Source organism: Carica papaya, chromosome 5, assembly GCF_054855325.1.
Source record: "Carica papaya isolate Zhongbai chromosome 5, ASM5485532v1, whole genome shotgun sequence".
NCBI lineage: Eukaryota > Viridiplantae > Streptophyta > Magnoliopsida > Brassicales > Caricaceae > Carica > Carica papaya.
This window is the reverse complement of record NC_142313.1, coordinates 42034515-42096230: the sequence shown is the minus strand read 5'-3', so window position 1 is coordinate 42096230 and position 61716 is coordinate 42034515. Positions and strand designations below refer to the sequence as shown.

The 61716-nt window shown below is 33.1% G+C and overlaps 6 protein-coding genes across 17 annotated transcripts in view; 4 read left to right on the top strand and 2 right to left on the bottom strand.

Moving 5' to 3' along the window:
* LOC148266119 (uncharacterized) overlaps positions 1-780 on the top strand; it is a 974-nt gene extending 194 nt beyond the window's left edge. Inside the window, exons 1-3 of the mRNA XM_088221114.1 lie at positions 1-20; positions 104-159; positions 256-780. The exon at positions 1-20 is cut by the window's left edge and continues 194 nt beyond it. Of these exons, the coding sequence (XP_088077240.1) occupies positions 1-20; positions 104-159; positions 256-399 (220 nt within the window). The 3' untranslated portion in view covers positions 400-780. The remainder of the gene's footprint in view (positions 21-103; positions 160-255) is intronic.
* A 258-nt stretch (positions 781-1038) lies between these two features.
* Positions 1039-6570, bottom strand: LOC110810937 (putative potassium transporter 13). 8 transcript variants are annotated; one of them, XM_022037259.2, is made up of 11 exons: positions 6329-6569; positions 6026-6101; positions 4814-5045; positions 4467-4715; positions 4290-4340; positions 3652-3915; positions 3512-3564; positions 3093-3207; positions 2464-2718; positions 1819-2341; positions 1039-1734 (listed from the first exon to the last, which is right to left on the bottom strand). In XM_022037259.2, the coding sequence occupies exons 2-11, from the start codon at positions 6071-6073 to the stop codon at positions 1302-1304; spliced, it is 2223 nt and encodes a 740-aa protein (XP_021892951.1). In that variant the 5' UTR covers positions 6074-6101; positions 6329-6569; the 3' UTR covers positions 1039-1301. The 8 variants fall into 8 exon arrangements, with proteins under 8 accessions (XP_021892951.1, XP_088077234.1, XP_088077233.1 ...); XM_088221108.1 differs by having other exon boundaries at positions 4814-5034; XM_088221107.1 differs by having other exon boundaries at positions 4902-5045; positions 6026-6570.
* Positions 6571-17523: 10953 nt separating this feature from the next.
* On the top strand, positions 17524-22742 carry WIN1 (HOPW1-1-interacting 1). Its single transcript, XM_088221105.1, has 3 exons — positions 17524-18088; positions 21140-21574; positions 22013-22742. Exons 1-3 carry the CDS (start codon positions 17666-17668, stop codon positions 22544-22546), a joined length of 1392 nt encoding a protein of 463 aa, XP_088077231.1. The 5' UTR covers positions 17524-17665; the 3' UTR covers positions 22547-22742.
* A 2425-nt stretch (positions 22743-25167) lies between these two features.
* On the bottom strand, positions 25168-39735 carry LOC110825894 (peptidyl-prolyl cis-trans isomerase CYP59-like). Of its 2 annotated transcripts, XM_088221103.1 has the most exons (14): positions 39247-39735; positions 38104-38215; positions 36366-36470; positions 36010-36127; positions 35650-35700; positions 34438-34529; positions 34223-34322; positions 32940-33062; positions 32770-32847; positions 30959-31005; positions 30815-30870; positions 29278-29318; positions 27980-28085; positions 25168-26364 (listed from the first exon to the last, which is right to left on the bottom strand). In XM_088221103.1, exons 2-14 carry the CDS (start codon positions 38199-38201, stop codon positions 25490-25492), a joined length of 1890 nt encoding a protein of 629 aa, XP_088077229.1. In that variant the 5' UTR covers positions 38202-38215; positions 39247-39735; the 3' UTR covers positions 25168-25489. The 2 variants fall into 2 exon arrangements, with proteins under 2 accessions (XP_088077229.1, XP_088077230.1); XM_088221104.1 differs by lacking the exon at positions 38104-38215 and having other exon boundaries at positions 39247-39734.
* Positions 39736-40483: 748 nt separating this feature from the next.
* On the top strand, positions 40484-47979 carry LOC110825896 (uncharacterized protein At4g15545). Of its 3 annotated transcripts, XR_015819481.1 has the most exons (11): positions 40485-41268; positions 42317-42385; positions 42940-42993; positions 43096-43159; positions 43330-43401; positions 43858-44109; positions 44281-44326; positions 44645-44723; positions 44804-44927; positions 47545-47678; positions 47758-47979. XR_015819481.1 is itself a non-coding variant. In XM_022056438.2 (10 exons), the coding sequence occupies exons 1-9, from the start codon at positions 40966-40968 to the stop codon at positions 44894-44896; spliced, it is 1032 nt and encodes a 343-aa protein (XP_021912130.1). In that variant the 5' UTR covers positions 40484-40965; the 3' UTR covers positions 44897-44927; positions 47679-47979. The 3 variants fall into 3 exon arrangements, 2 of the variants coding, with proteins under 2 accessions (XP_021912130.1, XP_088077228.1); XM_022056438.2 differs by lacking the exon at positions 47545-47678 and having other exon boundaries at positions 40484-41268; positions 47679-47979; XM_088221102.1 differs by having other exon boundaries at positions 47545-47979.
* A 6262-nt stretch (positions 47980-54241) lies between these two features.
* On the top strand, positions 54242-56173 carry LOC110825895 (uncharacterized). Of its 2 annotated transcripts, none has more exons than XM_088220029.1 (4): positions 54242-55206; positions 55335-55472; positions 55586-55771; positions 55887-56173. In XM_088220029.1, the coding sequence occupies exons 1-4, from the start codon at positions 54802-54804 to the stop codon at positions 55956-55958; spliced, it is 801 nt and encodes a 266-aa protein (XP_088076155.1). In that variant the 5' UTR covers positions 54242-54801; the 3' UTR covers positions 55959-56173. The 2 variants fall into 2 exon arrangements, with proteins under 2 accessions (XP_088076155.1, XP_021912128.1); XM_022056436.2 differs by having other exon boundaries at positions 54251-55206; positions 55604-55771; positions 55887-56166.
* Positions 56174-61716: the final 5543 nt, after the last annotated feature.

Sequence of the window (61716 nt, the reverse complement as noted above, 5' to 3'; positions counted from 1 at the left end):
CCTTGCAATTCCTTCAACAAGTGAGTATTTTTTCATTGCATATACATACATGTGTGTGTGTGTATTGGTTTTCATATTTATAAAGCTCTTGTTTGTTTTACAGGAATCCACAAGTCATTTAAACAAAACCCACCTTCAACCCAAGATTTGCTTCCTCAGGTCTGATTATTAATTGAGCTTTGCTTTACATGCTTATAGATTTGTTGGGTTTATATATGTATATATGTATATAATGATATGGGTGAACTGCAACAGGATGGAATAACTGAGGAGATGGTTGAAATAACTGATGAAGATGAGATGGGTGATAGTGATGGAAGAATGTTGCTGATGAGCACAGATTATCCAGGAGCAGGAGCAAACAAAAACCATGATCCAAAACCTCCAGGAAGAGTTTGAATTTTTTTCACATTATTATTTTATGATCTATACAACCAAGATTTAAAGAACATGAATTAAGTCTCTTTAGATCTGGGTTTGGGGTGTTCTGCTAATTATAATCACTTGATTATATAATATATATATATATGTATTTATATAAAGAGATAGATTAATTATTAAGGGTTTAATTAAGTACTGTTTTGTCTTGAGTGTGTGTATGGAGAAGCTCGAGCTAGTTGATGCACTTTACTTAATGCCACTTAATGGATCAACATATAATATATATATATATATATATATCTATGTATGTTTGTATGTAATATACTATTGATGGTTTTAATATATATATTGTGTCTAGAATAATCTTGAAATTAATTAATTCGACTATTTTGTTTTCAAGATGCATTAATTTAATTAAAAGTCTTCAGTTAAATATAGCTCCTGCTAAAATCTACTATTTATTAAAGAAATTTAATTAATTTCAAGAGAATATATTTCGTTATTATTGATAATTCATACTAAACTAGAAATAAAATCATAAACAAACAATTTCTATTTCTAATAGCTTCTAAATAAGCAAAATATCCTTAATAATTATATATAAACAGAATATATATATACACACACACATACAATATTCCTCTTATGCATCACAGGTAGTAAGCAGCCATGATATAGATTAAAGAAGGCTAGTACAAGTAAACCTATCAACAGATTCTAAGTTCTCATCTATTCTTTTTCCTGTGTTATATTTATATATCTATACATATGTTTTATACCTTCAGGGTTCCTGCATATCTAATGCTGTACAACCTAAGATGGGATAGAACCTACTAAAACAGATGGACAGCAACTGAAGTAATGAATTATGTCTCATTTCATCTTTCGAACATGATTTCCATTCCGGTTCACGCTGTAGACTAAACACGATAAACCATACCCACTTCAATCAATGACGTGTGGGGAACTCGAAGAGCAATTGCAGGACGCCTGCTATTTCTTCTAAGAAATGCATAAACAATGTTGATTGCAAATTTCTTCAGTAAAGATGACGTCTCTGTTGCTATGACATAAGTATTAGCCATCATGTAAGCCGCACCAGCTTCCTTCGCCTCCATGAGTTCCCTTACCTCGTCATTTGATCCAGAGTTCCACAATCCCAATTTTCTTCTCCGGCCTGTTCTGCCACCATCAGCCTCATTTCCTGTTGTCATTAAATCTCTGGTACGAAATGCTGATTGTCCTGTAACCGAGAATTCTTCACGACTAGATTCATGTTTCAAGAATTCCATGACTTCTTCGATCAGCTGGGTTTCGAAGTTGTGGCTATCATCCACGTCCTTGTATCCATACCTGAGGAATGAATTAGAAACAAAAACTTGCTTGAATAGTTTAACATTTTAGTAAAAATGAAATGGAAAACTCGGAAAAGTATACCTTACTATACACCCAAACATCCGAAACTCTGGTAAGCCAATTCGGGCAACCAGAAAGCGCTCACCAGCAGAGATTTTTGGGACCATCACAAAGTGAAGGTTGACAAAGATGAGAATCTTATGGAACGCAGGAAAGTTCGCGACAAAATGCGAAAACATTGGTGGAATGCCAGAGGAGATGTTGGAATAAATTAGGCTGATTCCTGGAACCCTCTTTATTTCTAGTCCCAGGCCAAGATTCAGAAGGCTGTCCAAAGATACCTTGTTCTGAAGTTCAAATCCATTTTTCTTGGCCGTTCCGTAATGCCAACTAGACATGATGGACAGAATTATTAGAGACAAAAGAATCGGATGCCAGCCTCCTCTATGTACCTTGGCAAGGCATGCAGAGAGATAAAGAAGTTCCAAGCTTCCAAAGATTAGCACGAACAAGAACGAAAGAAAAACATTTTGCTTCCAGACGGTGCTAATGATCAAAAACATCAAGCAGGTTGTGATAAACATCACCGTGATCACAGCAAGGCCTGTGGAGAACAACATTGGAATTAATACACACACACATATATACATACATACAACGCAGAAACAATCAAGATATAAATAGAGGAAGCGGAATAGATAGAGATGAGAACTAAGATGCACAAACCATAAGCATTGCCAATCATACTGGTGTCCTTGAATCCAATAACAACAGCAAGGCATGATATCATCAACATCCAGTTCACCTCTGGTATGTATATCTGTCCGTATATTTCACTTGATGTGTGTATTATCTTGACACGGGGGAAACAGCTCAGGGCTCTGCACTGACTGATGATGGAGAAAGTTGCTGAAATTACTGCTTGGCTTCCCACCACAGTTGCAAGAGTTGCAATGATGAATACTGGCCAGAATATATTGTCTGGGTGGAAAGAGAGAAATAAAGAATTGAAAGGAAGAATGAGATATATCCCAATATTTAAGAACACACAGACAAAATGAGGCAAACTGATACCATAAGGCGCACGAAAGTTTCTGAGTTGGTGATTAAATTGGTCTTTCTTCAATTTTGGTTAAAACAAAAACGCCTACATTATTATTTTTTCTTAAAGAATTGTTTGCTAGGTCAATTAAAAGTTGCTCATGCCAGAAAATCATTATGACACAAATTAGAAAACTTGAACTGCAAAGTGACTGAATTATTTCGCTTCACACCAGTATGTAGGAAGAGTTCTTCCATATGAAACAGTAGCTAATAGACACTGTAGTATGCCAGAAGGTTTTATAAGTAGTTACGTGGGATAGCCTTGTAGAAACTACTCTGAAGATCCATTTTGTGCTGTGAGAGATAAGCAGCTTCCCCCATGTATGCCAAAATTAAACATGGATATACAACCACTGTAAACGCGATCTAGCAGGCACAACAGCCAAAGAAAAACGGAACATAATGCAAAAAAGAAAAGTGAAACACGTAATTGTTAGATTTTAATGTCAGAGAATATATGAATAAGAAATAACTCATTTTGTCCCTGTAATCCTTCTATTTAAATTACAAGAAACTCACATCAATAACTTCAAAATAAAATTCTTATAAAGGAGTCAATCTAAAAATCTTTGATTCAATGATATACCAGAGGAAAAGGCTCATTCATCCATCTTCTGCAATCCACATTTAACCACATCATAATTATAACAGAAGGAAAGAGACAAAGTACCCTGATTGAAAGTTTGGAGAAATGGCCAAGATCAGCAAACATAGCTTCTACACCTGGCAAAGCATTTTGCACCTTTTCAGCCAAATAGAAAGAAAATTGATGTGCCTTCACAAAAATTCACAGGTTTAGACTTAACCAACCTGTAACACACAGAACAATGCCTCCAAGACAACTCCATCCAGCTTTTCCCGATTTTTGGAAGAATTTATATATATAATAGGGTGATAGAGCATAGACAACATGATGGTTCCAACAGACTATATTGTAAATGCCAACCCCAGCAAGGCAAAGCAACCATGCGATCAAAATTGGAGCAAAAAGGAACCCAATTCTGTGTGTTCCATAATGCTGAAGAGCAAAAAGTCCCACCAAGATGATGCAAGCAGGAATGAACACTGTATAATCTGGTATATGAGCAAGTTAAAGAGAGTTACTATGGATGAAGACTATAACAAAATAGTCAGAAAAAGTGTGAAATTAATGAATGCAAAGAAGAAATATAGCTGTATACAAGACGGGAGCAGTATTAACTAATTAACATATACGGTCCTAAATGAAGTCTCTAATGACAGACCATCGCTGAAAGCTTTGCTGCAGTTTTCAGCCTATCTGAACTTGCCCAGAAATCATAAGCAGGGGGGGGGGAGAAAAAAAACAAAAGAACCAACTGTATGACACATGTCAACCTCAAGTAATTACTTTCATGTAGTGATTTCCATGATGACCATCCTCTGGGTAAATTATGTATTCATGAGAAATAAAATCTAATAAGACTTACTTTCATGCAAATCTGGGACCTTAATTTGGATGCCATAGACAGCAGAAAGGACTGCAAAACAGAATCATGGAAACCTCATCAATGGAGAAAGATGCAGAAAATATATATATATATATAATGCTCTATCTAAAACCAATAATATGCGAAACCTAAAACATATCTGATAAGGACACAAACCAGACATTGATGGAGTAAGGATTCCATCACAAATAACCATGCTAGTCCCTAGAAGAACAACAAGCAGCAAGACAACACGAGAGCTGCGGTACTTCTTGAAGAATTCTTTTATAAGTAAGCTAGTTCTTGTCTCCTTGGTCGATGTCTCAGAGGTGTAGGAGGAAATACTTTCATGTGCAGAATTATAATTGATCAACAGACCCATTTTAGAGTGTCTACAGAGCAATGAGTAAAGAGCAAAAGTTCCACCTGCAAAAGGTCAAATAACTAATGAATATCAAAAAAAGAAGCAACAAGTCCTCACAGGAACAAGAGCATGAAAAACTTGTACAAGCCACTATTAGCACCTTCACCATTGTCATCTGCTCCTAAGACAAAGATAATGTACTTGCAAAGTGGGATTAAGGTCAAAGTCCAGATAATCAACGAAAGTACCCCAAATATCTCATGGTCCTCTTGGTAAGGCCGTAAACTGCCAGAGAATGTGCTTTTGTACACATAGATAGGAGATGTGCTAAGATCACCATAAACTACCCCAAAACTCTGATAAGCAAGACAGAGAGTCGTCCTATAAAATTTCTGCCACAATCAAAACAAGTTTCACAATCTTGACAACCTCAAATGATCACTAAATTCTTAAAAGTAGTTAAGGTAACAAAGAGGAGAACATGTGGATAAAACGATCAAGGAAGAATAATATAATAAAACAAAATTGAAAGAAGAGAGTTAGCAGCATTCTAAAAGAAAAAGAATCAAAAGCAAAAGTCCAAAAAGAGTATTATTCTATTGGGACTACTATGCAAAAAAATAATAGTAATAAAACAAAAACAGATAAAGGAAAAAAACAAAAACAAAAACAAACCAGTTCATTTCAAACATAATTTAGATTTGGAACTTTCTTGTCCAATCCTCCATGCATCATAAAACAACACGAACATGTACATAGTATTAAACAGTCTATTTTAGACTTTTATTTAGAAGAGTAGAAATCTTATACCAACAGGTAATATGAAAAATTAAGGAAGAAGAGAAACATAGCATAAAATTATGAAACAGGGTAATTTAAATAGAAGGGGGTTAATATGAACCAAAAAGTGTATATGCAAAAACATACGTATATACAAGCAGAGACCCACCTGCACCTTTTGCTTAATGGCTGACAGCGAAAAACTCTGTTTCTATTTTGCACAGGACATTTAATAAAACAGTGTAAAAACTAAAAATAGATATTAAAAAAAAAATCGTTTTAAAAGAAGTAATATACTACACTTCCCTACAACAAAACAAAATAAAACAGAGAGAGAGAGAGAGAGAGAGAGAAAAGGAGACGAAAAAGAAACAGGAACTGGAAAAAAAAAAGAGGAAAAAGTAGCCCTAGATAGATGAAGGAGTGAATTGAAAGTTACCAAACTGAAGTAGATTAGTGAAAGTGAAAAAAAAAAGAAAAAGAATCAGAAGTAGACATTTTCTTGCTATTCTTTTTCACTTTCTCAAGAACCAAACAGAGAGTAGAGAAAACCTCGACTATGATCTGTTGAAAAAAGGAGACTGATAGTTACCCTTTTAGATTCTCTGGTTGAAGAATCAGGCTGTAAGTCCATTTTCATCGAAATTCAAATATCCTCGAAAGGGTACCTTGAAATCAGCAGGAGTTGTTATGGTGGGTGATCAAATATGTTGTTTATTATAATAGAAAAAAGAAATGCAGTGAAAAGGAGAAAAATAAAAGGAAACCCAGAAAGGAAATCAGTGGATGAGTAGATTAAACAGTGATTCTCCCTCAAGAAGAAGAAGAAGAAGAAGAAGAAGAAAAAGAAGGGCAGTTAATTAAAAAGGAATCCTGTATAGAATCTGTTAAATACAGTTTGGCTGCTTTTCCTTCTTTTCTTCGCGTCTGAAATGGAGATGGGGACCCTTCCGGTTGGGGTTGAAAAGGATGGGGTAAACTCTTACTTTTCGGAACAAGGTGTAATTTTGGAGTTTTCTGATTAAGAAAAAAATCCTTGGCAAGAAGATTCAATCTCAAAAAGGATTACCATTTTTTGGGTTTTATGAGTTTATTCTAAGATAATTTTAAGGATTTTTCAGTTTAAATTTGTTATAAAAATAACAGAGAAGCAAGATCCAAAAAAGTTAGAATAAAGAAAATCAGTGTAAATATGAAAAGAAGAAGTCATAGAAACATTAATTTCAGGGTTGACTTTTAAGACTTTTATTACCCTATGGAAGGTAAATATATATATATATATATATAATATGTATTATTGATAAGTTTAAAATTTTAACTCTTTTATATTAATAAAATTTCTCAATCTATTAATATTTTGAATAAAAATTTATATATTTTAATAATTAAATTATGTTTTACACAATATTAGCAATACAATCACTATTTTAATAAGAACATATCCAGATTATATAGTTTGATTCAAACATATACTATCACTGAAAAATATGAAAGTATTAATAATTCACTCAAAAGATAATTAGTAATATCTCGATTTTGAGAATGGAATAAACCAGATATTTGGGGGCTTATAAATAGCTTCTAATGTAAGGATCCGTAACTAAAAGAGAAATAAATTTATAAATTTAATACGTAAACGATTAATAAAGTTATGGTTTACATTTTTGATACAATAATTTAAAATGACCAATAGAATTATGAGAATGTCATTTCTAAAAGATAAATAGAAATTAAATAAATAAAATGAAAAACGAAAAACTAAACATTATAGAACAATTTTCATTAACAGTTGAAGGGATTCTGGATAGTGAACTATTCACAACCCTCTTTTTGATCGGGATTTGGATCTTGATCCTCTTGATATAAAATAGTTAATGAAAGGATAAGGTACACTAGTCCAGTAAGAATATCACGCTAATCATATTTACGAAAAACTGAATATTAATAAAAATCATAAAACAATTAATTAAATATTTAATTTGAGTAAATTCATTTAATATAAAAAAAACCGTTTATTTCGAACTTATCGTAACGAGTTTTCCAAAACAATCTATGAAAATCCATATCCAAATCACTCTTCACTTTCACACATAAAAAAATAAAAAATAATAACTTTTCTTCTTTACCTGCTTACTAGTACCTTTAGGGATCTATAAAGGTGCTCCTTTACTCGTGAATCCAATAACTAATTTTAATAATTACTCGGTCATCCACATATCCCGTCCGATAATGGGCGCTAAACATTCCATCACCTCGATACTTCATCCGGTATGAGAGTGAATCATATCTCCCAAACTTTCTTGGTAAGAGAATTTTCAGTCTCGTTCGACTGAAGTAACGTTCACGGTAGAATTTCCTACGCACTGGGCCTGTCCACCTTTTCCCTAGGTACCTAGTAAGTCTTTCACATATAAATTTTTATCAATAAATAACTAACAACGCATATCAATATCTCATATCACATTCACATATCAATTGAACTACATTCATGTTGACGGTATATAACCAAAATAACTAGATAAAACTATTGAAGCTATAAATTAAGAACATGTACTATACGAAAATCAAGCAAGTAGGACAGTACAGAAAAATAAATAGGAAATCAAGATAATTGTGAACTAACATGTTCTGTCTAGACTAGTGACTTGTAATTATTTTTAAGATTTTTAAATTTTTCATAAAATATGAAATTATACATTGTTAAGTCTCAATTTACAGTAAAAGAGAATAGAATAAGGGATCCTTACCCAGATCGGCGATTCGAGATGTTGAGCTGTCTACTATGCCTCCCAATGGGTACTGGGTGTAACACCCAATATTTAATTATTTTTATGTTTATTTAATTATTATTATTTTTATATAAATATAATTATTATTTATATGATTTTAATTTAATTTAATTTAATTTAATTTGATTTAATGAAAATAATAATAATAGTAATAATAAAAGGGTCAAAAAATTAGTTAGAGATTTAATTGAAAATAATTTTGGAGAAAATTGGTGAAAATTTGGGTTCTGGGGGTATTTTTGAAAGAAAAATCAGAAACTGAGGGTCAAAATGTAATTTAAAAAAGTTACGCCACGTTAGTTGCCCTGACCAACCAGGACGCGCTAGGTGGCAGAGGCGCTGACGCGGGAGGCCACACGGGGGGAGCCACGTGGGCGATCCGCGTGCAAGTGATCGAACGGCTGAGATCCGTTCCCGCGCGCACGGAGGTCTCAGATCGAAAACGTACACGGACGGCCCAGATTACATCGCGCGCGGCCAACCCAGATTGAATCGCGTATGGACGGTTCAGATTGAATCGCGATGAACGATCCAAATTCACTCCCTATTTAATCGTGATCAGACGGTTCATATTAAAAATATGGATGGCCCAGATCAAAAGCGGATGGGTATAAATAACCTCATCTGCACCCAAACCCTAACCCTAGCCGCTAGAGCCCATTGCCGGAGAAGACAATCCAACCGCTGGGGAGCCGACCGCCGTCACCCGCCGCCGTACTGGAGCAATTTTCGACTGCCAAACGAGGTAAAAATTTCCTCTTTTGCATGTAATTCAATTTTAAACTCATTCATGGCCAAATTGGAGTAAAAGAACCGGCCGATTGACCAGAAAATGCCGCTGAAGCTCGGCGGCACTGCCGCGGGGTGTTTCAAAAAATGCCTCCAATGAGGCCCTTCCTGATTCTTGTTCGATGTGATTTTTTCATCGTTGTGACCACTGTTTCCTTCTCTACAGGTTGACCAGAGTAAAACACTCAACCGCAAGGTGAGCCGGAAGAGCCGCCGCATCGGAGAGCTCCACTGCCGGTGAGTTTCGATTTTCTACGTTTTTTCGGTCCACTGAGGGTTCTAAGTGTGTTTTCTCGCAGGAACCGGTGTAAGTTCGGCTGAATTCGGTCGAAAACGTCCAAAAACAGCAAACCCGAGGTGGATCGCCGCCATGGGCAGCGGCGCATCGCCAGAGCACGGAGGAACTATCGTACCGGAATTCCAAAATTGGCCGAGTAGGCATTGGGACTGATTTTTGGGTTTATTTGGGACACTTGTAGGTACCGTAAGCGCGTTTCAGTTCCCGAAGAAAAATTCAGGGAACCCAAGAATTGTCCGTAGGCACAGTAACCATCTAGTTTTCGGCGTCGAATCAAGTAAGGACCCCTCACCCTATTTTCTATTATGGAATTGAAGTTCAAATAAATAATAATACGGTATTTTGTACAAATTAAATGGATATGATTGATCAATTACGGATTGCTAATGGAACCCAAATCGAATATTATTTTCTGTCGATTACTGTTGATTTATTGTACAGTCTAAAAGCATGATGATATCTGATTTATATATTGTATAGTTTAAATGCATATGTTACTGTCTTACTTGACTACTGTTTGATTTTGGGGATCTAAGATATGATTGCATTGTTGGATGCATGTTACTTGTTTATGTATTTATGTTTGATTTGGCGACGGAGACAAAGGACAAACAGGAATGAGATGTGATCTGATAAATGGATAAAGTGACAGCCTCACTAGATATCTTGGGAGATGGTGGATGGACCGGGTTCATAAGGAACCCTACCGTGAACGTTGTCTCATACCGGACGGGGTATGAAGACTTGGTTATTTGGCGTTCATACCGGACGGGGTATAGGGACGACCTGCTTCACCCTCATACCGGACGGGATATTAAGGTTTAATGTCTTGGCACTCATACCGGACAGGGTATGGGAACGGCCTTGGAATTAAGATTGTTAAAGAAAATGGTTCACGTGTAGCGGAGACACCCCTATGGATTCTAATGGATACTAATAGGCTGGTGAAATGTGAAACGGTGATTAATTATTGTCACGAATTTATAATATGTTCTATGTTACTGATTATGCATGAAATTGTGATCCGTATGATATTATTGCTTTCATAATTTGTTTCCATAAATTCCCCAATGGTAAGAAAAAAGGTAAATGGTTTTATTTTAAATAAATATATTAGTTTAAATCTACTGCTCTATTAGTTGTTTGATTTTTTACCAACCTTTACTTCTGTGACGGTGATATAGTGTGATGTCCTTACTGGATTAGTGTAGCTCACCCCTTATTTAACTATTTCAGATCAGGAGGACCCAGTTCCCAAACTCGATCTGCAAGAAAGTTACGAGTAAATGTTAGATACTTTATAGTTTCCTTTATTTTTTTCATTTTTCGTATTTCTTTCAGAGAATTTGTTCCGTGGTGTTAGTACTTTTGAGTTATCATGTAAGAGATGTTAACCTTAACCTTTATTTTACTTCCGCATTCAAATTATTATATGCATTTCCTTTTGAATTTTCGCGGCTGTTACACTGGGTTTCCTGAATTTTTCTTGTAGAATTCAAAACACTCGTCATACACTTAAAAATACTCCAAAAATCCGTGTCCAAAACTCATTCTGGCAAATTTTTGGGGTTCGGCACGGCGGCGGGGGTTCGCCTCGACCTAGTCAGTTTTGGCTGGTTTTGATCGTATTCCTGCAGAAGAACACGTTAAGGGCCTTAGTTCGCTAGAAAATCTCAAAGAAAATTGAACTTACCGGCGGGGGAACCTTCAAATGCGACAGCTCCGCCAGTCCTCCTTCGCGGTTGAGGTTTTTTCTTTAGCTACCCTGCACAGAAAAGGAAGGTGAGTACAATTATCAAAAAATCACGTGAAACAAGAATAGGGAAGGGGCTCACCAGAGGGGTTTTGAGGTTTTAGCCACGGCAGCTCCACTAGGCTTTGCCCGCAGTTTTCAGCTCAGCCGTCGTTCCTCTTACTCTGATTTGGCCACATGGGTACTAAGAATCGAATTCTGAGTGGCTAGGAAAAATTTTTACTTTTTTGGGCAGTCGGCGGTGGCTCCAGCGAGGCGGTAGTTGACGGTCGGCCTCTTTCTCCAGTGTTTGATTCTTCTTTTCCAGTGGAGACTGGCGGCTAGGGTTTAGGTTTCCGTGTGATGCGAAGTATTTATAACCATTCGGCATTGATCTGGACTGTTAATCGCAATCAATCTCATCCGTCTGATCGAGCCAAGGAGAAAACGAATCTGAACCATTCATCGCAATTAATCTCGACCGTTCGATCGCGCATAAGATGAAAACGGATCTAGACCGTCCACACGCGCATGATCGATCCTCCGATTGCAGGACATGTAGATCGCCAGCGTGACCTCCCGCGTGGCACCAACGTCAGCGCGCCTGGCAACACGACACCCTTCGGTTTGTCGAGGCTGCTGACTAGGCGGTCCTATGTGGTTGAACTTTTTTTATTTGCACTTTGATCTCTTATTTTTAATTTTTCTTTCAAAAACACCTACCGAACTCAAATTTTCATCACTTCTTTCCAAAATTATTTTCAATTTCGTTCTTAATTCATTTTTTTTTCAAAAATTTAATCAAATTAAAATAAAATAAAAATTTTAATTATATATATATATATTTCATAATCTATAAAATTATCTCGGACCAATTTTCAGGTCTGGGTGTTTCATCCAAGAAGTATTTTTTTACTCAATTTTAACATAATTTATCCTTTTAGAAATTTCTGAAGTAACATTTTATAAATTGTTTAATTTATGTTACCCTCCATACCTCTTAAACTAAAATTTTCAAACATACTATAAAATATGTCTTATAATTTAATATCCGAGCTCGAAATATAGCCCGGGATTAATTTTAAAAATTGAAAAAATATATATAATTTATAAATTTATAAATTTTTATTTAATGTGAAATTAAGAAAAAAATAAGTTGAGAATAAAATTGAAAACAATTTTGGAAAATTGAAAATAAAAACTTGGGTTTAGATAGTGTTGTTGAAATAAAAATCGAAAATTAGAGGTCAAACGCAATTAAAAAAAATTACACCGCGTAGGATTGCCCAATCAGCAGCCCCCACGAATCAAAGCGCGCCGATGGCAAGGCACGCTGATTCAGTGCCACGTGGAGGCCACGTTGGCAATCCACGTGCCTGCGATTGGACAGCCCAGAAGCATTCCCGCACGTGTAGATGGTCTGGATCCATTCCCTCCTCATGCGCGATCGGACCATCATGATTAAACACTATGAATGGTCCATATCCGTTTCATCTTTAAACGCGATCGTACGGTCGATATCAAATTACGATGAACGGTCCATATTTATTTTTTCTTTAAACGTAATCGGACGGTCGAGCTTAAACATGACGAACAGCCCAAATTTAAGAGAGATGGGTATAAATATCTCGCATCATACTGAACTCAAACCCTACCCACCAGCCTCCCGCCGGAGAAGGGAGCTGCCCGCCGCCTGCCGCCGCGCTAGAGCTACCTCCGACCGCCTTCGATGATCCCCTTTTTCTTTTCCATTTCGTACAATTTTTCTACAATTGTGTTCACCATTCTATTTTCTATAGGTTGACCGAAGAAAAACGCTCAGCTGCGAATGTGAGTCAGTGGAGCCACCGCACCAAAAATTCCACCATTGGTAAGTTTTTTTTCGTCTTTTTTTGGCCAACCGAGGTCCCCTACGTGTTCTTTTGCAGGGATTAGTATAAAATAAGCCAAAACTGATCAAAACTGACAGAAAATGGCCAGTTCGAGGCAAACTGCCTTCGTGAATGGTGGTGTCATCGCCGAAGTACGGTAGTGTCGCTGTACCAGAATTCTGAAATTGGTCGGAAAAGATTTTTAACACCGATTTTGAGTTTTTTTTGGATATTTTTAGAATGTAAAGCGTGTTATAATCTCTGCATAAAAATTCAGAAAATTTTGGGACCGCCAGTAGGCGTAGTAGAAAGTTCATTGTTTCGGATATTAATTTGGGTAAGAATCCATCGCCTTATTCCCTATTATGGAATTGAAGTTTAATTATCAATAATACGATATTTTGCGTAATTTAGAAAATTTTAAAAATTAATTACAGGTTATTGATAGAGGCAGAACTGATTATTTATTATTATTTGTCATATTTAATCGATATTTTAATTTTACAGCTTTAAATGCATGATAATATACTAGAATTGATAAAATGATTCAGTTGTGTTTTCTTTATGTATGTATTGTTTGTCTTGCATTGATTTACGGTGAAATTATGAAATTAAAAATTAAATATAAACGGAAAATTAATTGGTTAAGTGAGTGAATGAATAAATGGTAGGCTTACGAGATATCCAAAGAGATAGTGGACGGATCGGGTACATAGAAAATCCTACCGTGAATGTTGCCTCATACCGAACGAGGTATCAAGGATTAGTATTTTTGGCGCTCATACCATATGGGGTATGGGGACGATCCGTTTCACCCTCATACCGAACGGGGTATTGAGGGATGACATTCTTGGTGCTCATACCAGATGGAGTATGGGGATGGTCGGTTAGTTGATAATGTTGAATAATGGTTTACACGTAGTGGAACATCCCTATGGGCCCTTAAGGATAGCAGTAGGCAAATAAAAAGGGAAATTTATTGTTTTTACTCATTTGAATATAAGATTGGAATGTTATTTGAGTTATTGTCTCTATAGGTCGATTTTGAAATCTTGCAAACAATAAAATATGCAATAAATGATTTTTTTTTATGATAAATGAGTTTACTTAAATCAAGAACTACATTAGTTGTTTTTATGATTTTACCAACCTTCAGTTTCTGTATCAGTGAATAGTGTGATATTTTTACTGGGTTAATGTAGCTCACTATTTCATTAACTATTTCAGATAAAGAGGAATAAGACTTAGATTCCGATCAACAAGAGAGTTCTAAATAGTTCACTACCTGAATTCCCTTCAAAAGCTAGTAAAGTTCGTCCTAAAATACTCAACATATTACTTTTTATTTATTTCCTTGATTTTATTTGTTATTTTAGAAGGGTCGTTCCCGTAACCTTATTAGATATTCTAAATTATTGTGTAAGAAATATAAACCATAAACTCTATTGTTTCGCTTCTATATTTAATTCATAATTTTATTTTCTTTTAAGTTCTAGATCTTTACATATAAGTTATGATTATCATTAAAAAAACAAAAATAAAAACCTTTAACTAAAGAAGTTTACTTTAATAGAATTTTTCTTAAAAAAAAATGTACAAAAGAAAATCGTTGCTTGTGTGAAAAGAGGAAGATTGGATAAATGGAAAGAAAAGGAAATTGAAAAGAATGAACAAAAAAGGGAAAGAAGAACAACGATCGCAATTGACAACAAAGGGAAGATGATCAAAGATGAGAACTAAAAAGCATAAGAAGTGTGTCTAAAAGCTTGAAATCAACTAAAAGATAGCGAGCTATGGTAATTGATTATATAAAAAAGCAAAAATGCATTAACTATGAGGAGAGCGTAGGGATTTGGTAGTTGGTAGAGAAATAGAGGGAGATTTGATAGTAAAATTGAATAACACGAGATAGAGACTTTCAATAAGAGACAAAATGTTTAAAAAATTAAGAGAAAAAAGGTTGATCACCATAAGTCAAAAGTAAAAATTTTAGGTTTTTTAAGATAAATCATCAGCAACACTCGTATATTGTGTTCGTATTATTTAAGTTAATATTTGAAAATATAAGTCAAGACTTGTTTAATTAAGGTTTTAGAGTAACCACACTATTCTTTTTCTATTTCAACTATAGTTTATATATATATATATATTGCTGAAAGTCCCAACATCTAATGTTGGTTCTACATGGCTGCAATTAATAAAACTTTAAGCAATGTTATTTTGCTAATTTTTCACCAAACATGTCAATTACATGATATGTTTCAATAACATTATCATAATAATTTTATATCAAAGATATTATAATAATTATTCACTAATAAAAAAACATGTTATTCAATTCCATCACTCATTGCAAACTATATTGATAAATATCTCTTATATTGTGTAAAGAAAATATTATAATGAGAATTTATCTAATTATAAACATAATTTATAAAGTTTCTTAACTAAAAGATTAATGTAACTTAGATACTACTATATTCTAATGAATTAATAAACAATATAACATTTACAATGAAATATTTATTATAAGTGGACATTGATATAGTAAATATTATGATATCTTATACCTATCAATACATGCATATATACATATATATGTATATAAATAAAAGAGATCTTTTTTGTTATAAAAGTAAGTTAATAATTAACAATTATAACCACACATATATAGATGATAATCTCTATCTCATGTTTAAAAAAATTAACTATATATACTTAATTAAAAAAAAGTAATCCAAAACTTGGTAAAATTATCAAATGGGTATCTTGAATTCATGAGTGTATATATATATATATATATGTATATGTATATGTATATATATTAGAAATGCTTATGAATGAACGAGAGGTAATTAGCCGGTTATATTCATTGGGTGTTAGATCACGATCAACATGTTTTCATAAAATATATAATACACAAAACGGCAAAACATTTCAGCGTTTAGAGATACCTTAAAAAGCTGATTATTAAAGTTTGGCATTATTAAGAGAAACAAATCCATCAGTTTCCTTTCTTGTTTGTAGCTTTCAATTACTTTCCTGTTTGGCTGAAGAAAAGAGAAAGAAGATGAAACTGAAATAGGAAACTAGAAATGTCTTTGATAAAGACAAAAACCTTATTCTATATGTTGGATGTTTTATAATATGGTAGTATAAACCAACAATTTAGTGGAACTTACTATGGTTTCCTGTTTTATTTGTAGATTTCTTTTTTTTTTTTTTAGTTGGGTGATTAGCTATCATAAGAAAGTGATTAGATGATTAATAATATAATTAAATATAATTAAAAATGTAATTATTGAGATAATAGAAAGTATGGTGGAGTTGCGAAATAATTATGCCAAACAAAATTGCAAATATTAGTATTTGGTTTTCCCACACATGAAAATGCATCAATCCCGTATGCCAAACTTCGGCCAGAATTTTGGTCAAGTTTGAGGGCCCACATTCACATCTAATTTATTATTATTAAACAACATTACTACATTAATCTTCATTATTACATTCCTTAATTTGTCTTAAAGTTAATTTAATAATAATAATAATAATTTAATAATTTTTTAATTAATATATTAAATTTTAGTTATTTTTATTTTTTGGTTAACGAATGAATAAAAATTACATGTTTAAAATAAATAAAGAATATTAGAAACTAAATTCTAATTTAAAAAAGAATTAGACACCAAATTATAATAAATGCTAACCTTTAAAAACTATTTTAGCAATTAATTATTATTATTATTATCATTAATATTTATTATGAAAAATTAATAAATTAACATCTAAAGTTGATTATTTATTGCAATTTAATTTATAAATTTTTATTATAATTTAGTTATTGATGATTTATATTCATTTTAAATAATAAATTTTCTTCTATTTTCTAATCGAAAAAACTAAATTACTAAAACTAACATCGTAAAAATATTAATTTGATGATTTTAACTATTTAATTAAAATAATAAACCAATAATAATTTTAAGTCATTTTTTGAATTATGTTTTAAAGTATCCAAAAATAATATAATTATTTTATCTTTTTTTAAGGAAATGAAACAAAATTATACATTTAAAATAAATAAAAAATGTCAAAAATTTAATCATAACCAAAAATAATTGAAGATGAAATTATAACAAATACTAAATTAATTTACTCTTAATATTATTTTGATAATTACAAAAATGACAGAATCTTACCCAAACCACGAAACGCAGCCGTTTTAGGTAGTCTCTTGAGGGAATAGAAATGGGCTTGGGCTAAATGTGGCCGAAGAAAATAGAGCATAATAAAATATTACATAATAATATATAACTTAACCAATTTCCAAAATATATATTATTTTTAATTTTCTAAATTTAGATTAATACAAATTTCCAAAAAAATATATATATATGTAAATATTTTTTATATATTATATATTGTACTTAGTGTATTATATTTATTGCATAAAATATACGATTCAACACAATAAATTAATTATTTGATTTTATTTAAATTTACTTCCTCAAAATCATTTGTAATTAAAATTAAATTAAAAATATTGATTCAGAATTATTTGATTGTTTATTATTATTATTATTTATATATATTTTTTACATTTTGTAATTTACTTTTGTCGACCTCTTCCCGATTGACCGTTGACTCTCGACTCTCCCGCTAGGGTCCGTGTGAATTTCCTTAGCAGCCGAACTGTCTCGTTCGGATTCTTTCTTCTGAAACCAGAGGGCGAACCTCGCAAGATACGCCAAGCATGACCATGCATGGTGTCCGAATCTCTGTCCAAACTCCAATCTACCAGTCAAGCAATCTCCGTCGCCGGCTCAATCCAGAGAGAGAACGGAGACTAGTCAAAATCAAAGGATGGGGCTCCGTGGCTGCGTGTCTTAATGTGGAGGTGAAGGCGCCGGAAAATGCAGGGAAGGTAGGGAGAAGTAAGGATGTGATCGAGACGGATAATAAGGTTGTGGTGGGGACTTACGCACGAACACCGGTGGTTCTGGCCAGTGGCAAGGGCTGTAAATTGTATGACGTGGAAGGGAAAGAGTACCTGGATATGAGCGCTGGGATCGCGGTGAATGCTCTTGGTCATGGTGATCCTGACTGGGTAAAGGCTGTTGTTGACCAGGCCAAGACTCTTACTCATGTCAGCAATATATACTACTCCATCCCTCAGGTTTAAAAATTTCTTCCATCCACTTAAATGTATGTCTATGTACCTTACATGTACCATATATATGTGTGTGTGTGTAGCTTAAATGTCTACATTTGCGTAGATATAATGCATTATGCATGGTCTGTGGTTAGGTGAAGTTGGTTTGGGTTAACTTGGTCGTTATTGTTATCTTGGAAGAAGCATAAAGAGGGACAAGTTTTTAATCAAAATGAAACTGGAATCATTTCATTGATAGCTAATTTGAGGAGAAACGTGAGGTGGCCAATTATTGTGGCTTCTGAGTTACAGCTCTTGTTCGGTTTGATTATAAATAAAACTGGAGTTGAAATCACGGATCCTATCCTCAAACAAGACTTAGAAGAAATAAATTGTAGCAGTAGAACATAGTGAACATGATAGACATCTACAATCTTCCAACATGATGACATTACTTATGCACAAGGAAAACAACTTGGTTTCATTGTTTTTTTTTTATTTTTATTCTTTGTTTCTTTCTATTTTATTTAGAGCTGTTGCTTGGTGCTGCTTTGTAAATGATTCTTGAGAAGGAAGTTTTAACTTGATGGCTACTTGTTGATGACTTTGTCTTCTGGTTGCAAACTTTGTTTAACTTTAGAAGTTGAGGAGCTATGAAGTTCCTCTTAGACTCAAAGCTTATCTACGAAAAGGAGAAAATAAAAGGGGAACCAAATAGTCTGTCAAGACAACATGAGAAGGGGATGTGGAAAAAAATATACATGGGTAGGGATAAATTTCATGAATGCATCAGATGGAGGGTAGTCAGTGGGGATAGAATCAATTTTTGGAAGGACCTTGGATTAGAGAGGGAACGCTCAGAAATCAGTTTTCCTATATTTTCGCTATTGCACGGCACAAGGATATTTCAGGTCATGAATCATTAAGAGATATTAAGGGGGAAGGAAGTTGCATGTGGATGTGATGAGGAATCTCAGTGATCGGGAAATTAATGTATATAAGTCCCTCCTAAGTACACTTGCTTTTATCTCAATGGAAAAGGAGTTGCATGTGGATGTGGTGAGAAACCTCCATGATCGGTAAATTAATAAATATAAGTCTCTCTTAAGTACACTCTCCTTCGCTTCAATGGAGAAGATGACTAACCAGTCTAAAGTCTCAATACCACATGAACAATTTCTGTTAGCTTTTTCTATTTTTATTTAGTTAAAATTGGTACCATAGAGGCCACTTTTCCTTTCCAACAAATTTAAAAGGTGAATGTTTCATTTAGAGTTGCTTTCTTTACGTGGGAGGCAGGACATGAGTGTATTCTTATCATTGACAAGTTAACAAGGAGGGGAAAGATTATGGTGAACAATTATTCTTTATGCAAGAGGGAGGCGAAATCTTATAATCACATCTTGCTTTGGTGCCCATTTACGTATAAATTATTGATCATGGCGTACAGGTTACTAAGGATTAGTTGGGCAATGGCTGGTATTGTAAGGGATGAGATTTGGGTCTAAAAGGGTGTTAGTGGTGCAAAGAAACATGTGGGTCTCACTCCCCTTACTATTTTGGATGGTGTGGGAAGAAAGAGTGGAAAATGATTTTGATAGAGATAGAGATAGATGGTTCCAAATCCTGAGTTTTTTGGTTATGAGTTATCATCTTTATTCTATGAAGGATTTTAGAGATTTTATTGATATCTTGATTGATATATAAATTTTTTTGTATGTGGGTTAGCACCTCATTGGTACTTGTATATTAGTAATACATATTATACTTTTTATTTAAAAAAAAAGAGGGAACCAAATAGTTGTAAGATGTTCCATGTCTCAAAGAAGTAGAAATAAATAGCAAATGCTGAATTCTTTTCTATCAAGGAGATTAATAAATAAATATAAAATGTTATATCCTCCTACAATCTTCATCTTCCAAGTCCTCTCACAATCTTTCTCTCTCCTTTACCTCTCCTTCGCCATAAACCCTTGTAAACACCCAATACCATCCATCCCTGTCTTCAAAGAAACACGAAATAGAGCACTCCTCCACTAAACATCAAGGCATCGAAGATTGTTTTTGTTCCATAAGATAATGACTTTGCCAGCAGTCCCAATAACAAGCAATTCCTTCCATCCCACCTCTACTATTTTCCAAATGCTATAAACCATATTATTCGAGAAGGAGTTCATTTTCATTTCTTGAATGCAGATCACTTCAAGTTTTCATCTTGACATGCAACTTCTAATTATTGACCTTTTCTTGTGATCATTAAGTTCCCTTATATTCCACGAGGTAATATGATCTAGGGTGAGGTCAAAATTGAAACCTTGTCCTTCCCGCTCTTCTCAACCTTCTTAGATTTATTATAGTTGATTTATGATGATAGTCCCTTCAATTCCCTTTCTTTATTTACTCCTTATCTTTTCTTAGCTGATTTAGGATTTCTTCCATTCACCTTCTCCTTTCTCCTCCTCCCGATCTCTCTGAAAAGGTCCATGGCCTGCTCTTCAAATCCCTCAAAACTAATGTCAAACGTTTTGCTTATCCGCTGAATATTGTTGAGGACCATCTTCATTCTGCCCTCCCTATTTTCACCATTATAGATTGCTGCCCGTAGATTCCTCCCTTCTGAAACGACAACCAGAGGCAAGACAGCCTCCCCCTTAGCTCCTCTGGATTTTTGGCTTCGCCGCCAACACTTCCCTCCATTGACGGCTAACACTCCTCCTTTCCTTCATCCTCTCCCAATCAATTGCATTCTCCCAGTCGTCTTACGTCACCCTTGCCCCTCTACTTCTAATTCTCAGCCCCAAGCCTTTCTATTTTCCTTGGGCCAAGGGCTTCGAATTTTCTTAAACCCAGGTCTGTTTCCCATAATCCATTTCCCGTTCTCAGCGCACCAATTTCTTCTCTTTGAATTCTCGTTAAACCAGGCCGCCCTTTAGTGATGGACTTAGACATAAGAGTTACTTCCTTGCTTATCATTTTATCTTGTTCTTAGGGTTTTTATATCCTGTACTTCCATGTAGGTTTTTTTTATGCTCTTTATAATTTTTTTGTTTATGAATTGGTTATATATTCTTGTAGGTAGAGCTTGCAAAACATCTAGTGGCATGTTCTTTTGCCGATCGTGTGTTTTTTTCAAATTCTGGAACAGAAGCAAATGAAGCAGCTATAAAATTTGCTAGGAAGTTCCAAAGACACTCAACTCCTGATGCAGAGGTGCCAGCCACAGACTTCATTTCTTTCTCCAATTGCTTCCATGGCAGGACTATGGGTGCTCTTGCTTTGACAAGCAAAGAACAATACAGATCACCTTTTGAGCCTGTCATGCCTGGTGTGACTTTTATAGAGTATGGAAATATCCAAGCTGCAAAAGAATCAATTAGGCGTGGGAAAACTGCTGCAGTCTTTGTGGAACCCATCCAGGGAGAAGGGGGCATATACAGTGCAACAAAAGAATTTTTACAGTGTCTGCGAAGTGCTTGTGATGACACTGGGGCTCTTCTGGTCTTCGATGAGGTAATCATCCAATTCAATGCCAATTATAGTTGCACTCAAGTAACATAATCTAGTTTTGAACATAGTTGCATTCAATTAATACGATATTTGTTAATTGTTCAGAAATTATTGTGCATGCACTGTGTTCTATCATCGGTGCATGCCAAGTGGTTCCATAGTAACAGAATGTGGTTCCATAGTGAACCCCTAGGCCACTTGAAAAGACAGCAAGGCATTAAACTATAAAATTTCATTTTGAAGATCCTGTATCTCCCCAAAATCTGAAAATTAAAATTTACGCAGGCCTATGATTGAGCATTTGGCAGATAGAAAAACAATGGGATGCCAGGCAGAAGCATTATTTGCCAGCTTTATCAATTCAAATCTTGAATTCATTTCCTACTGGGATCTTTAAGTCATAAAATTACTATATGGTACATGCTTTTCTTGGTTCTGTAGGTTCAATGTGGTTTAGGTCGCACTGGATATCTCTGGGCCCATGAAGCCTATGGTGTCTTCCCTGACATTATGACCCTTGCCAAGCCTCTTGCTGGAGGCCTGCCAATTGGAGCTGTACTGGTGACTGAAAAAGTTGCTTCTGCTATAAATTTTGGTGACCATGGAAGCACATTTGCAGGCAGTCCTCTTGTGTGTAATGCGGCTCTCACCGTCCTGGAGAAAATCTCAAAACCTAGTTTCTTGGCTAGTGTTTCTAAGAAAGGCCAGTACTTCAAGGAAATTTTACAGGAAAAGCTAGGTGGGAACTCACATGTGAAAGAAATACGTGGCATAGGGCTTATCATCGGAATTGAGCTGGATGTTCCAGCAGCACCACTCGTAGATGCTTGTCGGAATTCTGGACTTCTAATACTAACTGCTGGGAAAGGAAATGTTGTCAGACTTGTGCCTCCATTGATCATAACAGAACAAGAGCTTGAACAGGGGGCTGAGATTTTGTACAACGCTTTGCCAGTGTTAGATGAAGGCAAGTAGGTAAGCAAATTTCCTGCATTACTGTTCTCATTTTATACTGTGGCTCACAGATTCTATGGAATGTAGAAACTGTAAGTTATTTGTAGAAAACTAAGCTTTAGCCCATTTCGTTGCACACTATGAGAAGATACTTGGCTGGAGCTTTCTGTGTATGCTTCTTTGTAGAATAAATTGCAATTATTCTCATAAGCATAAATTTACCTCTCCATTTTAAAAAAGTTAGACTTGTAATCATTATATTCTCTCAGATGCAGAAATTGCTCCTGTAAATATTGCATATCTCAATGTAGGAATATTTGAATAGATAATTCATTACAATACTAATACACAACAAGAATTTGTTATTAGAAAATGGAAATCACTTTTCAATCCAAAAAGCCATATTACTTCCTCTTCAGTATCAAAACCCAGTTAACTAAGGTTCAAACTATCTACATTACCAGCAAAAAGCTTGCAAACATGCAAATTCTGCAGCTCTCTGTAACTAGAATTAAAATCCATTGTTCCCCGTCTCTAGGTAGGGGTGAGCGTATGATCGGATCAAATACTCTATCAAGGTAACCTTAGTTCAGATTGGACCAGACCGAAAATCTTCAGTTTGATCTGGTCTTGGACTGAAGTAACCTGAAATTTGTTAAAAAAAATTTAATTTTAATATATTATTTATATATTTAATATTTATTATTTTATTTACATAATGTATAAATAAACATATATATTACTTATTTATTATTTTAAGTTTTAATATTAAAAAATCCTAACTGGATCAAATTCAGAATGTTTGGACTGAAGATCGGATTGAATAATATTTTGTCTGATTTTCTGTCTGGACAGGATAGTACTCATTCCTATTTCTTGATGTACATCCTTCTCCGTTTCCGTCTCAGTTTCTTTCTCCCTCTGCTTCTTGGTTTTTCTCGTCTACTCCCGCATGTCCTTATATTCTGTTATCATCAACAGCTTCTTATTTTCCAAGTTATGACCCAAAAATACTTTTCGATACAATTAAAATAAGCCTTTACTTCTCTTGCTCTCTATGTTCTGAGTATATATGCTTACTGGTTAGAATCAGATTAGTTTAACTGGTTTTGATATGATTACTTTTAAGTGGTGGAGGTGGTGGAGTGTATGGGTTGCAGGTGTTTGAAGCTGACTGGTTAGAATCAGAATACTGTATATCCCTTAGCTGGTTTATAATTGGGTGTAGAATATGTGGAATGTTATTCCTTCTAGTATTATTTTTGGATTGGTTGAATATGGGTGTAGGTTGGTCTGGTCTTAAGTGTTAAATGATATCTTCTTGCTATCTTTCTAATTCTGATTTTAACCAATAAGGAAATTACTAAGTTGATATTTGCCTTAGAACTCGAGGACAAATGGTAGAAACCTATAGAACAGATTATGTTCAAGTAAAATCGTAAATCGTAAGAATAGATGGCTTAGTACCCTAAATTTTTTGCTTACGGGTCATCCTCCGGTTTATTTTGAGACTTATAGAAAAATTACTGGAACGGACGACTAAGCTGTAAATAATTGTACATGCTCATTGGCACCCCTTGTGCTCATACTATACTACTCTTCTACTTTTCATTTCAAAAAAAAAAAGAAAAAGAGATAATCACCTGGAAAGCAAACTCTGTTAAAAACTACATCAAACATTTCGAACGACTCCTGTAAAGATCTTGTTTGTTTAAGGTTTGTTAATTCCACCATTGGTTCATAATAGGTTCGAAAAAGCCTATATATTTTTCCCACATTGGCTACTCAAATCAATCTTTCTGCAATTACATTAGATGTCACTGTAATGTTTCACCTATAGATACACAGATGCGATATTCTCTTTTTAATTCTCATATTGCTTCTTCTACATGAAAGAATCTTTTTGATTTATACAACCAACCTTCATTTTTTCTCCTTCAACCTCACAAATTTGGTCCTGACTTTGTACACTGCAGAACTCCTATCTTCAGTATATCAATTACCGTACCCTAAAAGTTGTTGGCTGTTTATCTTTTTCATATATTAAAGACTTGTTCTTCTTGCTTACACTCCTGAACTGAAGACTGATGAAAGAAGAAAGCTAGCGAATGCGAATGAACTTGAAAAGTCTGGCTACCAAACATGAAGAAAATGGAGCAATGAGGAAGACACCAGGTAGAAGCATCAGATCGTGTGAGGAAGATGAATGTTGGTATAATGGTGGGAAAGAAGCTGGGAGCTGAGAGATATATATATATATATATATCTATATATATATATGTTTATAGCTTCACCGTTTATTCGTCGTACTGTGATCTATAATGTTTGTCTCCTCCGACGAGGCTTCATGTTTGTCGCCTTTATATCTTTCAATCATACAAATTTACAAAGACAAAAAATACAAAAGTATTCAGTCCATAATTATAAAAACCCAAGACAGTGCATCACAAAATAATCCACAAATTTTATTTTGAAATTTAACGAAACCGTAAGAGTATAATTTGCCATGAAACAAAAATTGAAAGACAATGTTTTTAGGCTTTTCAAAACTTTAGTATGAAAAGATAAAAACTGTAATTATCTGAAGTTCAAAATACAGTAAACATAATAATATTAATGATGATATGATGACGATAATAATATAATAAATGATAAACCCACTTATAATAAATAACTAAACTACAATAACTCACATCTAGTTTCCATCTCTTTCAATCTTCTTCTCAACATAAGTCTACACCCTTTTTAATCTTTCTCAAAATAAGGACACTACCAAAATCATCTGAAGCCAGATGACATTATGCATGTAATAAAAGAATTCCATCATACGAACCCATCCACATTTTGAAAAAATAACCGCATGACATCCCAATTCAGCTGTGTAATAATCTTAGGCATGATCATCTTTTAGGCAGGAGAGAAAATGGCCCCCGAAAAGGATAACATGCATCTTAAAAGGACCAATCACCTTCTGTCACTTCGATGTCTCGGTTCTCTCTCTTCCCTCCTTCCTTTGTTATCATAATCTTTGGTTCTACTATGATGTCTAGGTTCTCGCTCCTCCTTCCTTCCTTTATAACGTTCATCTACTGCACTACTTTTCCTATAGCTATCTCCATTTCTCAACTCTTCCCTGTTGCCATCAGCGTTTCTCTTCCCATAATCTCTGTCATCTCTCCTGTCCCCTTGGCTACCAGTGTCAGCACCTCTCCTACTACGGTCACCATCATCCCTTCCCACATGATGATCATTATCCACATCTCTTTTTCTGTAATCTCCTCCATCTCCGCGTTCTTTACGGTTATCTACACTGCGCTTTCTATACTCTCCGTTGTCCCTCCCATCTCTATGACCATCCATATAACCAGTTTGTCTTCTATAATCCCGCTCATCTCTCCTGTTTTCATCTCTTTCTCTGTGTCTCTCCATAGGCTTCTTCCCGTCCCCGCTCTCTTCTAGAAAGTCCATGTCTCTTCTGTTACCACCAGACTGACTTGCTCTCCTGTCTCGATGCATCCCATCTTCTGAGCTCCGTTCATCCTTCTGTCTGTGCCTATCAGTTGAATATTTCTTTTGCCGATCCCCATCTTGCAGGTCATGGGGAACCCGCCTGCTAGTTTTTTGTTTTTCTAATCTCTCATCTTGATCATGGTCCCTACGTCTCTTCTCTCGCTTGGGACTTCCAGAGGCATCCTCGTCAAACACCATTTCATAGTTATCTCCACCGTGCTGTCTGTTGTCTTCTTTTAGGATGTATTTAGGATGTTGGTTAGTAGCAGAACTGCCAGCACAGTCTTTAGCAATATGATCAAGAGAGCCACATTTGAAGCAACCTCCTCCTAAAAGAAAATTAGAAAGGAAAAACCCAAGTTAGCTTCATATTGCAGAATAAAACACTGCAAAGAGGACCAGGCTCCATTAGTACCCAAAAAATTCGCCATTTTTTTTGAGATAAATGTATAGTAATTTAAAATGAAAATGTTCAAAAGAACAAAACATTTTTTTTACATTAAAGTTTATTTTTTCCTGAGTGCAACATAGACATACCATGATACCTATTTTTATATGTAAAATATATAAAATTTGAAAATGAAAAACAAGAAAGTATTCTCATTTATGAAATGACGTCATACTTTTCTAGAAAATACTTAAAAGTATTTTCGAACTCATGATATATATACATGTATATGTATATATATTCATCTCCTAAATATTGTTCTCATTTTTCACTCCATATGTTCTTACATTCTTATACACAAATGTGTGCAAAAATTAAAACTATAAGATGTTTTCATGAACCAGGTAGATAGCTACTTCCACATTCAAACACCCTTATCCCTCTGAACCTATTGCTCCTCCTTTCCTTTTAAGAAGTTTTTGACTTGCATAAATGCTTTAAAATGAGCTAGATTGGAGGGAAAGCCCTCAAGTTGCGATTTTCTTAGTTGCATAAAACCATATCGTGGAACAAACTTAAAAATAGTAGTTGATTCTAATTTTCTTCCTTTACAATATTTAGTTCATGCACATCTTCAAAGGTAAACCTAGTCCATTAATATCATTTTATGCTTTGCCATTTGCCATTAGTCATTGGCCATTTGCTGAGGAATTCAGGGCATAATGCCAGACCCAAACCGCCTAAAACCAAAACCAAGGTAACATAGGGAAAGGCCATACTCATAGTTACTGTAAATCCTAGCCTATTAAACAGAAACATTAGTAAAACTAAAAAAAAACCAAACTAAATGACTAAGTCCTCCTAATAGTCATATCATGGCCTCTCCATAACGAAGATTCAAGGTCAACTCCTGACAACCACAGCTTGCACTTTGCTGAAAAAAGAAAAAACCAAAATTTGCAACACATCTGAAGATTGGCTAACCATATTTTCATCCAAAGTTGCATGAAGCTGGAGGTTAAAGTGCCTCCTCTCTCAAAACTAGTGAAGAAAGCACAATGGCATTTTTTAAGAGAAAACAATAAAAACACACGCATAATAGAGTAAACCGGAGGCAAAATCCAATAACGGTAAACTTACCGGAAGAAAACCAGATGGATAAAAGGGTAAAAGAAAACCTAGAAACAAACAGCAGGTTATCAAGAACGTACAAAATCACATGACACAAGTACCACAAAAAAAACTTCTCAATTCCTATAAAAACTAGAAAAACAAGTTCAGGCAACGCCTTATAAACTGGTAGTGTACATTACCTCTACCTACTTGGTTATTACACAAAGAATAAACCAAAGGCAACATTCAACAACAGAAAAATTTGCAGGAAGAAGACCTAACACATGAAAGAGGAAAGAAAACCATGAAACTAATAGTAACCATCACGAATGCAGCAAAATGACATGACACAAGAGTTACTTCAAATAAAAAATTCCCCACTTGCAATAAACCAGAAAAAGAAATGCAAACTGTGCCTCATATCAAGTGGTTGCATACCATACCTCTCCCCATTTGGCTATCTTTGCGCCTATACTGGGACCAAAGTTTTGCAACACTTTGACTGAAATCCACATGTATCCTTCTATCATCAATTAAAGCATTATCCATCTGCCACAAAAATTAGGTCAACCAAGAGAAGAAAATTTTTCTGCCAACTCTCAATATAAACAAATGAAATAGCTTATTTGTTATTAAATGAGACAAAAGGAGCATATTTGGCTGTTTACATGAGCTGGAAATTTTTTATAAGCCTATTTGTTTATAAGATGATCAACATTTTCAAAAAATTCCGAATAATGCTAAGCACCATGCAAGCCACATTCCTAAGAACTGACATCATTTATAAGGAATCGGAACCCAAGATAAGAAACTGTAGGAGGACTGCGAGTATCAAAGCATCCACTTTCAAAAACAAATGCTGAAATCAAGAATGCCATACTAATTACACTTCATAATAAATATAAATCTAGGGACACAAGAAAGGTATAAATAAACAAAAAATTATGTGGTCCACAGTGCCAGCTTGGGCTTTGTTTAAAATTATTGCTACTCCAAAATCTTCAGGGTGCCAGTGTAGAGGACATGCAGATATGGGCCCTGGACCAGTGCATAATTTTCACTAAAGTGGAAGGATGAGATGCATGTCTACTGGTTACTTGACCATTTCCTCCGTCCATATCAGATTTGCTTTCATCTTATGCGGCAATAAAGAGATCATTTATTAAAATTTATTTACTTATTTGATCAGAGTTGTAAGCAATACTGCTTTTCAGTAGTAGTAAAGTGGATACTTGTTCAAGGCCCTCAAGTATGTTCCCCATGGTAGATATCTTATTGTTGGTCGTATTAGAGTGTCAGTAACTATGCAAGATCAAGAGAAACAAAACTCCTAATAGCCCAGGTATATGGAGCAAAAACAAAGGGTCATGCATGTTTAAAACACAGTAAAGCAGAAGAGGAAGATCCTAAGGTGGACGCATTCCAATAATAAGATATATTTATGTAATTGTAATGTTTATGTAGTATATTTACAAACGAGTATCTATAGGCTTACTGATGGTATAGGTTAATTATTTCTTGTTTAGTTAGGATCTCTTGCTCTTCATGCATGCCTAATATCTTCTATTCTCCCTCTAAGTCTTCACCTTTATCCTCTATTTCCCTCTATCTATCTAGGCTTCTATTCCCTTCTCCATATTTTCTCTCTATTTTTCTAAATTGTACGATAATTGTGGTTCTACCACTACTCCTACATCACAACACCGAATAGTCAAGAAAAGAGAGACTCCAGGTCAAGTACCTTGAAGTATGCTTGTTCACATGCCTCTTTATTCTCAAACTCTGGCACAATAAAACACAAACAACCACATAAGGTTACATAAAATAGTATAAATACCAACCAGCAAGCTAAACTGAAAAGAGGAACAAAGTAATGTTGGCAACTGGATTGCCATATTTTGATACAAATACCCAGTGGAAAAAGATCCCTACCTGAATTATTCTGAGGATGTTTGGCTCTTCTTATTTTTTGGCAAAAGGAAGGATAGAAGCTCATCAAGAGCTTAGAATATTTAATGATATGTTTGGTTATGACAAGTTTATAAGCTAGGTAGTGTGTAAACTCTTATTATCAGTATCTAGTAAAAGCTTGTGGTGATAAAACATACAAATTTATCTTTAACCAAACATTATTTCAATATATATATAAATATATTTATATATCTTTAACCAAACAATTCAAAAGCATTGTAGCTCATCAACCCTCAATTTTAAGGTAAGTAGAACGCACCCGTGCATCATGATTTATCCGTCATCATGAAACAAAAAAAATCCATGTCATTTTTTTTTCACTCTTCATAAAATAGCTAAAACTGCACTTTGAACCCTTAACCCTTGGAAAGAGTAATTTTTGGGTGTTATCCAGTCATAATTTTAGGGGTAACTTCTCAAAATACCATAATCATCTTAATGGCTAACATCTTAGTTAAAAGATCTTGTTCAAAGCCACCATCGTCATTGTGCATGGGATCCTCCAGTATAAAGTATCTGCTCAACACAGTCATAGGTAAATGAAAAAAGAATATACTCTGGCCTCTGTCATTAACTCAAATTAGGACCTGCACTTTTAATTACATCTTTTTTAAAACCTGAACTTGATAAACTATGCTGAAAATTGACTCTCACACATTTTATTTGTTAATTAAATCACTATTTATCAGAAAATCTCTAATAAAGCTAATGAAATAACTTAATTTAGCTGTAAGGGTGTGATATTTTTCTCTGTATCTTACTCTAAAAAATGACTGAAGAAAAGCCTTAAATTTGAAAACATTGAAAAACTAGAGACCCTGAAAAGATGTAGTTAAGAGTGTCGACCTAATATGAGAGGCATGTGTTAACATTCTATCACATTACCAGGCACAAATACAGACGTATGCGTTAATATCTGTTTCGCTTCCTTCTTCCAAAGAACAAGGGAGGAAGGAAAAACATGAGGGAGACACACACTCAGTCTTCATTCAGGCCAAAAAAAAAGCTACTTACGTATTATCATGTCATCTGAGCCCCAAGAGCTGTACTATGTTTCTATAAAAATTCATTTACATTTTAATTTAGATAACAAAATACTCCACACAAGGATTTTGATAAATCATTTACAGCAAAACAGAAGTTCAAGTATGCAACGAATGTTTGAAATCTGTTTCTCCATTTATTTATTTTTCTGACTAATTTTTAGCCCACAACCTGCAGTAGCATAGCACGGTTCTCTACTGATATGGAATAAATAACAGGCAACGAGATGCTCAGTCACATGGCGGAGAAAAGATTACACTCACCAATGAAAGCATAGCACAAACTGTCTCCAGTTTTATAATCACGGATTATCTCAGCCCTATCATTGTTCATAACAGTTAGAAAACCACCCCAATCACCAAATAGAACTTTACTGGTGAATTTTTTTAAAGCTAGAAATTGCTTACGATATCACAGTTCCAAATCGTGAAAAGATTGTATGCAAGTCCTCATCCTGCATCAAAAGCATTAACAGTTTTTTTATAACACAGTACTAGGATGGAAAGCAAAGAAAAAGAAACAGTTAGAATGAGGAAAAAAGCAAAAGGTATCTTTCCCTCTTTTTGATCACTAAATAGTAAGAAAGACAAGATAGTAAGCATAGTACAGGGGTATATAACAAGAGATCCCCTCCCATTTGGTTTATTTCTGGCAGAGATGAATCTTGTGAGTGCATAAGAAAGATTAGTTCCTCCCTTATCCTTTTCTACTACATATAATATTTCAAATGAAGGACAACAATCATATTTTCTCATTGTCTTTTATCAACCTCCGCCCATCCACGGCATTTTGCATATTAAAAACAAGATTTCCACAATTACAATATAGAAAGCCCAAGCTATTTGTCCTCATTAGGGTTATGTTTGGATTGAGGAGAATGGAGGAAGGGGGAGAAACGAGATAACACTTTCCTTCGCATTGTTAGAAAGTTATATTTTGAAGGGAAGAAATAGAAAGAAATTGATTATCCTTCTACTTTCCCTCACACTACCAGGTGGTGTCTGGTTGACTGAAAAGGACTATAAGAGAGATGTAATACAATGACTATTGTATTGGATTCTTCTATTACCATATTTAGTTTGCTGAATCACAACCTCCAATAAAATCATGACTACAGCTGTAATCATAATTCAGGCCTAGAAGGTCGTAAATCACCAATTATAGCCTTTTCAGAATACTATTTTTTATAGAGGAAATTATATTCTTAACATTATTCTATACTAATATCCCCCAATCTTAACAAATAAATTAACACCAAAAGCTAGTGTTACATATGTGCAGATTCCAACATTTAAATAAATACGATGATTTTGACATATTCTTTTGTAAATTCTATTAATGAGACATACAAAAATCTCAATTAAATGTTAAAATTGTATTAGAAGCTTCTTATTAAATTTTAGGTTATGTTTGGAACAACTTTAGATTTTTTATTGAGATTATTTGTGTATGTATACAGTATACCGTGCTTATACATATATATATACATCGTATATATCTACCATATACACAGTACGCACACTTTATATAGGTGTTGCAAATACATTTCCAATATACTGTATATCTACAATGTATATACACTTTATATAAATTTTTTTTAAAAAAAGACTTACGTATATATACAGTTTACGTATACTTCATATAGTGTGTGTGTATATATTTCACAATATATATATTATATTACACTTACAGTATATATAGCATGTGTGTGTGTATATATTTCACACTACATGCATTATATTACACTTAGATACATTATATATAATTTGCATATAAACTATATATGCTCACCATATATATTACAATATATGTAGAATGCATGGGTATTAGCTAATGAAGCACACATTTAACAATTTCGGGTATATAATTGTTTTTGTATCTCCGTTACCCATACACGTTTTCAGTATTTCAAATGCATGGGCTCGTTTCTAGATAATGTATAATATGCATTAATATAAAATCATTTTTTCTCCATGTACTTTCTTCCCAATTTTTTAAGGATTCAAACAAAAGGGAGGGAAGTATGATACTTTCCCTTCCTTTGCCTCATCTCAATTTCCTTTTCCTTCCCTCCCCTTCTAACTCTCAAATATAGCCTAGAGCATACATAAGGCCACCAAGCCCCCCCCACCCCAAAATCCAACCCACAGAAAATAAACTAATTCAATTGTCAGAAAAAGTGGAGAAAAATTAACACAATGAGAAAACGAGGACATACTTCAGTGACAGGATTCAGTTTACAAACAAACAGTACATTGTCAGGAGGCTTTATCTCAGCATCAGGGATATCCCCAATCTGCAGTAGAAGTAAAACAATAAGATCATTTCATAATTGCCAGGCAATGTTTAAGAATAAATATGTGGATTATTTATGTCTGAAATCCTTACAGTCTCAAGCACAACTGCACTAGAATGTGCATCCTTTGAACGGAGAACTTCCTCAAGCTCTGCTGCACCTAATTGTTCATCCATCGGCACCCAATCATCCTCAAGCCTCACATTATCATCAACCTGGGCACAATTTCAAGTAAGTAGACCATGACGAAAAAGGGTTAGCCAAACATAATCATCATGTTGATAACAGCAAACAGTGTTCAATACAAAAGATAGCCTTAATTACTGGTAACATGTCATCTGACCTCTCTAACATGTTAAGCACCTTTATGCCTATTGTGAATTAAGTGTTTCAACTATTTAATGGATGCTTTCTTGTGGTCTGCTTTGATGATGTTCCCAACTTCAGCAAAACCAAAGATGAGCAGATCTTTCATTTCCAACAAGAGTACTCCACCAAAAACACCAGTATTAACTTTAAAATGTGTGATTTTATGACATCTAGCACCAAAGGTATCGGACTTCCAGGAGTGCTGAAGTTGATAATTAAGTTAAAGCTATTTAGGAATGACTAAAACTGAAACTTTGCATGAACTTAGAAACTCTCCTGACCCGGCATCGTACTGTGAGCGATATATTAAACGTTTGCACACTAGCAGCACTTATTACCAATTGCAACAAAGAAAGCTCATTTTTACTTGGAAAAAATGAACATTGTGAGCCTTTACATGTCAGCAAGAGATTGATGAAAGCCCAATTCAAGATCTTCCAGACTTCTCAAAGAGGTCTGGAGTAGCTTATGAAGCATTTCATTAAAAAAAAAGTAGCTTATGAGGGGTCTCAAGTTGGTATAGGTGGAGCAATTATACAAGAAAGGTGTTCAATTACCTAGGTGATAAACTCAATGAGAGTCAGCAAAGGTAAGCAACATACGACAATAAATAATATGCTACCATCCATAGACTACACCATCGTCATTATTATCCACCTCTAAGGAGTTTCTATTTGTGTTCCAATCATGAAGATATTAAATATATTAATTCGTTGAAGAAACTTTTACATCATCATGCCAATTGGGTGGCACCCAAACATAAGGAAATTGAGAACATGACACTATCCTCTTATTATTCCCAAAGAAAATATCTTTACTGCATGCTACTAAGTACATTCTGAAAATCAAAGAAATATTTAGGAGATTATCCAGCTTTCTCTCAAGGATGCAACAAGTTATGGAGACAATTTGGAACCAATAATTTCATGTGATCTTCAGCATTACTCTCCTATTTATTTCAAACCTTTTTATAAATAAACAAGTACATTCTGCATTTATTTATTACCTCGTCTTTTGGTTTTCCTTCTGGAGAAGCTTCAGGTATCAACTCAACCAACTGGGGAGGATCATCAAAAGGATCATCTAATATATATGTATGTTTAATTCTGTTGAAGGATGAATATAATATATAAATAAGATAAAGAAGAATAACAAGAGAAAACGTAAAACTAGTAGTCAACAAATCTGCATGATCAATACACACACACAGAAAAAACAAACCGGATATTTTTATATGGTCTGTTCTTCTCATCCACATAAGCTTCATTTATCCTACTTAAAGTTTCAAACCCTTCTGCAACCTCTCCAAAAACCTGAAATAACAAGTAAATTTTTCATTCTAATGTTTTATTCATAAAAAAGAAAAAGAAAAAGAAAAGAACTTGCATCACAAATTACAAGCAGATCTTTTCTAAAATTTGATTGTTTATAAGTGCTTTGTAACATAATACTTCTTATAGGATGACGCCACATAATCATTTGAAATGAATCAGAAATGCAATGCAGTTAAAGATAGGCAATAAAGTCGTAAAATTTGAGAACTAAACAATCACTTACCAATTAACCAAACAATCTACCTAGAGACAAACCTTCAACAGCCTCCATCAAGCCTCATAAGGCAAGAGAGTCACTATCAGGTATATCAGATTGCCATCCAAAAGTAATGACAGAAGCCTCTTTTCTTCAGGGTTAGACCTCATAATTAAGACTATGGCAACCAAATGTTGTAATTATAAACCACAAAAGGACCAGAAATTCCTTCTAATCCATGCGTCAACATTTTCACTTATGCTTGTATCTTAAACAAATAGCTCATAGAGCAAGCAGAGGTCATTGTTCACCCCAAAAAAATGTTTTGGATCATGCTTGCCTTAGCTTAAATTTTGGCAAGAGAGACCCTATAAGGTCTCTAACAGCTTAACAATTTGATAATGTGTTTGACAATTAACAAAAAGCTTAAGTTTTACGACAATGGTTTAAAGATATGGCAATTATTAACTTTTATTTTAAAAAGATTATAAACTCTTTAAAACTTTTATGTTAAAAAATTTATAAACTCTTTAACATAAACTGGTATGAACCAGATATACATAAAATGCCTTTAGACCAATATTCTTTATTAAGCTCGTATTATCCAAACAGTTCACAACTTACTTGTAAAAAAAATCCATACAGCTTATATGCTACTAGAGACTTTGTAAATTCCGTATCTCACAACTCTTAATTTTTAGGCTAAGCCACACACCACCTTAAAAAGAAAAGTAAAAGGCTTCTTAAATATTCAGAACCATGAAAAAGAGAGAAAACTAAACATGAGCAGTATTACCCTGCATAGAACATGAGAATAAAAGAAACATCCTAAATGTATAACGTCCCATGAAATGAAGTCTCATTAGATAATAACAAAGAACACAGGTGGTTGAGAAGACTCACAGTGTGTTTCCCATCCAGATAGTCTAGGTCATCTCGCAATGTGAAATAGAACTGAAAGAAAGTTCCTTGAGTAGGTAAGTGGCATAGAAATAAAATGACCATAAAATGACCATGTTTATTCAATGGCTGAGAATGACTCATGACTTTATGCAGCAGTACTTTTCTTAATATGGAATGAGCATGGAAAACTTTGGAACTTCTCTTCAATGATGCATGGACTAAAAAAAACTGTAATATAATTAAGCAAATAAAATAATGTTCCTTTTTCATTCAAAAAATACACATTATGAAGAAGGGCAGAAGAAAGTAAACAAAGAGATAGGATAAGGCTCCTCATACAAGAACAAAAGAATCTAATACCTGAGAAGCATTCAGATTCTCTCCAGCACTGGCCATGGCAACAGTGCCAGTCTTTGAATGTTTTAAGTCAAGATGAATTTCATCACTGAAAAAACGAGCCTGCTCACCATATAAAAACCTGGAAAAAGAACAAGTCATCCTGTAAGTACGTGATGCTATTTCAAAACTTAACCAATTTTCTCAGCTTTTACTACATAAAATTAACAACTGCATGCAGAAAACACTGATACTTGAAGTGAGAAAATTTCTTGCAAGAAATGTCAGCAACCACCATCGCCAACAGAAAATTGTTTACAATATTACAGCATAGGTTTGAGATATCAAGTAAAATACTTTAGTTAACGGTGTATTCTTACTTATAAACAGAATCACCAGAGGTTCCTGTTCCAGTTGGGTCGCCAGTCTGTGCCGTGAAGTCCTTTTGCACTGTGTGGAACAGACATCCATTATAATACTTAATCCTGCACAGCAGAACAAAAATCACAATATGAACTAATTGGCAACTTCAAATTCAACAAATCAACCATTGAAACTCGCATATTCTTAAGTGGATCAGTTTTGTCAAGTTTTTTTATCTGCTTGAACAAAATCATAATCAATATGAATACCAGTGAATGTTACAGATGACATTCCATCAATTTCAAATAAATAGAAGAAATCAAAGAAATTGATGTTTTTTCAAACTCAGTTCCTCATTAGAGGAGACAAAAATGTACTTGCCCTAGAAGGATGAATTTAAATATAATTGTCCTATCGATCTTGCTATTATACCGAAGGAATAATAAATAAAAGAAGAACTAATTAAAGGAGACAAATGTATTTCTGCTAGAAGGATGAATTTAAATATAATTGTCCTGTTGACTTTGTTATTAGACCGAAGGAATAGTAAATAAAAGAAAAACTAGAGAGAACCTAATCATATATTTTTTTAAAATAAAAATTATATTATGTACCATTGATTCACAAGTAGCAAGGGAGTGTCAACTGGTGTACAAATTATTTACATATCAACTAAAATATCAATAGGGTCCCCAAAATCCTCCATTGAATGTAGAGGATGATCTAAAACCAAAAAATCTTGAGTCTGGAACTATATATTCCTAATCCTATCAAAATCTTCATCTACCCCCTCAAAAGCTCTCTTATTTCTCTCTTCCAATACGACCCAAAAAATAACAAGGGGATGAGACCCACATGTTTCTTCCTGCTACTAATGCCCTTCCAGGCCCATATCTCATCTCTTACAGACCCAGCCATCAATCAATTGATCCCCAACAATATGGGAACCTAACCATATGGGAAAAGACTACATGAAAATTATGCTCCAATAGGCAACATAATAAATACACTTATTCTCTAACATAATCTAAAGCGAATAAAAAACTTAAACTAAACAAAAAATTGGCTCTTGATAAATTCTACAAACTGCTTGCAACAAGATTAATGAGCTCCACAAATCACTTGCAAGGAGATGGCAAGTTCAGCAAACCAGTACTTCGAACAGCAATTGAGTAACAATTGTCACTTGTTGCAGCCGGTTATCATGCACCATGAATAGAAACTATATACCTGAGCAACAACTTGTAACCAACTTCAATGAACAACTTGTCAAAAACTCCTTTTTTCAATTTTAGGAAGCAACAAATCTTTATTCCCATAGAGTATCAAGTTCAAACATTTTTATACAGTAATTAGTCCTCAACCCCCTAACAAAAACTGAGGTCGATAACAACTATGTCTAAGCAGCCAAATTCTATGGATAATATTCCGTATTAAATTTATAGAGTAATTGTCACTAACGGATTAATTTTCAATCTTCAGGCTGATTTTTTTTGGTTTTACAGACCATGAATCAGAGGCCAAGCGAAATATTGTTTTGATCTAGTTTAGTCTATTCGTTCGGTCCAGACTGTATAATGAACACCTCTACTATTTTTCTGTACTTGTGCATAAACATGAACTTCTATGGATAACAGATGCATGCACCAGACAGAGCTAAATTCTCTCCTTCCTTTCCTTCTTTCTCTAAGCAGCTAAACAAAATGATTATTGGTTGTTTCTACATATAAAATAACATTAAAAATGGATACATACTTGCAGAGCTTCAAGAAGTTCTTTGACGTTAAGGGGCACTTGTCTGTAAACAAATCAACAACTATGTCTCCCAAGCTTGTTACAATCAGGACTGACATCTTCTCTCCTTTTTCTGTAGGATTCCAATTAAAAGAGTAAATCTAGTGAAAATTCAATAAATTTGAACACAAAATCAAGACTGAATCCTCTCAATTTGTATTTCAAAAAAATTCCCTCAACTTCTTTTTACAAACACCCAATTCCAGTTTAAAAATTTCTTAAAAAGAAAGACAGACAGATAGTCTCATGAACCAGTCTTAGAAGCTCAGATGGGCACAATCTTTCCAAGCAAGAAAGCATGAGTGTATAATCTGGCAATCAGCATAAAGGGAACATCAAGAGTCTAAAGGGCTTGGATTGGTTATTTTCTTGGTCAAAGGTTGTCAAAAGTTAATTTTGGTGAAATGAAAAGTCAGAACATAAAAATTATCTGAACTAACTTTCTATGTTTACAGATTTAAATGAAAAACTAAACTCCTTTTATCAAATCAAAATACCCCTAATAAAGCAAAATAATAAATTTAGAGAACATTTTAATTAAAATAAGTAACCAATTGTCTTTTTAATTAAATAAGTATATTTAGTTTTTCTTTGACAAATTCTTCTTTGGTCATTTTATTAAAATTTCAACTTAAACCTCTAATTTCACCACACACTTACAACTTATTAGAGTTTAAAGCCCTTGAGAACTTCAACAATATAGCTTAAAACCGTATTTCCTTAAAAGCAACAAAAAAAAGAAGCAAATCCAACAAACCCTCTCTATCAAGTATCATGTATTCGCCCAACAAATCAGGACCAAAATTTATTACTCCCTTTTAACACAGCATTTATACGCCACTAAAATGACCACAAGGAAAGGAAGTTGAAAAACGCTCCGCTAACTGAGATCATCCTACTGTCTTCATCATATTTGGATCTTGTTAACATTTCTTCGAACACTTGAAAGGCATTTATAAGTAAATCTAGTCGTTGGCAAACATGACAGTACTTCTATCCATTCACAAACATATTCAACATATTTCCAGCTTTAACTAGAAACGTAAGCGAAACCCTAATCTAAACCAGTGAGCTGACTACATGTTCGATTTTACATATTCTCACCTATCAGATGGAGCCTGGCTTCAATATGAAGACAACGTGTATCAAACTTCCAGCTCTGGAGCTCAATCCTATCTCAATTTCTCGATAACTTCTTTTTTTTTTTTTTCCCACTCTCAATACCTCTCGGTTTTATCCCCAAATGATCCTTCCCATTCTCAAAAGCCTTCTTCAGAAATCCTCTGTGTCTCCGCTCTGAAATCTCGACTCTCTCTCCCTCCGAGCCTACTCCTTGCCGAATTAGTAATTACCCTCCTTTGCTTTGCTTCAAATCTCTCCCCCTAAAATTTGGTTCCCAAAGAACTCTCTCCTGTGATTTCAGTCTCTACTTCCGTCTCTCCTGCCCCCCCAGACTCCTTTTTATAGAGATGTCTCAGTCATCTCTGGCAGTCTGCATCCAAAGCAGTTATGGGCGTGCTTCCATCCTCTCTCTCGTGCATACTCAACAACGGAGCTTGTTTTGAGTTTTGAGGGGGGAAAGTCCTCCTAACAAAATGAAGTCTCTAATTAATTAATTATATAGTAATTAATTATATGTTTTAGTTATAATAATTTTTTAATTACGTTATTAGCATATTTTTTTAATAGTAAAAGTTTTTATTTTTATATAAATCTAATTTAATAAAAATTTTAATTAATAAGATTACATCTCATATTTCTCTCTATAATATTGAAAAGTACCATTAATTTATTCTAATAATATTTTACCAATTATGTAAAAATAATTTTAGATAATAATATATAAATTTTTTGTAAGCATATAAATTTTTTTTTTTATTATGTAACAAAATTTACTTCTCTTTATTATTTTTTTAAAATAAATATAATAATAAACGTAATAATAAGAATAATAACAATGTGAGTCATTTAAAAATAATTATTTAATATTTTATATTTATTATTTAATTAATTTCATTATTTGGCCAAATAAAATTGAGGTATCATATTACATTATATATATTTTATACATTACATATTAACTATATATATATATATACACATCTGTATTAATACAATATATACACTGCATAAGTACATTGTACGTGCATGCAGTATATAAGCAGTGTATATACACTACATAAATGTTATACCACAATCCATCACATATATTATAATAAATATTTATACTATATTTAAGTATATATATATTGCATAGATGTATATTGTATATGCATTATGTAAAATACAATGTGTGTGTGTATATATATACTGCATATTCAATATATTCTGGCGGTGGCAAACATAAGCCAAATTCTCTCGCATAACGACTAAAAAGAGAAAGTAAATGGAGAGAGATCTATCTGAAAAAGGAAAGTAGAGATTTTATGCCGTCTGCCGTGAAATTGAAATAGGAAAGTAATTTGCGGGTTGGAGGGAAAATCGAATGCCTGAAAATTTCAAATTCGGACAACCTCCGAAAGACAAGTTGTCACCAAACCAAATCCCACGTTTTTGCTCATTACTCTTTGGAACGTCATAAGATTAAAAAACTTCGTTCTGCCCGAAGTTACTCATTTCCCCTTCTCTTCCTTCTCCCTCTTCTCTCCTCAATCTGTCTTCTTCTTCTTCTTCTTCTTCTTCGCCAGGGAAAAGTCAATTTTTAGGGCTTCTCATTTCATATCTTGTTTTTTTTTTTGTTTATTTAACTCGAGTGACGCAAGTGTCCGTACGAGACGAATTGTTTCGGGGCGAGAGGGAAATACGGGGAGAGGAGAATCGGGCATGTCGCAGAACGCTGTGAATGTGGCTAGCGGAGGGGAGAATGCTGGTTCCGGCTTCAATTTACCGGATGAAATCCTGTCGGTGATTCCGTCTGATCCATACGACCAGTTGGATCTGGCTCGGAAGATCACGTCCATGGCGATAGCCTCGAGGGTCTCGAAGCTGGAGGCCGACGCGGCTAGGATGCGCCAGATGATCCACGAGAAGGATCGCCTGATATATGAGCTCGAGGAGAAGGCCTCTCAATTTCATCGGGCTTTTCAGGAGACTGAATCGAGGTTGAAGATGGTTCTGGATGAGAATGTAAGGCCGCTGTCTTTTGGTTCTGAGTTTTGCATCTGTTATCTTCTTCGATGTTTCCTTTTTTTTTTCTTCGTTGTGGGAAACAAAGATTTTGATTGAATTTGTTGCTGGTTGATATCTCCAAGGGAATCAAATGTGGTTGGTTTGGTTTATTATTTTAAGATTTTTCAGTTAATTGAAGGATTAAGAATGGAAGTTGTAAGCTTAAGCAAAACAAAATTTGTGATAAAATGCTAGGCTGACTTTTCAGGAAATTTTGAGCTATTGTTTTTGCTTGTGGTGTTTGGTTGGTGAGAAAATTAGTGAAAATGGGAGCAAACTCTAGCTGTCATAAGCTTTATGGGGCCTTGTGTTTTCAGTAGAATTGGAGTTTAGAAGATGAATGAATTTTTATGGTTTTGTTGGTTTATTAGGTTCATGTCATATAGTTGGTTGGGGAAGCTTGGAGAGGAATGCGGATTGTGATTTCAAGTACTTCTATAGATGAGAAGTTCAGCTCTATTAGATGGGGATACTGGTCTGAATCTTGCAGCTGTCATTGTGAAATATAGAAAGATGGCAGTTGTAATTGAATGAAACTTTGGCTCTCAGTGAACTAAAACGCGTTCTGGAAGATTGTCATTCACGAAAATTTCTTTTCAGTTCCTTTTTTCTCGTTGGATGATTAAAAGTGTTCTTTTTTATTACTATGTATTTTTGTGCGTGTTGGAACAACCCAAAGAAAAAGGAAAAGAAGGAAAAGAAAAAGAAAGAAGATAGGTAATTCAGAATTTCAGATGGCATTTTCACCTTTTTAATCTGTGAATGATAATTCCGTCAGGATGTTTAAGCTTATTAATCCTTTTTAAGCTTATTAATCCTTTCTCAAATCCTGCAAAAAAAAAAAAGGAGATTGGTCTCTAATTTTCAACTGAGAAGAAAAGAATTAAGGGTAGAAGGTTTAGTTTGGTCTCTATTGATTTTTAACGGTGAAGTGGAGTATTACAAACTTTTGATATTGTGCTTAACAATTTGAAATCACTAACTATATTCTTGTTTTTGACTAAAGATGAAGCTCTTGAAGGAACGAGATTCATTGGCAATGACTACGAAGAAGCTTGGCCGTGATTTGACTAAGGTGAGATTCCTCATATATCAATTTGATATGGCTTGCTAAAGTGAACTCATTTGCAAAGGGTTTTAATGATCTATGTTTTAATTTCTTATTTTTGTTGATTTAAGTGTTCTTTTTTCCTGCACAATAGTGTTTGATTCCAATATTCTTTGGGATAATATCTCAAATTTGTATATATTAAGAAATTATAATGATTTATTTAAGTTACTATTAATAAGTATTTTATCGATTTATTGAATTTATATCTATCCAAACCTTTTGTTAAATATTTGTAAGTTTAAGATATATAATTTATTTAAATATACAAAGGTAAAAACAAGTTTGTATAAACCTTCAAAGAACCAAAAAAAAAATTAAACAAATTTAACATCATAGGGACGTTTAGGTAATTACACATATACTTGTTCTATAGAAATTCATATAGACCAAATATATGACTTGGTGCTATTTATTTCTATTCAATCCTACCTTCTTTTTTCCTAATTGTATACCAAATGGTACCCTTAATTTTATCTCAATAAATGGAACTAGTACTGAATATTTTTAAGTATTTGTAGTTGGAGACCTTCAAAAGGCAACTAATGCAGTCCCTGAGTGATGACACTGCAACAGTAAGATACCTGGATCTGAAAGCTTAGCTGTCAATATTCATTTCCACAAGTTGGGTGTTTATTCTTTTACAATTTTATTGCATTGTTTGTTACTTTTAACAGCCAGCTGAAACTGTTGACATTGGGACTTGTGATCAGTCTGTTCCCAAAGCCTATCCGGACAAAGGTACCATAAAAGCTTATGCGATTAAGCCTTAAACATTTTATTTTTTTCTCTTATTAATCCATTGTTCTCTCTACTTCTAAGGATTAGCATAATTTTTGTTGGTTTTCAGCCTCTTTCCTCTTGTCGGTCATTATTTGATTAATATATTCTTTTTCTCTCTTGACATGTAGATGAGAGTACAAATGGCTCTGTACATAATTCTTACAATGGCTCTATAGACACAGGAAACCCAGTTGATGAGGGTAAATTCAATTGTTTTCTCTTATTTCACTAATATTATTCATATATTCCCGTGTTACAACCAGAAAGAAAACATAATGAGACTGACCTATAATATCATTTTAGCTGAATTATTTGAGGGTCTGAATATCTGTCTTGCTATGAATATGAAATGGTAAATGTGCTAGAGCTGGCTGTCATGAGTGATATCTGTAACTCATAATCCTAGCCTTTCAAATTAAATATGAAAATGAGTGGTTATTAATTTATCCTTTTTATTATGACAACAGAAAGCTGAAACTATTTCCTCCTTTTGTTTTCCCGGAGTTGGAATGACCTCAAATATCATAATATACAAAACAATATTATGATATTCAAGCTGCTATTAAATTCCAGTTCTTTGTTTATGCTACTGAAGTAGTTAAGTTATTAGAGGTTGTACCTGTACTGGCATTTAAAGCATGTCCTTTGCTCAACAGTCTCAAGGCATACTGTGAGAAGATTTTCAATGACTCCGTATATCTCGCCCAGACTTACACCATCTGCAACTCCAAAAATTATTTCCACCAGTGTATCTCCTAGGGTTTATTCTGCTGCTGGATCTCCAAAAAGAATTTCTGGTACAGCATCTCCTACAAAAACACAATATGAAGGGCAGAATGCACTATTTTACCCATCAAGCCAGCAGTCATCAGCAGCAAATTCCCCTCCTCGTGGGCGCCCACTTCCAGGTTTGTATCAGCTTTTGAAATTTTACTATCCAGTTGGACTTTGGATTTAAACATTGGTTTCTATATTTTGAAATCTGTTTTGCTGCTTGTTATGGGTGTATTTTTTCCTCTTTCCGCCTTTTCATGTCTGTGTATCTGACTTGTATTCCTCCAACATTTTAAATTGTTTAGCACGCACTCCTCGTATTGATGGAAAGGAGTTCTTTCGTCAAGCAAGGTTAGTTCTTTTATTAAATTGATGAATTCCATTAGTTACTGGCTCTTCAAGAGAAAGGAATTGATTGATAGTGCTAAAAGAATAAATTGAAATATTGTTCTTGTTACTGTATGAAGAAATAGTGCTTGTCTTTATAGAGATACCTATGAATAAGATAAGGAAAACAAGGAATAGAATCTAACTGAACAGGAAATCGGTTAAAATAGAACTTAACCATATAGAATATAAGCTATATAGTAAAAGAATATAAGATAGCTTGCTATTATCTAATAATATAAATGATGTATTGTTATTCTAACAGATTTTTTTGCCATTCAGGAGTCGTCTATCATATGAACAGTTTAGTGCATTTTTAGCAAACATCAAGGAACTGAATGCTCAAAAGCAAACTCGAGAGGTAATGAATTATTTTGTTGAATATGTTGCATGGTTTTTATTTATTGAACTAATAGAGGTCTCTAAATTTATGCTCTCCAGGAAACTTTACGAAAAGCTGAGGATATATTTGGGACAGATAATAAAGATCTTTATTTATTGTTTCAAGGACTGCTTAACCGCAATGTACACTAGAATATCTCCAGTTGAAGTGGTCAAGTATTTGGTATGTATTTCTGGTGGTTGAAAATTTTGGATGTGTGTCACAGTGTCCAAATATTGTTTTTCCTTTGCCCATTTCTTTTCATGTGAAGGTTTTGGATTACATTTCTTCTATTGACATAAAAGTCAGAAAATAGGGAAAAAGAATACTTCCAAAATCTTCTTCCTTTAATAAAAATAAAGCCTTGTTTGCTTCCTTTAATGCTTCTATGCATTTATGGTGATGGATTTTCCTCCCCAGAAATGGTCACTTAATTTTAGAAACATGGCCACTTTCAGAAATCTGCTTTATAGTTTTGAGACAGCAAAAAATTGCATCTACTATAACTCTCAATTTGGAAATTATAACATGGTGTGGTGTCATGTGCAATAGATAATATGATTGCACTGAGACCTCCTGTAGTGTTTGCATTCAGGGATATTTAGAGTTTAGTGTCTTGGGAAACAAACATAAAGGAACTGACTGTTGAAGGTTCCTCTTGTAAATTACTGTGACTATAAACAGGTACGGCTGTATCTATTGTGTTCCATGTTTTTTTGGTGAAATAGGCTATACTCTCAATGGGCTGAGCTCTATTGAGAAGTATCTGATGATCTAAAGATATATGTTTTCAGTGTCAAATTTCAAGTTATTAATGATAAACAAACATGTGTTATTAGCTAATACAGTAGTTGATATACAGTGAGGTCAGCTAGGTGTTCAAATATGATGTGTTTAATACTTGTACATATTTATGAACTTTTTTTCTGGTAGGTACTTATTGTAAACTTGTGCTCACTCAATAAAATAAATTGGTCCATCATAATATAATAGTCTAAAGTCTTCATAGAAATTACTTCACCGAAACTTTCAACTTCTAAGTAAGTAATCAACATTTTGTTAAAGGCACTTGGTTATGGTGGTGCCACTAACAAATACATTTAGGTAAAACAATTACCTTCATGTCTCTCAAAACTACTTTTGCAGTGTGAGAAGTAGCAACAACCCATATCATGTCCTGCTCTGTGATATAGAACTCATATCTTCTTCCTCTTTTTCGTTGTCAAGTTAAACCAATTTATTTGTTTGTTTTCTCTACTGAAAAGTTTATTTGTTTATTCTGTTTTTTCTATCTAGCTATACCTTGCTGATTTACTTTTTTCTCAAGCATCCATCAATTTGTTTATATGGAGATTTTCTTTTTCTACAATTTTCTTGTATAATGTGAGTTGCATATATATTTGGAGTTGACAGATAAAAATTTTCTGGATCTGCCACTAGATAGATAAACTTTATTAAGGACATGATACAACTAACATATTGAGATCCTATGGGCAGAGAAGCTCATATCTTCTGGTGATAATGTAGTAACTATATCTCGAGCTTATCAAAATAGTTATAATCTTAGGCTGTATCGGTACACTGGGTGGCATGACTTTACTTTGCCATACTTAGTGTTTGGCTTTGAACTAGCATGGATAGTCTAAGCCAAACTCACTGGTTGTGGGTTGAAATAGACTGGGCAAGTTTGATAAGAAAACCTGACCGGATCTATTGACTACAGTGAGGTTCTTCCTTTTAGCATATTTTTCTACTGAATCCCAAATTCAAGACCCTAAAAACCCAAGCCATATTTTCCTGCTTCTAATTTCCCTATCTTGTTCTAGGAACTAAAAATACCTCCTTATCTCTTTGGATATCCAAGATCCATTCTTTTGTCAGATCTTCTCTTCTCTAAGTCTGTCTCTCTGTGATGTGGGGAGAAGCACTATGGACACGGCTGTTGCAGTAGCCTGGTTGCAGTTGGTGTTGCCTGTAACACAGTGTCTATTAATTTTCTAGACAAATCACTATTAGTCCTTTCTTTAAGTGATTAATGATTTTGTTGAGATGCTATGGTGTGCTACCATCAGATAGATTGTGGATTGCTATAAGAGACGAGTCTTTCTTATGGATAATATGAATAGTAACAGGAGGATAATCAGGTTGTTTTAAGTGTCATTATTTCTTATCACTGCATACGTTAGAAAATCAAATACAAAATATGGCAGTCCAAGGGGAGATCTGAATAAGGACTTTAAAAGGTTGGAGCTGACAATGAAAAATGAGAAAAGAGCCAAATGAAGGGGGCTAATGTCAAACTCCAAACCAGTTTGTACTGGTGTTGAATTTAAAAAGACTATCATATTAGAAGTTCATGACCTGTGAGCGTTTTGTCTTTCTTGAGAGATGATTCAGGCTAAGAATGGTTGTGATGGGTGGGGATGGAGGTTTTGCAGCACCAAAAGACTGGCAGTACTTATAACCAGTAATTTTGGTGGAAATAGAAATGTAAATAACTGAGAATAATGGTTACCACAAAAACTAAATTTAAAAAGTTAGCTTTTGATTTTTATTTAAGTTATCATTTTTCGGGTCTAATCGTTACTGTGAAATTGATGCATTTACTCATGTTGTATGCTAGTTTAAGGGAAAACTAGATAGCTGCCCTTCATAGATCATATCTTAAGTTTTTGGCCATATGATTCCTTATTAATTTGCCCCTGGAAGGCCAGGCATGGATGAGCTGATCTATTTTCGATATTGAATCATTTAAACCATGAGTTTATTGATTTCTGATTCAAATGTTGATTGCTGGCAGATTCCTGATCAAACTTGTTCATAAATGCAATGTGGATGGTTTGCAACTCATTCGGTCTCCACTTGTCTCAGTTGCATACTTTTCAGTTAACTAGCATAATGTGTTTTTGGCTTGTTTGTTCACCAATCGTGCAGGTGTGGTATGTAAATAATTTTGCTGCTTTGGCATCATCTGCAGTTAATGAATACTGATGGACAGTACTAACCTTTCTAGATTTTGACATACAATGAATTCAGCGGATATACTGTGCCTGTCAAAATTGGTTGCCTTTTCCCTGTCCAAAGAAGATAAAAGAAATCATTCTGAAGAAACCAAACTTGGTTTGTTTCTTCATTTCCATTTTCTTTTTGAGGGACCTACAGGCTGAAAAGAGATTTTTTCATGTTCATGTTTGAATAAACAGTAGACAATCATATATAATGTAATTGAAGGTAACATAGGTGTTTGCAGCTATGATGCAGCTGTCTCAAAAAAAAATGCTGCAGTTTTTTATATTTGTCGGCTTCAAAGTATGCGGCAAACTGGTTGGGCTGGGCTGAGAGGACTCCGGCAAATTGGGTACGTTTGGTTCGGGCCTTGCCCGACTAGGATGCAAACTCAAGCCCGAACCGAGCCTGAAAATTGTTAAAAAAATTAATATTTTTAATAAAATAAATAACAAATAACAGTAAAATTCAATAAAACTAACAGCAAAACACTAAAAGATATTAAATAATAATAATGAATTAAAATATTAAACTATTAATAAATTTAATTAAAGATGACAAGTGAAGGGATTGAGCTCGGCTTGCTAACAGTAATGGGTTGGGCCGGGTCGGTTTGGATAAGTAGTATAATATATGGTTCTAAAGCATCTTTTTCCTAGAATCTGAGCATCATTATGTATACATGTCTACGTACAAAATGCGTATGTATATACTAAACTAGGTATGAGCATATATTCTGCATATGTGCCTCTAGAACGTTGATTCAGGGTTGTAATTACTCTTTTCTCTTACAAATTTTATATATCATGTATGTATTATAATATAAATATCTTTGTCAGTAAGGCAATGTAAATTAGGCTAGGCATGGAATTGAAAGGGAAGTGAAGTTGTAGATAAAAGGCAGGACAAATCTTGGGCAAGAATCTCTCAGGTTTGCTTGGAGAAACAAAAGTAGTGTACTACATAGAACAAGAATTTGAATACTTGTAAAAAAAAAAAAAAAAGTGCTAATGAATTAAATCGATTGAAAAAGGAAAAGCGCTTCTCTGATCTTATGCTAAATTTTAAAAAATCAGTCTACAGATTCACTTCCAGGCAACATGCACCAACATGAGTTTGCTGGTCCAAGAACAACTTGCTTTTTTTAGATAGAAAGACATATATCCCTTGGAATTATGTCAGATCTTTGATCACCATGCATGCTACACCCTTTAATTATATATGTGTGTGTATATATACTTATATGTTCTTTTCTTCTTCTTTTTTATTTTCCCATGTATATCTAAGAAAATCTTGTTAAACTGATATTTTTGGGCAGTTAAATTTTAATTGTCTTGTCTCATTGAAAAACCATCTATATATTCAAAGAAAATCTTTTAAGATATGGAGCTATATATGTAGTTTGACTAACAAGACATGATTATAGTTATCCAGAGTCAAATGCTAAATGGGATTTCAAAGAAGAAAATTTTATGAGAAAACCTGTGAAAATAGATTTGATGTGCACAACCCAACAGAGAAAAAGAAGAAATTTAAGGTTAAAAGTGTTAAATACACTTGTAAGCAACTGTAAGTTCATCAACTGTTTTTACCTTCTTTTATCTGATATACATGAACCTGTTTACCTTGAACCTTGACTTTTAAACCCTATTACAAAATTAAATTTGAAGAGGAAAATATTGAATGGCATTGGAGTGAGTTTTAATCTGGGTTTGGAAATGATATATGCCAAAGGAACTCACACCACAAAATGTTGTTAAGCAAATGTATCCCTTTTATTGGGCATTGTAATCTTAGAAATCTTAGAAAGTTTAACGGGTTATTTAGACCAGAAAAAAGTATATGAATCATTTTTGAATTTAGGTCCATGACTATATGTTAGAAATGACTAGATGGCACCAACCCAGATTCTGTAATTTGATGGGTATCTATCTATCTATCTATCTATCTATCTCTTCCATTTGTTTCTTGTCGTTTCTCTTAACCATTTCTCTTCAGTAACCTTAACCGTGTGCCCATTTTCATGCTTCCAGTTCAACAACACGGTAACTGTTTCGAACAGTTCAAACTCAAATTATTACATTATCGAGTAACTTGAGGGGCAATTTCTGCAGCAATCCACGTCCTAATTCGTATTGTTATAGAAGAAAATACGGTATAGATTTGTTTCTTAAAAATCTCAGAAAAATTCCAACATGTTTATAATTTTCGGTGGGTTTGTATTTTTACATTTACGTAGAGTTGATTAATGAGTATTAGTTCATTCCCTAGATGGGTTATTGCACAACTAATGTTCTTAATTTGTTCTTAATATAAGCTTCTTTACAGTAATTAAAAGTGGAAGAATTGTCTACAAGGCACCTGATACTAAGTACTCACACCGTACTATATATTTTTCAATGTTAGTTCTCTCTTATCTTCTTCTCTGTCACTCAAGTAGTCTGGCCAAGATAAATACCAGTCAGAAAGGCATCCCTGCCTGCCATTAATCTTAAATATTCCACAGTTGCACTGCCATGGTATGGCTGAGTGCGCACTGCACAAGCTCCTGCGCTCTAATTGCATCGGAATTAGTAGGTAAAAGCTAAGCATCTTTCAAGACGATAATTTCATGTGGAAACTTTCAGAGACTATGATGTTTAAACTGGATTGACAAATTTAATAATCAAACATGGGATGACTTTTTCTATTAGGTTCATCCAAAGGTATCTAGATGGGTACTAGTAGCCAAATTTCCTGATAATAATTTTATTTTTTATTTTTTGACAGATGAGGGTATACGTGTTATATATATATGTATGTATAGGGTAAGGTGGTATATGTTAGATAATGATGGTCGTTTTTTATTCCTGCTGATAGATCTCCCAACTCTCACACTGCAACTCTTATCATTTCTTCATGTGTATGAAAGAGACATTTCATCACAAATTAAAGTAAAATCTTCTCTTCATTTAGTACCATACTTTTTTTCTCTCTGATTCTCTCCATTTTCTTTGTTAAAATAAAATAATTAATGAAGTTGGTTTTTATCGGCTTAAACTTTTGGAATAATCTCATCAGTCAATTATTTAAAATAGTACCAAAGTTATTGATATAATCGATTCAATTAAAAACTTAAAATTCATACTTTAGATTTAATCAAATACTTACGTAGTTTTACTATCACAAATAGTCTTTTAGATTATACGTAAGTTTAATACGAATGTTAAAGATGGTTTCTTGGGTCTTCAAGAAACTATATTTGGAGTGAACTTTGGCAAATAATATCTGAAAGTTTTAGAATTTAAGCATATGGAACTCAAGCAGCAGCCTCTTCACTGACAACATGCAGGAATGCATGCAAAATTTACTAGCTAGGTAAGAGCAGCTTATTGATGTGGCGTTTTACTTTAAGCCTATATATATACACATATATATAGTTATGAATACATATACACGGACGGTATTAATGCCATAAAAAGATGATTGATTGAAGAGATGAAAGTTTATTTTGGAGGGAGGGAGGGGGATATATGTCGTACTTGAATACCGAATGCAAATTTTACAAACCCATGTGTTTTGATTCTTTAGCTATATAAGTAGGCTACACCTTTTCATAGTATTATATTTATATATGGCGTACAGCTTTGAAGAGTATAAGAATAGTAATCAAATGTAAGGCCCTTTGTTTACCTTTAGATGGTCTCTTCAGCCTTCAGCTTTTACTTTCAAGTTGCCCAAATTTATATCTTTTACTTTTTCTTTTTATATTTTTTTGGCTATTAAGTTCATTGATTCCTTTTTCTTTTCTCAAAGCAATTTTTAAAAGCATGTATTTTAGAAAGAACTCTTTTTTTTTTTTTTAAAAAGAAAAATATTAAATATAAGATATAATTGTAAGTACCGTTTAGATTACGGTGTAATAGTATTAGCGGAACTAACTCATTTTTTTGATACACGAGTGATTGATGTAATTACAGATGATGTAGGTATTACAAATTTCTTTATAGGAGAAGGCATAAAATATGTCGGGGGAAGTCGCATATCTTTTTATCTATTATTGTATTTGTTCTATGTATTAATTTTTTTAAAATTAATTTACTATTTTTTAAATTTATAATATTTGGGCGTAAAGGCATTCCAAAGAGCATCAAATATGTATTTACTTGCTAACTCCATATTAATATGATATTGGATTTCATAAACCTTTGATTGAAACTCTCAACTAGGTTTTTTTTTGCTAACTAATGTTTGACAAACTTCCTTTATTATGGGTCAGGACATTATTTTTCTTTCTTGGTTATGCCGTAGTAATACTTCTGTCTTTTTTGTTCCGAGGCATAATTATCACTAGTAGTAATAAAAAATTACTAAATAATATCAAGTCGTGCATGTAAAACACCAAGTTTTGCATATAGGAATTGGATTCCCGACTAATTTTTTTTTTTTTTGTAATTTGGGAATTGAAGTGCCCTTCTCTATAGGCATTTATATCATGTAAAGGAAATATATTGGGATTCCTTACACTTTATTGAAATAAAATCTAGATCTCATAGACTAAATAAGTGACTTTTTACTTGATGACTTTGACTATCATTTGTTTGGTTGGGTGATTCATCTCTAAAATAATTGTAGAACATAACATTTGATTTACTGATAAATTTTTGAGTCAATTGATGCATCAACAATGCATTCCTCATTATCGTGTTGCTCACGTATTGTTGCACTATTTGAAGAAGACACTTAGGACAAGTCTCTTACTAGTTTCCTTTAATGCCCAGAACTTGGTAGTTTATTAGCGATTATGATTAGGTATCACCATCTCAATCTTTACATCCTAGCAACACGTTCGTTTCCCCCCTCATCTTGTTTATCATGAATAATATTAACGTGCCCCTCTTTTTTATCTGAACTCCCATGACATTCTCAAGCATAATGACCATATTTATGATAATTGTAACATTCAACATTCGAGTTATTAGACCTTCTATAGTTGCATCTTTCTCTTCATCTTCCACGATCTTTGCTTAACTGTTGGCTTTTATATTCATTTTTAGCATCACTTTGAGTATTATTTCTTTTAGACAATTGATCACGATCACAACTGTATCCTCTACTTTCCCTTTATCCTCTTTGCCTTCTACCATCGTTTAAATAGACTTTTGATTTGAGAATTTGCTCCAAAAAGCTTTTCTTGTATTCTCTTTATTTGTCTTCATGAGTTTGTAGTGATCCTTATAATTACTCAAAAACTATAGTATCTAAATCATTTGAATCTTCAATGATATACACCACATAATCAAATTTTGATAGTAAAGCTCAAAGAATTTTTCATACAAGACGAACATCTTCCATCGTCTCACTGTATCTCCTTATTTAATCCAATATAAACTTTACCATTGAGTAAAAAATTGAAATAAATTTAATATCCTTCATCCATAAAGCTTCAAATTCGTTTTATATAGTTTGAAGTCACATCTTCTTTATTTTATCAACTCATTGGAGGAAATTCTTTAAAATATCCAAAGCTTACAGTGCGATGGTTGAATCGGTCACCTTCAAGAATATAAATTTATTTAAACCTTGGTGGATGAGAACAAGGGCTTATTGATCCATCCTCCTTGTTTTTGCAAAAGTATCATTCTCATTTTGAGTCGAAGATACTTCATTTTTGGAAGGAGTAAAGTCTTTGTGTACAATATCTCACACATATTATGAGTGATTTTCATACGAAAACATCAAGTCTCATAGTTATCTTATATAAAACGAGAAAATTAGAATGAGAATAAATTATTACAACTATTTCTCAAGAACTTTAGAATTAAATAACCAAACTCTGATATCACTGTGTAGGAAAATTTTAAGAGAGAGACTAACTTTAGATAATTATTTGTTGAAAATTGAAGGAAGTAAAAAGAAAGACTAATATAAAAACTCAAGTTATTTCGTTGAAAAATTTTAAGAGGTGCACTACCTTCAGATAATTTTTATTAAAAATAAAAAGAAAAATAAAGAGAGACTAATAAAAAAATTCAAGTTATTATTTGTGATTGTTGCAAAAAAAAAAAAAATTCAAGTACATAGGTATATATAAACACTAACACAACTCTTAAAATCCAAATATATTAACCATAATTAACTATAATTCATGAATCATTACCACCTAAAAAAATTCTAAAAACGCGTATTAAAATTCAATTCGTGAACCATAATTATTTAGAAAAAAACTAAAAGATGTATTATATGTATAACTTTAACTCTTTAAAAGATAAAGATTTCCCTTAATTTGCAAGTTATTATTTTTAACGGTTTGCAAATTCGAATTGGATTATGCTCTTATCTATCGTCGTTTGAAAATTATTTTTATTATATTATGATTAATGTGTATGCATAATTTAATGAATAAATATAATAACTTAATAAAGAATAGTTTGAGTAAATTAGTTTAATTATACATATCATTTAATTAGAGAGTGAATTTGAGGAACAAAAACAGATTCCTTAAGTTAGAGAGGCAAGTCAAGAGGACGTGAAGACTAAAATACAGTAGTGATGATTTCATCCTTACTTGTAAATGTATATGTGTGTATGTATATATGTATGTGTATGTATATGTGTATGTGTATGTATACATATTGTTGCCAAACAAAATATACAGTGAGTTATTCGTTAGGAAAGGGCACGCGTTTACAGCATAAGAATAGAGTGTGTTTACAGAGAGTGATAGTTGAGTTAGTTACTGAAAAGCAGCTAATATGTTTTGGCACAACACTCTCCTAACTCACGGGCAGCTGCCCGGGAATAACAGCTTGCAACAAAGCCACTGCACTGCCCAACTTCCTACGTATAACTATACATATATATACACACACACACACACACACACACACATTCAACCCAACCCTTTTCAAGGATATGAGTGCACATAACATCCAAGCCTATACATATATATATGCATATAGCTAAGTCTCTCTCCACATATATATATAAAAATCATCTCCTCATCTCTTAATTTCTCTCTAAGTCTCAACTATATATATATATACATATATATATATATATATATTCATCAATGGCTTCTATCCCTAAGCTCTACTCTGATTATCCACTATTCAATCAACCTTCTCAATTTGCAAATCCCGATCATCTCCTCATGGACGGAGGCGAATCATTTTCCATCATTCCTGCTAATAATAACCTGTGGGGTGATCATCAAGAAAACTATCCAGTAATCTTGGATAATGACATCATTCAGCCGGAGGTGACGTCATCGCCGGTGACGTTCCCGGAGAGACTTGGGATTTCCAACTTGGTTGTGCCGGCGCCGGAATATTATAACATGGGTTTGTATGGCATCAATGTCGAGAATTATGGGCAATTAGGAAATTATTTGTGTGAGTTCGGGGAAGACAGCAGCTGCTGTAGTTTTTCTTCGCCGGAGTTCAAGCCGCTTTGTCCTACTGCCGGAGACAATTGGGTAAACATTTTTTTTTTCTTTATGTTATGTGAAAGTTCAAAAGATTAAATCTTTTTTTTTTTTTTTTTTTTTTGCGGGTTAAGTTCAGAATGTCTGAAAGTTTTGTTTTTTGTATGTTTATTTTCCAGGGAATTCTCGGGAACCAAACACCTCCGGCTGAAGAGAGTAATATAAAGGTTGGGAGATATTCAGTGGAAGAGAGAAAAGACAGAATTCTCAGGTACTTGAAGAAGAGAAACCAAAGGAACTTCAACAAGACCATTAAGGTTTCTCTCTCTCCCTCTCTCTCTCTCTCTACATATATATATATATATATATATTATACTGTGTGGTTTATTTGTTATCAAATTAATGAAAGTGATAAACTTTTCCTAAAAAGGAATTTAAATTTACGCAGTATGCATGCCGGAAGACCTTAGCTGATAGAAGGGTGAGAATTCGTGGGAGATTTGCGAGGAACAATGAACAATGTGAAGAGGATATAATGACATCCAGGAAGAATGAAAATCTTCACATGAATCACAAAGAAGAACATCAATTATTATTTCCTGATGATGCTCTGCAGGTATATTTATAGATGCTATATATATATATATTATATATTATATCCATAGACACCCAGTTCATAATAATAATGATGATAATGGTAATATTAACGCTGTGTTTTGTATGGTATGTAGATAAAACATGACGAGGAGTGGCTGCAGGAGGCGATGTCAAATTTGATATATCTACCGTACATGGCGGGTTGATGTGATGTATATATATATATATATATATATACTTGACGTAAATGTCAACTAATCTATATCAATGTAGGATGGATTATTGTTTTGAAATGGACATGACGAAACGATTGTAATAATCTCTAACAAGAGCTAGAGTTGTTCAATCCGTCGTCGTATTGGTTTCATGAATGGGAATGGATATGTATCAATTTAACAAAATCTACATTCATACTTTTGACCAATGTAATTGTCGGTGATTGGGATTATCATCAAATTTGCATATACATATACATACACATATACATATACATATACATATATATATATGCATGTTGTAAGAAGAAAGCTCAAATCTAATTTTCTGATCTGAATTTTCACCCCACTAATTAATATCTAAATAAGCAAATTACATTTAAAAAACATATATATACCAAATTTTCATTTATAATTATAATATTTATATAACGATTTTAATCACTTATGATAATATATAAATTTTTTTATAGATGAAATTCATTATTTATTTGATTTTTAATAAAATAAATAAATATTAAATTTATTTAACAAAGCATGTTTTAATTTCATAATATGCATTAAGTTTGTTTAATTGGTTTAGTGAAATTTTTAAATCAAATTATAAGTTTAAAATCTTTAGAATGTTTCTAGAAATCCCATATTTGCATGGATATCCATGTTAACCTTGTGGCCACCTCACGCCATGAGTATCATACATATATATATATATATATATGTCTTGTCACTCACATCTATATATTCCATATAATAGTAGCTAATGATATTGTTAACTCTTCTAACTACACAGTGTTCACATTTTATAAATAATATAATATAATATAATATATATATATATATAATATTCACATAACAGCACTTTTTACTTCTTTTACATTAACCTAATCAAATGATACCTAACTACAATTTTTATAATGTGGGAAGTCTTCTGCTTCCTTAAAGTATATCAACTATATATAAAGAGCACGAACATATATAGATGTGCATCTACATATATATATATATATATGTATGCGTATACTCGGTTGTACAATACACATATATTCTGCTAAAGAAGCAAAATTATGAAAAGTAAGATTGTTTTGGAAAACAAAGTTGTAAACTAAATTACCCCATTGCTGTCTTTTTTTCATGTGTCGAGTACTATAAAAAAGATGCTTTCTAATTCTATTTTCACAGAAACACCTCTTATATATATGTATATATATATATAGATATTCTAAATACCCAGAAAATATTAGTGAAAAAATTAAAGTTATATGTATAGAGATTTGAGGGTTTATATCTAAATGTGGAGATTGATTAAAATATTTTAATCCAAGGGTGTAGATTAGAAGTAGAATCCAAAAGTTGGAGATGGAAAGCACCTATAAATTAAAATGCTTTTGGATTGCCGAAATGGAATATTTGACCAATCGTACAAAATGAAAATTGTTTGGAAAGCTTTGGAATGGTTGCGGTTCGCTTCGTAAATGTATATAGAAGAACCTTGTTCCAATCACTTAATATCAAAAGCCAAATCTTATAAAATTAGCATTTACACACACACATATATATATATATATATATATACACACACACACACACACAAAGTTGTATACTTTACTCTGCAAATATGTGTCTTTTATTTTTAATATTTTTGGGTTTATTTTTTATTTTTTTTTACAATTCACTATTTTACGGTTTGAATATTAATAAACTTATTATTTCATAATTTTTATTGCAAAATTTCAAATTATAATTGTTTAAAATTTATTAAATTTGATGTATAATATATATAAATTTAAATTATCTAAAATAATTTAATCTCAAATAAAACCCATAAATTAAATCCACTTTAGTTTTTAAAAAATCTTATAAGATTGGCAAAACTTATAGGCTTTTTGAAATCTATCCATCTATATATATATATATATATATGTATATATTCCTATATATGCTTTATTTTCTTGGCTGGTTGGTTGGTTGGTCCCTCAATATAATTGGGTTCTCCACTCTCCACTGTTGTATACCCATGAGCCGCAATATGTCTCCTCATTTGGATGTATTTAGCATATTTTGTCTGCTGCAATCACAAACAACATTAGATAAGTAAGTAATTCTGATTTTATCTTCAAATTCTCTTATTACATTCTACACCATATATATATATATATATACATATATCCGGTATGAGTATAGAAAAGTGTTCGTGTATTTTTATATATTGAAAAAGATTTTGTAACTAGTTCCAATCAATTTCCAAAAATAGAATTAGTTCAAATTCTTCTTTGAACGAAGCCCAGCCCCTCAATCTGGTTAAAGCTAATTTGTGTCTTTCAGGCCTGGCTATGGTGGATGCTTTGGAGGGCTGAAGTGGCCTCTTCTTGAATATATACATATACATATATATATATATATATATTTCTATATTAATATAACTTGTTTCGAAGATTAACAACAGAATTATACCCACGTAGACAGACTATCAAAATTTCAAATTGCATAATTATAATCAAAACCCAATCAAAGTGTAAGTTAGAGTAGATGCTTCAGGGCCACTTCCAGATAGTGCTTTCTTACGACTGTAAGAATGCTACCTTGTGACACCCATTTGCATGATTTTTTCCCTTTTGGAAGAAAATAATTAAATGTGAAATATATATATGTATATATATATATATATATAATGTTAATGAACAATATATAAGTAGTTGACAATTACTTTGTTGGCTGGATTTGACTAGGGCATGACTGTTTATAAATTTAGAAAGTCAACCAATCATATATAATCATAAATCATTATGTCTTCTCCTCATTCTTTGCTTATAACAGATTCCCTATTTAAAATGTACTTGGCTGCCTCTTTCTATTTCTTAGGAGCCAAGAGAAGCATATACACACACATATATATGTATGTATGTATGTATGCATATGTGTATGTATATGTATAGGTTGTATGTAAAGTATCACCGACGAATCTATCACAGTGATCTTAAACCTCATATTGTTTGGCAGCAGCAGTACTGGTAATAAGTTGATCATGATGAGATATCTCCACCCCACTAACTTCCTACAATCATTTTTAAGCCTCCCACAAATTCAAAGTCACTATATAAGTTTCAAACAATATATAATATAATATTTGTATTGTGGGTCATTTTCACTTATCATTTTGATCACTATAAACTTGATCATACATATAATTTATATATATATATATATATAGCCACTATACTCTTTCTCCTACACTTGGGAGAGAAGACAATCCAAACAGTTTAAAAACCATAATAAAAGTGTTAAAAATGTGATTTCACATGGATCAAACTGTTAAGTATTTATATTAACTTACATACGTGTTGATTTAGTGTTTTAAGGCTTTATGAAAAGGAGCCTTAATAATAATCAATGTGTGTGTATATATGTGTGTGTGTGTGTGTGTGTGTGCATATATATATGTATGTGTAAGTACAAACGGCATATGATAGTTACATTTGAAAGCTATAGATATATTGATAGTTAGTGTATATGTATGAATATTATTGGAAAGAGAGAGTCCAAGCCCATACTTAAAATCTAAATTAAAGACAAATTTACATAAGTGAAGCCCAAAATCAATTTAGTTCTCTCAAGGATCTAAATCCATATTCCACAACTGAGCCCAAAGCATGTTATTTACAAGCCTATAATTAAGAGAGGTAGGATAAAGACCTCTATAATAACTTACAATATATAATAATACTCAAACATATTTCAAAAGGCTATAATGGAGAAAATACAATAAGATAGTAGGTTATTAAGTATGATCCTTGAATGTAATGCATCTTTTGAATTGTAATAAGACCTAGACAAGAATGAAATATGACTTATAAAATTATTATTAAAATTTCTAGTTTCTATTATTTGACAATTCTATTTTGGCGATAAACACTTAATTAATAACTCCCATAATTTCTATTGTTCATCATGATTTTTGTGCTCGTAAATTGACCGTTTGCTTGGTTTTTCGTAAGTACTTTGGAGATTTAGCTACAAACCTCACAGGAATGGTCCCACTCCACACTCATACAAGTGATTCTATCAAATGCATAATGCATTTTAATACAGTGCTAGTAAGAAAAGTAAAAATCTTAAGAGACTCGTCCAACCTCATTTTATAAAGCAATTCACTATCCACACCATCAAAAGGGATATATAAGGTAGTGCCTTATATTATTAAAAAACTGACTTATTACCCGTATAGACCTAATACATAGAATTACTAATCACGTAGGTTGTGTTACTGTTATTATTAATATATCAAACTAGTTATAGTCTCATTGATGTTTTATTTACTATTTTCTTCTTAAAGGTATAGTTAAATGATTGGTTAAATTAATATCTGATTTCACAACTAAACAATTCAAAAAAAAAAATACATATAGGTCTGACAACCAAACATTTACCTTTGTATCCTTTAATTTTTCAATGTAATAAGAATCAAAGTTTAACATTTGGATTTTTTAAACTTTATACGAAACCAAGTTAGCATTCATTACTTTAAAGAAGAAAACAAGTTGAAAGCTTTGGAAACTTGGTTCAAGTAGAGTGACATTGAAGAAACCTCTTAAGAAATATTAAAGGAAACCAATACGAGACAACAATCGTAAAATCATCAAAAAAATTAAAATAAGATAAAGAACACAATATAGACAATTAGATTCTCTATAGAAGATTTAAAAAACCACTATTAATACACATAAGAACTGTGGTAAGTATCACTTAAAAAACATAAATAGGACTAAGAAAATCCAGTAAGACTAAGAGAATGAGAACATATCTCTAAAATTAGATAATGATATAAAAAGAAGTATAATGTAAAAAATATCTAGCGAAATTGAATTAAGCTATCATACCTACAAGGAAAAAGTTTAAATGAAAACACTCATCCTCCTCATATACCCCTCTAAGTATATCACTTAAACCATCTCAAAGCCAACTAGTACAATCTATAGCCTTGAATGTAACCCATCCTTAGCTATATTTACATCTATTGATGACTATTCTAATAAATCAACACCTTAAATTGCACACATGAGCAATTTGTTATATATTTTTTATCATTTTTTTTAATCTTTAATTTCCTTATTTATCACTGCAAAATACTTTAAATTAAAAAACTTTATATTACATCCACATCAACTAGTAACCTATTTAGCCTCCTAAAGGGAGGTAGGTCTTAATCATAACAAGTATACTTCCTACTTAGCAAAGAGAGATTGGTTGGGTTAGGTCTTTATCATAACAAGTATACTTCCTACTTAGCAAAGGGAGATTAACTAATCCTAATGCAGCATAAGCAAATTAATGCTTCCCTTAGCACTCAATTTTAACCTTTAACTTCTACTCCATACCCAACATCAAATTAAGTCGCTAACAAAAATTCAATAACCATCCATAAGATTTCTAGCCTGAATCAATTCCCCTCATAAACCCTCTTGTTTTCTTGCATTTAACCAATTATAGACATTATATTGCTATTTAAACTTAAAAGATAAATTGACTATTGTCCCATAAATTAACTTAAAAGATAAATGCCCCTTCTTCCTTAAAGTCCTCATTGTCAAATCCCATTTAAAACTCACATCTGTTAACTACCCAAAATTTTAGCATAAACTTCATCTAATTTAAACATACAGAAAAACACTACATATGAAGCTAATTTTCTCAACTGCATTTTAAATGCTTTATCTTTTTCCCTACAACTTAATTATCTAACATTAAGTTGTAG

What these genes read in the sequence shown, in the direction of transcription:
- LOC110825894 (XM_088221103.1), bottom strand. Translation starts at nt 38,201, where the DNA reads ATGTCAGTCCTGATTGTAACAAGCTTGGGAGACATAGTTGTTGATTTG. An exon ending in TTTGTGCTATGCTTTCATTG is followed by an intron (nt 29,319 to 30,814) that starts GTGAGTGTAATC and finishes TTATTGTGCCAG; the next exon opens with AGTTTGAGAATAAAGAGGCA. An exon ending in AGATAGCCAAATGGGGAGAG is followed by an intron (nt 26,365 to 27,979) that starts GTATGGTATGCA and finishes ATTTTCTTTTAG; the next exon opens with GAGGAGGTTGCTTCAAATGT.
- LOC110825896 (XM_022056438.2), top strand. Translation starts at nt 40,966, where the DNA reads ATGTCGCAGAACGCTGTGAATGTGGCTAGCGGAGGGGAGAATGCTGGT. An exon ending in TGAGTGATGACACTGCAACA is followed by an intron (nt 42,994 to 43,095) that starts GTAAGATACCTG and finishes TACTTTTAACAG; the next exon opens with CCAGCTGAAACTGTTGACAT. An exon ending in GAGTTCTTTCGTCAAGCAAG is followed by an intron (nt 44,327 to 44,644) that starts GTTAGTTCTTTT and finishes TTTGCCATTCAG; the next exon opens with GAGTCGTCTATCATATGAAC.
- LOC110810937 (XM_088221106.1), bottom strand. Translation starts at nt 6,073, where the DNA reads ATGAAAATGGACTTACAGCCTGATTCTTCAACCAGAGAATCTAAAAGG. An exon ending in CAACCAGAGAATCTAAAAGG is followed by an intron (nt 5,046 to 6,025) that starts GTAACTATCAGT and finishes TGATTGTGGCAG; the next exon opens with AAATTTTATAGGACGACTCT. An exon ending in TATGATTGGCAATGCTTATG is followed by an intron (nt 2,342 to 2,463) that starts GTTTGTGCATCT and finishes TGTTCTCCACAG; the next exon opens with GCCTTGCTGTGATCACGGTG.
- WIN1 (XM_088221105.1), top strand. Translation starts at nt 17,666, where the DNA reads ATGACCATGCATGGTGTCCGAATCTCTGTCCAAACTCCAATCTACCAG. An exon ending in TATACTACTCCATCCCTCAG is followed by an intron (nt 18,089 to 21,139) that starts GTTTAAAAATTT and finishes ATATTCTTGTAG; the next exon opens with GTAGAGCTTGCAAAACATCT. An exon ending in CTCTTCTGGTCTTCGATGAG is followed by an intron (nt 21,575 to 22,012) that starts GTAATCATCCAA and finishes TTGGTTCTGTAG; the next exon opens with GTTCAATGTGGTTTAGGTCG.
- LOC110825895 (XM_088220029.1), top strand. Translation starts at nt 54,802, where the DNA reads ATGGCTTCTATCCCTAAGCTCTACTCTGATTATCCACTATTCAATCAA. An exon ending in ACTTCAACAAGACCATTAAG is followed by an intron (nt 55,473 to 55,585) that starts GTTTCTCTCTCT and finishes TTTCCTAAAAAG; the next exon opens with GAATTTAAATTTACGCAGTA. An exon ending in TTCCTGATGATGCTCTGCAG is followed by an intron (nt 55,772 to 55,886) that starts GTATATTTATAG and finishes TATGGTATGTAG; the next exon opens with ATAAAACATGACGAGGAGTG.